This window comes from Squalius cephalus (genome assembly GCF_949319135.1).
Source record: "Squalius cephalus genome assembly, chromosome: 1".
NCBI classification, from domain to species: Eukaryota; Metazoa; Chordata; class Actinopteri; order Cypriniformes; family Leuciscidae; genus Squalius; species Squalius cephalus.
In genome coordinates, this window is record NC_137122.1 from 21482967 (window position 1) to 21555055 (window position 72089).

The following is a 72089-nucleotide window of genomic DNA, read 5'->3' on the forward strand; positions in this document are numbered from 1 at the left end:
GTAAAGTTGGCAGTAAATTCACAGATTCGATTGTTTTATAACCATCAGGACAGCAGTGATGGGTGAACTAAATTTGGCAACAATACAGTGAATTACAGTGAAGTTATTAAATATTTTTCATAAAAATCATAAAAAAATCACAAATGTACAATTGTACAACTTAAAATATATTTTCCCCAAAAAAAGTGTTGTTGTATAACCATCAGGACAGCAGTGATGTGTGAACTGAATTTAGCAACAATACAGTGAATTACAGTAAAGTTATTGAGTATGTTTCATAAAAATCATAAAAATTATACACTTACAATTGTATATACAATTTAAAATATATATTTTACCAAAATAAGTATTGTAGTATAACCTTCAGGACAGCAGTGATGTGTGAACTAAATTAGGCAACAATACAGTGAATACTGTATTGAAGTTATTGAATTTTTTCATAAAATAATTTTAAAAAATCATAAATTTACAATTGTATATACAACTTTAAAAAAAAACATTTTTTCCAAAATAAGTGTTGTAGTATAACATCAGGACATCAGTGATGTGTGAACTGAATTTGCCAAAAATACAGTGAATTACAGTGAAGTTTTTGAATATTTTTCATAAATAATAATCATAAAAAATATGCAAAACGATATTTATACAAAATAAGTCTTGTAGTATAACCATCAGGACAGCAGTGATGTGTGAACTGAATTTGATGACATTATAGTGTGTGACAGTGAAGTTATTGACTGTTTTCGTAGTAACGCTTTTCGGGTTTTGCACTTTTCAGACGGTCCCGCCTGCGCATAGAGATCAATGTATTTTGTCCACTGCGAGGGAAAGCTCATTTGGAGGAAAATTAGGTTGTAGCTGCTTGTCTACATTACTACAATTAAAAAGAGGTGTTATTTGTGCAGTAACAACGTTTAGCTCACAAGTTATTGACCCGGGAAGTTCGAATCTGTGAATTTACTGCCAACTTTACTCAACTGCACTAGTTCTCTTCCGCAGTCGGTGATGCAGGGAGTCTTGTGATTGGTTTTCAAGCCAGCCAATCAGAATTTAGCAGTCTCATCTCTGATTGACTGGAATTATGGCATATTGTAACGCTGGGTTGTGTTGAGCAAGCGAGCCGTCTGGGCTTAGAGAGCGCTCACGGCTGGTATGAAAGGAGCAAGAAAGTGAAACTTTGCACACGCGAAAGAGAACGTCCGCGCACATCCAAATACTTATTTTAAATGCAAAATTGATTTTCGTTCGCTCGCAATATTTTCTTATCTGCGAGACGAACATTTCTCCACAAAACTCATTTCACGCGCGTGCGAAATGCCCTTTTGCACGCTCAAAATGTGATCTTGCGCGCGCAGAATTCTGACCGAAATCTCACCCCATAGAGGCGAGGCTAATTTGCATATTCAAGAGTCCATGTGTTGTCTTTGTAATGAGTGAAACTGCCTCCTTGTCATTTCTGACTTATAACAAACAAACAAAAAACAATGTCTAAAAGCTGCCATTTGACAAGGTGTACAGCAAACAAGATAAAAAAACTGAAATAAGTTTACCCCCAAAACAAGTGTTTAAACAAATGCATTAAGTTGAACTTAATACATTTTAGTTAAACTTAATGCATTTGTTTAAATGTAGCTTAAATCAATTGTGTGGAACCATTTACCATAATTTCTTTTAGAAAATTCAACAAATCGTTTTTTTTTCAGTGTAATTGTCTTAAGTTTGAGTTCAAAAGGGTGTAGGACACAACAGGATAGTTGTCAACAGATCAAAATAATTGTTAATATTGTGTAGTTTAGTACAATTAATGTCAAACCTTTTTTTTTTTAGAAAAAACATGCATGTACTGTACCTGATTTATATCTGTCAATCATCTTTTATTCATTTTTTATTCAATATCTTTTATTCATCTCAACTTGTTACAACTGGAGAACAAGTAAATTTTAAGAAACTTGCTTGGTTTTATTCATTTCAGAGGGCTAACAGCAATATTATAATAATTATAATTACAAGCTATTAGCCGTTCTAAAGAGATGAAGTCTATAGTACTCATTTTGTCCATTAGGTGGAGCAAAAGTATAAGAAATCACTTGTAAAACATTTTTTTTTTATCGGCCTCCATTATTTTTAATGACAAACAAAAGCCTGAATTAATTTTTAATGTAGGGTACTTACAATACAGTTTAATAAAACAAGTTTACGTATAAAATTGTGTGACGATTATAATTAAATATATAACGTTCACTGTTAGCAATTGATGTAATTTTTACAATAAATTTTACAACAACATATTGTATTCATGTTTTTATTGTAAATGCAAATGCATGATGGGAAATTTATGGACAGTCCTGTAATTTTATTGTAACTACACTGTAGAAGCATTATTTTACAGCCACCGCATAGCATTGTGGGATCGTTGCTGTTTGAATTTTGAAATTGCGCGCGGCCAACGGCACCAGAGAATCAAACATTTTTGGAAGAAGAACACATCTCAGGTATGAAACGTTAACATGAAATCTATTTTATAAGTATATGGATATATTAATACCGTTGATATGAGTGAGTGCTGCTGATTGTTTCGTTTGGTATATTTCAGTGACATTAGCTTCAGTGACGTTCGCCCCGAGTCGACTAAAAACAACGTGAACTGACCGCGGTGAAGTGGCGTCTTCTTACTCAATCCATACGGAAAAGGAACTACATGCAGGTGTAAGGTACGAGATATTCACAATTTTTTGTTTGGTATATTTCTCAGTGACATTGGCTAAAGTTAGATCCCTATAACGTTAGCTCAACTCGCCCCGACTCGACTCGCTCACTCCCGGTATAACCTGAACTGACCCCGCTGAAGTGGCGGCGTCTTCAATCCATAAGGGAAAAGGTAACGTTAGGCTAAGTTACCACATCACATCAGGTACAAGACACTAGATATTCACAATGGAAAAACAAACATGGTGAGTAGAATCGAGTCGAGCTGAGCTTGTAAATTAACGTAACTGTTAACGTGAATGGAAAACCACCACAATGACGATAGCTCAAATAATGTTAGCACAGACTGTAAAAATAAGCATTAACGTTAGCCCCGTGAGCTTCCTTAGCTCAGATTATTATTGCATTGATTACACGTGCTACCGGGCAGGCTGTTATAACGTTAGCTAGCTAACTTAAGTATTAGGACTTCTGTTTTGCTGTTTTGTAATCGGGGGTCTTGAAGTCGTGGTGGTTTACACACTTAGCATAAACTTAACGTTAGCTTGTAGATTTTACGGTCGCTTAATACTTACAGAATTAAATGAAGATACCAGCATTGTCATTTAATTAAAGCCCATATTTCAAATAACGTTTGCTTGTGTTTACAAACGTTAAATTGTTATTTGAAATATGGGCTTCAATTAAATGACTGCTGGTATCTTAATTTAATTCTGTAAGTTAGCTATAGCTGTGATAAAAGCTGAATATAGCATCTGTTCAGATGTTATAACTTAAAGTTTACTTTGTGCTTTGCCAACCAAGATGGAAGAGCAGTCATGTAAGCCAGTGGTTCCCAAACCTGTCCTGGAGGACCACCAACACTGCACGTTTTCTTTTTCTCCCTAGTCAAACACACCTGATGCAACTCATCAGCTCATTATCACATGGGTTAATGAGCTGATGAGTTGAATCAGGTGTGTTTGACTAGGGAGAAAAAGAAAACGTGCAGTGTTGGTGGTCCTCCAGGACAGGTTTGGGAACCACTGATGTAAGCTGTCTTTATATAAAACAAACTGCGCGTGCGCAACAAAACCTCCACCCAGCATCGTCATAAAATATATTTTTTCGGAGCCTGGGTTCTGTTGAAAGGCTTTCACTGCTTTCTTTGTCTTCAGAGAAGGCAGCAAATTATCAGGAGTATTAAAATCAAGTTAACCATTTTGTTTTTCTCAAATTATATGTGGCTGCCTGGCAGACTGTATGGAATATTAAAATAATAATAGATTTGTAATTGGTATTTGTTGTGTAATTGGTAATACATTTGGTAATGTTTACATTTTGTATTCCCTAGCCCTCTGCCACAGCTGCTGATATCCAGAGAGAGACCCTACCCAGCACACCTTGCTTAATTGTACAAGGTATATTCTTCCCTTATTTTGTTAAAAGGGTAGTTCACTTTTAAATGAAAATTACCCCATGATTTAACTTGCCTTCAAACCATTCTTTCTGACAAATACAATCTGAGTTATACAAAAACAAAACCTGACACTTCCAGGTGTCAACTGGCAGTGGATCAGTTTGAAGCTCAAAAAAGTGCATCTATCCATCATAAAAGTGTTCCACGCGGCTCTGAGGGGTTAAAATAGGCCTCCTGAAGCGAAGAGTTTGTGTAAGAAAAATATCCATATTTAACACGTTACAAAGTAAAATTCTAGCTTACGGCCAAACAGCCATACGCAGTCTACTTGCATTCAAAGTGCAACTTGCGCAACTCATGACGTCAGAAGTAGCGTAGTGTGTCATGGCGTAGTGTAAATATCAGCAGTACGTTGTATTACTTGCATAAGTTGCGCTTTAGAGTAAAATCTGTATGTTATTGTTCTTTTGGCCGGAAGCTAGTTATTTTACTTCATGTACGAAAAATATTTATATTTAAAACTTTACAAACTCATTGCTTTGCTTCAGAAGGCCTTTATTATTATGATGGATAGATGCACTTTTCTGAGCTTCAAACTGATGTTGCAATCCACTGCCATTATAAAGCTCTGAAGCATCAGGGTGTTTATTAATATAACTCCGATTGTAAATATATTGTGAATTTTAACCGTTTCAGCCAGGTCAGGATTTCTTTTTCAAATGGGTAAAATGTGCATTAAAAAGTTGGATGGAGACCCAGCTATTACTGTTAAGTGTCTGTTCTACCTAGAGTTGGTATTCCCATACAGGACATTTATGTGTAAACAGAAGAGTCTGACGGACAGCAGTTTAACATTACGACTTTCATTAATTAATTAAATAAAACACTTTGAAGTGTGGTTAAGGTATTTAGCAGATGCTTTTGTCCAAAGCGTCATTCGATATACAGTGCATACATGCATGCAATGACGTTATATATTTACAAAAAAACAATGTAAAAGCCAATGTAATTCTAAATTTTAAAGGGTTAGTTCACCCAAAAATGAAAATGATGTCATTAATGACTCACCCTCATGTCGTTCCAAGCCCGTAAGACCTCCGTTCATCTTCGGAACACAGTTTAAGATATTTTAGATTTAGTCCAAGAGCTTTCTGTCCCTCCATTGAAAATGTATGTACGGTATACTGTCCATGTCCAGAAAGGTAATAAAGAGATCAAAGTAGTCCATGTGACATCAGTGGGTTAGTTAGAATGTTTTGAAGCATCGAAAATACATTTTGGTCCAAAAATAACAAAAACTACGACTTTATTCAGCATTGTATTCTCTTCAGAGTCTGTTGTCAATCCACGTTCACGACTCCGCAGTGACGCTGCTGACGTAAGACGCTGCTGACGTGTTATCTGGTGCGCCCGAGCTTCGTTTACAGTCTGAGGGAGACGCACGCTGTAAACAAAACAATCTTCGCAAACATGTCTAAGGATTTCGACACAGAGGAACAATATAAAATAGCTTGAATACAGCGTGCGTCTGTAAACGAAGACTGTAAACGAAGCTCGGGCGCACCAGATAACACGTCAGCAGCGTCTTACGTCAGCAGCGTCACTGCGGAGTCGTGAACGTGGATTGACAACAGACTCTGAAGAGAATACAATGCTGAATAAAGTCGTAGTTTTTGTTATTTTTGGACCAAAATGTATTTTCGATGCTTCAAAACATTCTAACTAACCCACTGATGTCACATGGACTACTTTGATCTCTTTATTACCTTTCTGGACATGGACAGTATACCGTACATACATTTTCAATGGAGGGACAGAAAGCTCTCGGACTAAATCTAAAATATCTTAAACTGTGTTCTGAAGATGAACGGAGGTCTTACGGGCTTGGAACGACATGAGGGTGAGTCATTAATGACATCATTTTTTTGGGGTGAACTAATAACAAGTTAAGTTGTTAATATTAAATAAATACATCAAAATCATTTTTGTTTATGAGCAAGTAGCAATACTTTTGTTTTTTACACAGTATTTGTCATTATTTAACAGATATGAAAACTTAAAACTTTTTTTCCTCTCTCTCGGTTTTCAGAACTTTTTGTGGAATCAACTCCCAGACGGGCTGCAAAGCAGAGAAGAGATACGGGCTCAACGCACCTGTTTAGTGTTTACACCCTCCTAAGAAAACAGTTTTTAATAAAAGATTAAAAAGATATCATTGTTGTGTTTTTAATTGCCTAATACGGATAATTACAGGCAGCATTGTATTGTAATATTTACAAATAACAGGATACAGTATATTGAATTACAATATTAAATTGTAATTCTGTCCTGTGAAATTACAGGAAATTCCTGGCAACTGAGTTGCAGTAAATATACAGTAAATTGAAATAAATTACAGCATTTTACTGTAATAATGCTACTATAATCACAGTACAACTGCTGTATAAATACAGTACTTTATTGTAAAAGTAAACAGTAAAAATCCTGTATATTACTTGCTGTAAATTTACTGCAATTAGTTGCCAGGAATTTCCTGTAAAATTACAATAAATTTTTAACAGTGTTGTTATAACCCAATATTGAAGACATTGGTCAAGTTTCCAGAGTTTAGACATAAAATGAAGGGACAAGTGTATTTGCCACAATATACATTATTTTATTTGTTTAAAGACACTTATTTAGTGCTGTATGAAGAATACAACAAACCTTTTATTTGAAAAACTGCAAGCAAAATAAGCACATTAAATAAAGCTTGGGCAAATGTGGTACTGTGACTTGACTTGATCCTTAGCAGGAACTGCCTTTTTTTGTGTACTGGGACTTGAGACTTGCTATAAGGACTTTGTTTTGACTTTAAGATGCGTGACTTGCTCCATCTCTGGTGATTTTGTTCCTCATAACCGGTATTATATCGTGGCAAGCCTATTGCAAATATTTGAAGGTTATTAGTGAACAAACTCCATCACACACCTGCAGGTGATAGGTGTGTAGGATAACAAGACCAAATAGGTCGTTTCAGCAGATAAGGAACTCCAGCACACTATCGTTACTTGCAATTAAAATTAAACGTTGTTAATAAATATTCATTTTAATTGCAAGTAACGATAGTGTGCGGGAAATATTTTAAGTTTAAAAATCAGTACATAAATAAAACAAAATAAACATCAATATGATTTATTGCTAATTTATGGCCATTTTACCCACATATTGTTAAATGACTTTAAACCTAAATATTGATTGAATAAAAAAAAAATGATGTATATAAAATTGTATATACTTACTCTTTCACCAATATGAGCCAAAAACCAAAACAAGAAACCGTCTGTAAAAAGAAAAGTATAATAATATAATTACAAAAAATGAGTTATTTAAATCAGTGGTTCTCAACTCCAGTCCTCGGGACCCGCTGCTCTGCACATTTTGTAGGTCTCCCTTATTTAACACACACCTGAATCAGATCATCAGCTCGTCAGGAGAGACTCCATGAACTGAACTGAGTGTGTCAGATAAGAGAGACATACCAAATGTGCAGAGCAGCGGGTCCCGAGGACTGGAGTTGAGAACCACTGATTTAAATCCTTAAGACAAATTATTAAAAAAGATGTAGCCTATCTGTTTGATCTAAATACAAATAGCCTACTAAGAAAGTGACTGACACTCAGTCAAAAAAAATATACTCACAAGAAAAAAAATCCAAAGATTCTTAGTGCCAAAAGAGTCGTTGAGAGTTGGGTTGCTGCTGTTGACACAAAAACAAAGTGGAGAAAAAAAGAAAAGACAAAAAACCCATTAGTAGTCAGACACTGCATTCTGTATGAATTTACATCATCAAATGACCAACAGCAATTTAAAAAGAAAACAAATGTCCAAAAACAAACTTGTTGCCCGAACAATAAAAACAAAGACGAATCAAAAGTTATATAAATGAAATGATTAATAAAATAAGCTTCTTGACAAGTCTTTTCTCTTAAATGTATTTGAAAACGAAATAAAGCAATGCCAACTTACCCTGATTATAGAGTACTCTGTCTATACACACGCCGCGGTTCAGCCGCGCGTGACAAACGCTGCTAGTGTGAAAGCAAAACGCTCCTGTCCTGCTCCCGCTCACCATATGCACTGCTCCTGCGCTGCTTACGCTCTGCTATCGCGTGCAGTGTGAAACCGGCGTAAGACTTTCCCTCTCTGCCGTGCGTGCGCGCGCTATCGGTTGGACGACAGTCTCTGGGTGTTTCTCAATATGCGTTCTTCAGCGATCTTGCGTCCTTGTGTTCTCGTTTTACGTCATCATAACCGTCGAAGTTCAGACCCAATTCTCAAGAACGCAAGTACAGAGGACGCATGAAAGAACCCGGATGTGTTCTTGATACCGAGGATGCATCGAATGCAGACTTGAGCTAGTACTCGCCTGGTGTCCCAGAAGTCATTGCGGCCGGTTCCGAGTTCGTTCTTCCAAGGAAGCTTGGCAAGACCGGTCTCCACGAGAACACAAGTCCGTTCTCTGCGTTCTTGGAATTGAGAAACAGCTGTCTCGCATGCGTGCTCGCTCTAGGTTCTGGGAGATTTTTAACTAATTTGCGCCATAACTACCCAGATAGCAGACCGATGTCGATTCAACGTTGATTTTTAGTTGTAAAGGTTAGTATCAGTCGTCGATCAAATTTCAACGTTGAATCAACGTTCACTATTTGGTCGGTATATCAGAACGTTATTACGTTGAAAATAAAACATCGATTCAACGTTGAAATGCGGTTGATTCGTCAACATATACTGCCCCGACGCATTTGGTCGAAATCATAACGTACTTGGTGAGTTATCGATCAACTGAATAAAGAGATCATGTTTTGAAAGAATGTAACCGTGTTACCAGTGTGATCATTTTAGTTTGTGTACTAAGAGATTTAATGTAGGCTATACCAAAACGAATAATAAAAAAATAAATAACCTGTAATTATGTAAACATACTGCTCTCGCTGATATTCGTGTTTGTGTGAGTCACATCTGCAATATGCTGGCAATATGAATGATATCCAGGATCTTTTAAAGTCAATCAGTAATATGTCACTTTACTGTGGCGCAAATGCAAAAAGGGTAGCCTACAACGTCTTCTTCATTAAAGGAGAAGAAGAAATGTAGGAGAAATTAAATTTATTTTGAAATGAGAATATTATGCTATTGAGTTAATTTTGAGTTTCCAGGATTTTTCTAGGATATAGCCTTAGAAAAGAAAAGTCAGAAAAGAGAAAAATGTTAAATTTGCAGTTTCTCCCTCAGCATATAGCACAGGGTTCACCAATCTCGGTCCTGGAGGGCCGCTGTCCTGCAGAGTTTAGCTCCAACCCCAATTAAACACACCTGAACCAGCTAATCAAGGTCTCACTAGGCATAGAAACTTTCAAACAGGTGTGTTGGAGCTGGCTGGAGCTAAACTCTGCAGGACAGCGGCCCTCCAGGACCGAGATTGGTGAACCCTGATATAGCATCTATTAAACCCCATTGTAGCAGTAAAGCTTTTCTTTTTTCTGACACTTGCATATTCCATATCAACAGTGGAAAATCTTTAGTCAGAGGAAACTCTAAACAATACATTTAGGCCTACTTAGTTTACATAGTGTCCATCTCTTCTACATTAAATTAGCTGAGTTAACATAATTAGTTAATGAAATTAAGATGTTAAACATAGTTCTATATACCATTGCTTGTTCCACCACACAAACAGGACTGATTTTAAGGTTGACAATCCATTAGACCCTTCCGGAACCCAGAAACATGGACCCCCAGTGTTTTTTTTTTTTTTTACCTCATCTCAGTAATTCATCTTATGAAATAAATGTGATCTGTTGTCAAGGTTTAAGTCTGCTGTATGCAGAATGATCAAACAGGAAAACAATTTTCTGTTATGAAATTTATTTCTTTTGTGTCTCTGTGTGTGCACAGTAGCCTACTATAACTTTAAATTCTGCGATTTCTGAGAGCAGTAGGCAAGGAATCTCAAGTGACAGCTTTCATTTTTTTTGGGGGGTTTCTGAGTTGGTTGTTTAGGCCTACATCACCAAATCTAACTTTATCTTACCTGAATCACTGTCTTGTTTGCTAAAACATAGCACCTTTTTTCTAAACATGTCAGCAACGTTCCCAGAACTGGTTATTTTTGATTAACTGAGTTGCAGGAATTCAGCATAAGGGATATGTAAACGAGTTGAGATTAATAAATTGATAAAGCATGCAAACCGTTCGTCACAGCAGCCGAAAACAAGCCAAATTTGAGGTGCACAAACTTTCTACAGGCCTCCAGAGAAATCAAGTGTTTGCACAATTTAAAGATTTAAATTGTGTTAAAAATATTTACCCAAACTGATCAGTTAGTTTCACAAGCCAGAGAAAAAATTACGCCAGCATTATCAGGCAGCAGAGGGCACAATGTTGTTAGTGTTTAGTTGTAAGAATTTTCCGGGAAGGCCCCAAAAACTGCATTCAGGTCTTGATTCTTGAAGCAAATTACTAGACAACTGACAAATTGAATCCAGTTAGATTAGGCAATAGCGTTGGAAACACTTACAAGCACATTATCAATACCACCTGACGATGATTTACTATCCACATGTGCAGAATCATGTTGTGATTAGTCAGTATTTAACCACTGATACTTTACAATTCACTTTTCCCCCCATCATCTAATAATTGTAAAATGAGTGGAATTGGTTGCAAGATTGTAGTACCACACATGGTGTCTGAAAGGCAATCTCTTTGAAAGGTCTCTCAAAAGCAAAAGACGAGACATATCCCAGCTGACATTTTAACGTCGAGTCACTGTTGAATCAACGTCAGGTGCCAGTGTTGGATAACCATTGAATTTTGTTTAGATTTTGCAAATCTAATCAACGTTGAAATAGCAACGTCTTTCCAACGTCACGTTTCTCAACATAAGTGAATTCGTCAACATTGAATCAATAGATTTTAGTTTAGATTTTGCAAATCCAATCAACGTTGAAATTTCAACATCACTATAAAGTCTTGCTTTTCAACAGTTTATTTTGTTAAACTGTTTTCACTAAAGTATTGATGTGTTCAACAGTAACAGCAAACACCTTAAAATGGATACATAAACACTAAGTTTGCGGACACAGAGTCAGCTAGGAAGAAGCCAATTGGTCAAAGCAAGACCAGGAGCCGGTTGCATAAACAAAGCCATTATGTTAAGACAGTGTCTTAAGTTCAAATATGACCCAATAGCAGTTAATCAAGGGCAGTCAGTCTTAGTTTTTGCTATCAAATTAGGCTAATCTACATTTTTATGTAAATGATTTAAAAAAGATATGAACAGTCTTAAAGAAAATAAATTGATGTCTAAGTTGTAAGACTGTCTTAGAGCTTTATGCAACCGGCCCAATAAAGATCAATAAAGAAGATCAATAAAGACATTTCACTGACGTAAGAAACATTCTTTATTACACGGCTGCAAGTGTGCCAACATTTCACACAACAATTTTACGTGTCGAACTTTAACCTTTAGAAAAACGGCCCAACCATTGGGCAACATTGAACACGGCTGGTTAAAATCTTCTCTTCTAGTTACTTCTTTCTACCACCTCTCCTATACTCCTCTGGTGCATATTTCAAGAATTTGGCCATGTATTCGTTTACTTTTGTTGTAGTTGTATCAAATGAGCTCAAGACAGTGTCTGATGAGGGGGAAAAAAACAGATCAGTATTAGCAAACGTTAACCTCTTAAAGGGGTGGTTCAGGATTTTTGACATCGGTCCTCATTCACACGTTAGCCTGGGTGTTATTTATCAGTGGAGACAGTTTTCAAAAAATTTCACCCAGTCCTTCCAGTTGCATAGTTCGCTGGTGGTCAACAGTATCCTCTAGCCTGCCATTAAAAACAGTTTTACCCACTCCACAGTACACCAAAATAAAATAAATTATAACGCCAGACTATCGATGTAAATGTCTGTTGAGAGAATAAATAATAACCGTTGATAAATAACACACAGGCTAATTTGTAAATGAGGTCCGATGTCCAAAATTCTGAACCACCCCTTTAAATTAAAATATTTTTCAAATATCAACTTCTGTGGCTTTGCCAATGTTTCAAGTATATAAATTAGTATTTATCAATGTGCAAGGTCATTGATATTCATGTGCTTGGGCGAGCAACAAAAGGCAGTTGGTAGTAACCAGTGCTGCCGGTTAGTCTAGAGCCCAGAATGGAGTATTATATATTAGAGCATGCTCTGTAGAGTCCTCCAACTAAAATGATTATTATTCTGCTTACTATATTCAATTTTTTAAAACATTGTTACAAAACTACTAGGTTAAAGCAAACTCACCACAGATTATCTTGTAGAGACGGGTCTTCATGAAGGCAACCTTCCCACTTTTTCCTCTGAGGCTCATTATGGTCATCATTTTATTTGTCATAGTTCTGCCATGGTAAAACAGATTTATATTAGAATATTATATTGCAATCGAGTTCATTATGAAAATGTAGCAGAGAGCGAGTAAGTGGGTGTGTGGGGGGAGTGCATGACAGTATATGCCAGGGAACATCACTGTAAACTAATGCAAAAAAGGAACAATGTTACTTGCGCAGCCATTGACTTCACATGGTCTGCAGCATCAATGCCTCCAAACCTCTTCAGATGTTTACTCTGAAAAGGAGCAACAAGAAATTAAAAATATAACCAGAAAAGTGGTCAGTAGAGTCCAGACCTCCACAAAGCAGGCACATGATGAGGACGAGGAGTTTGTAGTGGTCACCAAGGTGAACAAGCCAATTGTTAATGAAACTTTGCCAGCACTTTACAAGATTAATTATTTAACCCTTTTGTTGTCTTCGTTTTTTTATGGGCCTTTCACACAGGACGCGGTATGCGCGGCGCTGCGCTATAAAACCCATTCATATCAATGGCTTGCGCCGCGCAAGGATGTTTTGTTGCTGCGTCGATCAAAGCGCAAGCGCAGCGGTGCGCATCATTGGCGTGCTCACGCGCACGCCGCGGTCAAAGTTCAAAATAGTTCAACTTTTGCCGCTGCGCTCTGTGACGATTACCAGCGCGGCCAATAGAAACAGGGGATCCAAACAAGCACGGAAATCAAAATGGATGATCGTCTCATAGACAGACAGATTTACATTAAAAATAGTTGTTTTAACAGTCAGGCAACTTGTAGGTAGGCAATGTGTGTAAACAGGTTTTTAATATGTGTCCCCATATAGGTTTTTAAAACTCCGCCTACGTCATAGCGCAGCGCAAATCGCGTTGTATCTGAAGGGCAACGCTGAACCCAGCGGCAAGCCCCGCGCATACCGCGTCCTGTGTGAAAGGCCCATTAGAGCACTTGTCCTCCAGGGTACATTAGCTACAACTAGCATAACACACACCTCAGAAGTGAATGAAGCCGGAAAAGGCACTTCCTGCTGTAAAGACCCGGATGAAAACATACTGTGCACGCTCTATAGGCCCCATGCTCCTATAAGACGTGCACACCTCTTCGTCTTGTCTGTCTCTGTTGTTGTCTCTGATCAAAAGGTGAAGCTGTACTTATTAGATCAGTTTGAGTGTTTGTCTTGTACCCAATCAGCGAGAGGCATAAGAATATCTCTACAAATCTTTAGCATTGAAATTCAGGGCTTAAAGCAAGAAAAGATTTGAGGTCTGAAAAGTTGTCCAGGAGGAAATGTGCACAATGTATTGAATTAATTTAAAAGTGCTCTTTGCCTGAAATCAGGAATGGTGCCTGAGAACTTTAAGCCCTGTACATTCGCCCCATGCACATTAGAGTTGTGAAACCATGTGTCACTAGCCTGATACGCAGACCCCAATAGAGTTCCGAAGTTATGACGTCACTTTTGTAGGCCAAAACGCGGAAGTGAGTTAGCATTTTAGCACTTCCGGTTCCCTCGCCCTAAAAGTCTATGGGTTTTTTGAATGGGTTTTTGCTAAATCGCCTGAAATAAGGTCTGTGGTTAAAGCCTCTTAATATTTTCACGTTTTGATCTATGACATAAAACACACCAGTTATAACCTGCTTGGCATTTGGTAAAGAAAATGTTAACAAAATGAGTATATATGGTTTATTTAGGGAACATATATGGTTTAATTCTAATATATTATAATAAGCATTTGTTGATGCTATTGGACAATTCTCTTTAATTTCAACATATATAATACAACTATTATATTAAATTATATTATGTTATATTATATTATGTTATATTATATTTATTATAATACAACTATTATATTAAATTATATTATGCCTATTATATTAAATGTTTGGAATTTAACTGTGTTATGCTTGTTCAGAGATTATTTGTATAGTTATCTTAAATACATAGAACATTTATAACTCCTCTATCTCTCCCTAGTTTTACTTACCGAGACTCGATAAACCTTGTCCCTCATGCTGGCCCGTACAATACCGGCAAGTAAACCAGCATCTAAGCTGCACTGTTCTACATGTCCAGATTTATAGTGGTTCTCTCCTCGATCTATGGTTTTTCTAGCGTCTAAGAAAAAGGACATAAGATTGGAAAATGATACGGCCATAGCTAATGTTAGTGCTTCTGAGATGGTAAAAGCGCGTTTTTTTTTCTGGCGAATTAGCAAATGGTATGCAAACATACAATCAAACATAATACAGTGCAAGATAACCTTTAAAGTTTATTTTGGGGCACAATGATCAGGCATAATAATCTTAATCACAAAGAAAATAATATTAAGGTTTATATAAACTAACAAAATAACAAACGATTTTTAATCCAAAAAAAGATCTCAGAGAGGCACGCATAAACAAAAATAGTTTCTAACATTTTTGGAAAAAACGATAGGGCAATATTTCTCATGAAAAAGTGGATAAGTGTTCATACACAGCGCAGATCATGAGCGAAAATAAAGAAAACTTACCAGTTCTGCTCCCTCATTCTTGTCCTCCAGGTGATTCTCTAAAGCTTCGAGCTCTTCTTCAGTGTTTGCCGGCTTCACTTCATAACTTGTTCCAGCAGATGAGGTGGCAACGTGAATTGTATCCTTGATTTTGACAAGGAGCTGAAGAACTCTCTTCTGGAATTCTAGCCAAAAAAGAAGCGACCAATTATTATTTTTATGGACAGACACTCTTGGCCAGGGCTGAATGATCTGGTTTAAAAATAAAATAAAGAAGGGAAATTGCTACAGCAGGTATTACAAATGAAGTATAATTCTAAGTAGTGGGAATGATCAAGAGTTTTGCTGATATTTCTTCAATTTGCCTTGAGGACAGCCTACACCCTCTCGGTCCCTGTTTTAGAAAGTTCAGCAATCGTCTGACAACCCCTAGGGCAGACAACATGCATATTGTCCAGCACAAACGTTTGTATGCACTGCAAGCCTGCAGCGATCAAGGGTGAACAACCAGTCATCTTCTGTTCTTGCATCAATCTTCTCCTGTGACTGGTAGTTGAATACAACCCTGTTATGTAACACCAAGAGCAGCTCATCAACCAATGTGCGTGTTGCCTTATTTTTTACAGCCCATTTTGCCATATCACTTCTTAGATCACTTGATTCCTCCTCGGACAAAGTTCCAATTTCTGAATCACTTTCACCATCACTGTCTGAACATATAAAAACTAAATATTTTTAAGCCTAAATGTTTTATAAATAAAATCATTAAAAATTGAAAATAAGTCATAAACATTCAATCAAATGAGGTAGGCTGTGCTCATTTTTTTTAAATATTATCTTCCACATCAACCTGTATTTACATTTTACAAAAATGTAAATGATTTTAGTTTTAAGGGTAACAGTTACTTTCCGATTCAAATAGATGGTTGGGTTAGGTATGGGGACAACTCACCGTTGAAGGACGTGTTCTTCCAAATCTCTGGAAAAGAGAAGGAAGAAGAATGAAATCTCAACCTTATTTTAAAAGTTTGTGGATGGAAAGTGTGTCAATGTACCACCATGGCCTAATGGTTAGAGAGTCAGACTTGTAACCCGAATTAATAGCCAGGGCCCATCCGTAGTTGTTGAAACATGGGTTTCCTGTTTTCAAACATTACAGGGTGTGCGCGCATACCAGAGGCAGAAAGCCAGATTGGTGAGCTACTGCAACAAACTTAAGTATTGAAGCTTTCCTTATTGTTTGTATATAACTGCTGACTCAATAAAACGTGATTTTAGTCGGATCTCATTGTCTGTCTTTAATTTTGCAGTGTTACTGTGATGTGTGAATTAATACTGTACTGTAAATCAAAGATTTGATCATGGATTATGTGGGAAGCCTTAGTAGGCTACCTCCAACTGTGCTGATTATTCATTCGGTTCACATCACGTCACTGTAGCTTTGCGCCGCCATCACGGTCTCAGTAATGCCTGCAATATGTTGTGCAGTTGGCTGCAACAACAGCTGAAAGAGGAACCCTGAACTGGTATTTTATTCTATACCAAAAGAAAAGGATAGAAGAGAGAATCATTTATTTAAAAGACTTGAAGTCTCATGTTGGTTTGTGGTTAATTATATTTCCATTATACTCTCAGTGCCCAACATTATACAGACAGATTTCGACAGATAATGTTTTTTCTTCATTTTATTTGTTGGATCTGTTTAAATGGTAAAGCACTTTATCATGGAAAGTTAGTAAGATTTGGAGTTGTTTTGAATATAACTGTCTGTCTGTCTGTTAGTTAATACTTACCTAAATCTAATAAATATTTTTCTGAAGTTCATAAAGATATTGTCTTCGTCACATGCACTTTAGATGTTATTTTGTGTGAGTAACGTTAGCTCTGCAGACACATAATCTCAGCCTTGAAATGCATATTAAAGGACTAGTTCTTCCAAAAATGATAATTCTGCCGTCATTTATTCACCTTCATGTGCAAATCCATAAGTTTACTTTCCGTGGAAGACAAAGGGACTTTTTTGAATATATAGCGTAATGGAGACTCTTCTTGTCGATGTAATGATGGTCCCGCTCTCTTTTCAGGGAGAAGTAGTTCTCACTCAGCTCTCTATATTGTCTTTCGAGTCAGGGGAAAGCTCATCTAAAGGAGAGAGAGAGAGAGAGAGAGACAGACACACACACACACACACGCACACTTTACTAAGGAAAGGCAAACACATTGTGTAACAAACTAACAGTGTCAGTTTATGAATTCATCAAAATTAGGAGTTTGGCAAACCTGCAGCTGATTCCAGATCAGGCATGACACTAGGTCTCTCATCGGGAGCTACCTACAACAAACAGCAGAGGAAGGCATATCAACATTAAAATATCAGCAAACTAGAAGCATAAACAATCTAGGCTGCTTTCGAGAGAAAACAACATATACAGGCAGGACACAGAAACTGGCAGAAAAAAAAAACTGTCAAACAAATGAGGTCAAAATATTTATGGTAAAAAATAATGGTAATGGTAAAATAATAACAACAACAACAAAAAACATACAGACCTTGACACCTTTCTAGCACTGTCTCTGGTGATGCTGATATGAGGGAAAATGGAGGTGTGCACAAGTGTGCTTGATGTCCTTGCATGTTTCTGTTCATTCTAAAACCTGTAGAAATTTCCCGCACATATTGTTAATGTATAAATAAATAAAAGTATCCTTAAAAAAAAAAAAAATGCAGGATTCCTGTAGGTTATTTTTCTAAGGAAAACAGTTTAATTCACACCTAATTAACATATGTGGATGCATCTTGTACTTCTCTTACATGTTTGATTTACTTTCAATTCTTAAGATAGATTTCAAAACTGCATTTTCAAAATTATAAAGCTCCTTTAACAAAACAAATGTGCAAACGCGTTAGTCAGCTCTGGGGAAAACGCTCACAATCCCACAAATTATCATACTATGATAAAAGCATACATTTCCACATATTATTCCATATACTACTTACCTCTCTCAACCATTTGTACATCAAAACAGAATGCTGCCAGCCACCATAAAGGATGCCACGCGTTGATAGTAAACTCGTGTCTGTGACTCGCATGGTTCTTCGCTTGTATGCATGCTTATTGGTAACTCGCATATGATCGCCACCTATGGGTTGTTGAATATGTATTATTAGGGCCCGAGCACCGATGGTGTGAGGACCCTCTTGGAATTGCTCTGTTTATTATTATTATTATTATTCTTCTCCGCATTGAATTGCATTTTTGAGGGCCTAAACATGCGCGAAAACTCACGAAACTTTGCACACGCGTCAGAACTGGCGAAAATTTACATCTGATATAGGTTTCAGAATTGGACGGGGCAAAATGGCTCGATAGCGCCACCTATAAAAGTTCAACGGAGTGCGCCTCCCGCAACGTTCAACGTACGTGCACGAAATTCGGTACATACGTGTAATGACCTAATACCTACAAAAAAGTCTCTTGGAGCATAGCCCTAAACACAACAGGAAGTCAGCCATTTTGAACTTCCTCTCAGATTTTTGTGCAGTTTTTGCCATTTTCAGGCCTCGTACTTTAACGAACTCCTCCTACAGTTTTAATCTGATCATCTTCAAATTTGGTGAGTGTAATCTTAAGGCCTTTGCGACGTTAAATTGCGAAGATCTTGAGTTTTCGTCGAAGGGCGGGTCCTCGGCGGCCTTACAAATTTCGATGTTTCGCCATGAAACAGGAAGTTGCTGTAACTCAGGCATGGAATGTCCAATCTGCCCCAAACTTCACACGTTTGATAAGAGTTCTGTCCTGAACACATGGCCATGCTCATATTCAGTTATAGTCATAGCGCCACCTGCTGGCAACAGGAAGTGACATGTTTAACACTGTTATGGACTCCTAATAACATATAAAAAAGTGCCAGCAAGTGCTAAACATGCTAACAACATACTAGAAGCATGCTAAAACATGCTAGCAAACTCTTAGCTAAGTGCTAAAGCATGCTATTATTGCAATTAAATAGGAATTTGCTGTAACTCAGGCATGGAATGTCCAATCTGCCCCAAACTTCACACTTTTGATAAGCGTTCTGTCCTGAACACATCTACATGAGAATATTCAGTTATAGTAATAGCGCCACCTACTGGCAACAGGAAGTGTCATGTTTAACACGTTGATGCCATTCTAGCAACATGTTAAAAATGCCATTGAGGTCTAAACATGCTAGAAACATGTTAAAACATGCTAGCTAATGTTAAAACATGCTAGCAATACTTAGCTAAGTGGTAAAGCATGCTAATTCAATGAAACAGGATGTTGTTGTTACTCAAGAAGGCAATGTCCAATATGCGCCAAACTTCACACTTTTAATAAACGTTCTGTCCTGAACACATGACCATGCTCATATTCAGTTACAGTCATAGTGCCACCTGCTGGCAACAGGAAGTGACATGTTAAACACTGTTGTGGACATATAAAAACATATAAAAAAAGTGCCAGCAAGTGCTAAACATGCTAACAACATACTAGAAACATGCTAAAACATGCTAACAAACACTTAGCTAAGTGCTAAAGCATGCTATTGCTGCAATTAAATAGGAATTTGCTGTAACACAGGCATGGAATGTCCAATCTGCCCCAAACTTCACACGTTTGATAAGAGTCATGGCCTGAACACATCTACATGAGAATATTCAGTTATAGTAATAGCGCCACCTGCTGTCAACAGGAAGTGACATGTTTAACACTGTTGTGGTCTCCTAATAACATATATAAAAGAGCCAGCAAGTGCTAAACAGGTTAGCAACATACTAGAAACATGCTAGCAAACACTTAGCTAAGTGATAAAGCATGCTATTACTGCAATTAAATAGGAATTTGCTGTAACTCAGGCATGGAACGTCCAATCTGCCCCAAACTTCACATGTTTGATAAGAATCATGGCCTGAACGCATGCCTATGCTCAAATTCAGTTATAGTAATAGCGCCACCTACTGGCAACAGGAAGTGACATGTTTAACACGTTGATGCCGTTCTAGCAACATGTTAAAAATGCCATTGAGTTCTAAACATGCTAGAAACATATTAAAACATGCTAGCAATACTTAGCTAAGTGCTAAAGCATGCTAATTCAATGAAACAGGACTTTGTTGTTACTCAAGAAGGCAATGTACAATCTACCCCAAACGTCACACGTTTGATAAGAGTTATCTCTTGAACACATGTCCATGCTCATATTTAGTTATAGTCATAGCGCCACCTGCTGGCAACAGGAAGTGACGTTTAACACTGTTCTTGACTCCTAATAACATATACAAAAATGCCAGTAGGTGCTAAACATCCTACCAACATACTAGAGACATGCTAAAACATAATAGCAAACACTTAGCTAAGTGCTAAAGAATGATATTACTGCAATTAAATATGAATTTGCTGTAACTCAGGCATGGAATGTCCAATCTGCCCCAAACTTCACACTTTTGATAAGCGTTCTGTCCTGAACACATGACCATGCTTATATTCAGTTACAGTCATAGCGCCACCTGCTGGCAACAGGAAGTGACATGTTTAACACTGTTGTGGACTCCTAATAACATATAAAAAAGTGCCAGCAAGTGTTAAACATGCTAACAACATACTAGAAACATGCTAAAACATGCTAGCAAACTCTTAGCCAAGTGCTAAAGCATGCTATTATTGCAATTAAATAGGAATTTGCTGTAACTCAGGCATGGAATGTCCAATCTGCCCCAAACTTCACACTTTTGATAAGAGTCATGGCCTGAACACATCTACATGAGAATGTTCAGTTATAGTAATAGCGCCACCAACTGGCAACAGGAAGTGACATGTTTAACACGTTGATGCCGTTCTAGCAACATGTTAAAACATGCTAACAATGCTTAGCTAAGTTCTAAAGAATGCTAATTCAATGAAACATGACTTTGTTGTTACTCAAGAAGGCAATGTCCAATTTGCACCAAACTTCACATGTTTGATAAGAGTTCTGTCCTGAACACACATCCATGCTCATATTCAGTTATAGTCATAACGCCACCTACTGGCAACAGAAACTGACATGGTTAACACAGTAATGCAGTACTAACCACATAATTATTGTGTACTAAGCATGCTAGAAACAAACTGAACATGCTAGCAACACTTAGCTGAGTCATGAAGCATGCTATTATCACCATTATACAAAACATTTTGTAACTGACTTTGACATACTCTTACTATATATACCTCCTTAAATGTACATTTCCCAACCATGCTCTGCCTTCCTAAAGCCACCGAGTGTTGATGGCACGGGTGCGAGGGCCCTTTCATCGCTGCTTGCAGCTTTAATTATTATTATTATTCTTCTTCTTCTTCTCCGCATTTAATTGCATTTTTTGAGGGCCTAAACATGCTCGAAAACTCACGAAACTTTGCACACGCGTCAGAACTGGCGAAAATTTACATCTGATATAGGTTTCAGAATTGGACGGGGCAAAATGGCTCGATAGCGCCACCTATAAAAGTTCAACGGAGTGCGCCTCCCGCAACGTTCCACGTACGTGCACGAAATTCGGTACATACATGTAATGACCTAATACCTACAAAAAAGTCTCTTGGAGCATAGCCCTAAACACAACAGGAAGTCAGCCATTTTGAACTTCCTCTCAGATTTTTGTGCAGTTTTTGCCATTTTCAGGCCTCGTACTTTAACGAACTCCTCCTACAGTTTTAATCTGATCATCTTCAAATTTGGTGAGTGTAATCTTAAGGCCTTTGCGACGTTAAATTGCGAAGATCTTGAGTTTTCGTCAAAGGGCGGGTCCTCGGCGGCCTGACAAATTTCGATGTTTCGCCATGAAACAGGAAGTTGCTGTAACTCAGGCATGGAATGTCCAATCTGCCCCAAACTTCACACTTTTGATAAGCGTTCTGTCCTGAACACATGACCATGCTCATATTCAGTTACAGTCATAGCGCCACCTGCTGGCAACAGGAAGTGACATGTTTAACACTGATATGGACTCCTAATAACATATAAAAAAGTGCCAGCAAGTGCTAAACATGCTAACAACATAATAGAAGCATGCTAAAACATGCTAGCAAACTCTTAGCTAAGTGCTAAAGCATGCTATTATTGCAATTAAATAGGAATTTGCTGTAACTCAGGCATGGAATGTCCAATCTGCCCCAAACTTCACACTTTTGATAAGCGTTCTGTCCTGAACACATCTACATGAGAAAATTCAGTTATAGTAATAGCGCCACCTACTGGTAACAGGAAGTGACATGTTTAACACTCTTGTGGTCTCCTAATAACATATAAAAAAGAGCCAACAAGTGCTAAACAGGTTAGCAACATACTAGAAACATGCTAGCAAACACTTAGCTAAGTGCTAAAGCATGCTATTACTGCAATTAAATAGGAATTTGCTGTAACTCAGGCATGTAATGTCCAATCTGCCCCAAACTTCACACATTTGATAAGAATCATGGCCTGAACACATGTCTATGCTCAAATTCAGTTATAGTAATAGCACCACCTACTGGCAACAGGAAGTGACATGTTTAACACTTTGATGCCGTTCTAGCAACATGTTAAAAATGCCATTGAGTTCTATACATGCTAGAAACATGTTAAAACATGCTAGCAGTACTTAGCTAAGTGCTAAACCATGCTAATTCAATGAAACAGGACTTTGTTGTTACTCAAGAAGGCAATGTACAATCTACCCCAAACTTCACACGTTTGATAAGAGTTATCTCTTGAACACATGTCCATGCTCATATTTAGTTATAGTCATAGCGCCACCTGCTGGCAACAGGAAGTGACGTTTAACACTGTTCTTGACTCCTAATAACATATAAAAAAATGCAAGTAGGTGCTAAACATCCTACCAACATACTAGAGACTTGCTAAAACATACTAGCAAACACTTAGCTAAGTGCTAAAGAATGATATTACTGCAATTAAATATGAATTTGCTGTAACTCAGGCAAGGAATGTCCAATCTGCCCCAAACTTCACACTTTTGATAAGCGTTCTGTCCTGAACACATGATCATGCTTACAGTCATAGCGCCACCTGCTGGCAGCAGGAAGTGACATGTTTAACACTGTTATGGACTCCTAATAACATATAAAAAAGTGCCAGCAAGTGCTAAACATGCTAACAACATACTAGAAACATGCTAAAACATGCTAGCAAACTCTTAGCTAAGTGCTAAAGCATGCTATTATTGCAATTAAATAGGAATTTGCTGTAATTCAGGCATGGAATGTCCAATCTGCCCCAAACTTCACACATTTGATAAGAATCATGGCCTGAACACATGTCTATGCTCAAATTCAGTTATAGTAATAGCGCCACCTACTGGCAACAGGAAGTGACATGTTTAACACTTTTATGCCGTTCTAGCAACATGTTAAAAATGCCATTGAGTTCTAAACATGCTAGAAACATGTTAAAACATGCTAACAATGCTTAGCTAAGTGCTAAAGAATGTTAATTCAATGAAACATGACTTTGTTGTTACTCAAGAAGGCAATGTCCAATTTGCACCAAACTTCACACGTTTGATAAGAGTTCTGTCCTGAACACACATCCATGCTCATATTCAGTTATAGCCATAACGCCACCTACTGGCAACAGAAACTGACATGGTTAACACCGTAATGCAGTACTAACCACATAATTATTGTGTACTAAGCATGCTAGAAACAGACTAAACATGCTAGCAACACTTAGCTGAGTCATGAAGCATGCTATTATCACCATTATACAAAACATTTTGTAACTGACTTTGACATACTCTTACTATATATACCTCCTTAAATGTACATTTCCCAACCATGCTCTGTCTTCCTAAAGCCACCGAGTGTTGATGGCACGGGTGCGAGGGCCCTTTCATCGCTGCTTGCAGCTTTAATGTTATGTATGTTTCCCTTCCAGGTAACCCAACACTGACTGCACAACCGATTCATTTTAATTGTTAATTAATTTTGTAAATCTAGCTTAGTTAACATATTTATATTCTAAAGTTTATATATAATTATATTTATTAAATTATTGTGGTATATCACTTTCTTGACAAGGTAACGCAAGGTATCATTATAAAAATGTACATTAAAAAAAAAATTAAAAAAATAATATACATTTGTGAGCGTGCCAAGCCCGCGAAACCTGGCAGCGGGCATATATAAGAAGGGGTTGTGACCACCGCGCGCAGAACCCGGTTTTCATTCCAAGTGGACATCCATATTCAACTACATTTCTGAGGTAAAGTACTTTTTACTTAACCGATGTAGGTAAATTACTTTTAAAACATACAAACCCCATACAAAGGTAAATGACACTTAAAACTTTGAAGAAAGTAAATAATAAAATCTAATTATAGCACATAGGCTACTGTAGGCCCCTACTCAGGGTATACAGATAAGTAAGTAAGATAAATAACGGCCGCTTTCACCTAATAAACATTTTTAATTGTCACAAAATGTATTAACTGTGTTTTCCAGTAAATGTACCACTACTTTTCACATAAACAATGGTTTTCCGGTTGTTTTCCCGTCCGCTATAAATGCCGTTACGTCTGTGACGTCATTTGGGATAGAGAAAATCCGCTCATATTGAAATTTACTTTTTTGAGTTTTTTTTTTTTTTTGTCTGTGATGTTATCGTTACTGTAAAATAAATCAATTATACAATTATTAATAATACTATCTTCACGTTGTATGGAAAGCGCGTTATTGTGGCTTGGCTGCGAGCGCTGGTGGTGTACGCGCAGCGCTCACGCGCTTGCAGCCAAGCCTATGAGAGCGAGAGACGTGCATGGCTTATAAAGATGAGGTCAGATTTGCCATCCGTCTGTCTGTCATATTATTAATACCACTACATCTAATAATATTTATAAATATAAACATTGTTAAATAAATATTGTTTTATTAATAACAATAATTATTATTGTATTTTATTAATAATACATTAATAATAATATTTTATTTAAATTATTATTGTCACCGTGTTAATAATATTATTATTTTCTTTTTTTCAGTATATATTGCAGTCTGATTATTGTAAGTGATAAATCTAGCAGTCATCCAGATTAGTCAAAAATCATTGCATTAATTCGTACAGATATCTCTCTCTCATATTCAGACATGTTTCTTCTTTCTCTTCCCTTTCCTTGTGTCAACAGCAGCTACAACACCCCCAAAGGCTCTTTTAAGAGCCCTAGCACACAGCGACTTTGTATTTTGTAAGTATGTTTTGAATGCCTACCAGATATTTAAGTTATAAGTCAGATACTGGCCTGACTCATATAGATTTCATGATTCAATTTGATTCACAAGCTCATGCAGTTTCTGATCTCTTTTTCGATTCATGATACAAATGCATTCACCTAAACCAACCCAATGATTATCTTTTTTTATTTATTAGATTTTACATCGTTCCTCCTGCCCTCCTCCATTATCATACATCAGAGTCACCAGTAATGCCTTTACAAATTAAACGGATATCTTAGAAAACAATCTACTGTAGCATTATTTCCGATTTAAAATGTTCACAATGATCATTAATGAATAAACAATCCATGTCAATTCATACAGTATGCAGTGTCTGACTACTAATGTTTTTGTTTTTTTAAACTTTGTTTATGTGTCATCAGCAGCACCCCAACTCTCAACTACTGTCAACCCAACGACTCTTTTGGCATCTTTGGCTTTTTTTCTTGTGAGTATATTTTTTGACTGAGTATCAGATACTTTTAGTATTTGTATTTAGTTCAAACAGATACATCATGCAGCAATAATAATTTGTCTTAAGGATTTAAATAACTTGTTTTTTATAATTATAGTATATTATTATATTATACAATTTTATATACATATTCATTTTTTTTATTCAAAAATTAATTAATTTAATTAATTAGCAATAAATCATATTGATGTTTATTTGATTTTATTTACTGATTTTTAAACAAATATTTGCAATAGGCTTGCCACGATATAATACCGGTTATGAGGAACAAAATCGACAGAGATGGGAGCAAGTAACGCATGTTAAAGTCAAAACAAAAGTCCTTACTATCAAGTCTCAAGTCCCAGTGTACAAAAAATGCAGTTCCTGCTAAGGATCAAGTCAAGTCACAGTACCAATAAGTTTGCGGGCACTTCCGAGCTTATGTTTGTTTATATTATTTAATGTGCTTATTTTGCTTGCAATTTTGCAAATGAAAGGTTTGTTGTATTCTTCATACAGCACTAAATAAGTGTCTTTATACAATTAAAATAATGTATATTGTGGGAAATACACTTGTCCCTTCATTTTATGTCTAAACGTCTGGAAACTTGACCTATGTCTTCAATATTGGGATATAAAAAAGTTACATATTTAATTATAATCGTCACACAACTTTATCCGTAAACATGTTTTATTAAACTGTATTGTCAGTACCCTACATTAAAAATTAATTCAGGCTTTTGTTTGTCATTAAAAATAATGGAGACCGATTAAAAAAAAGTTTTACAAGTGATTTCTTATACTTTTGCTCCATCTAATGGACAAAATGAGTACTATAGACTTAATACGGCTAATAGTTTGTAATTATAATTATTATAATATTGCTGTTAGCCCAAACAGAACAAAACAAGTTGAGATAAATAAAGATATTAAATATAAAAATTTAATAAAAAATGATTGGCAGCATTTTTAATCTAATCTTTTGGATATATATCAGGTACAGTACATGCGTGTTTTTTCTCTAAAAAAAAGACAAACAAAGGAAAAAGGTTTGACATTAATTGCACTGAACTACACAATATTAACAATTATTTTTATCTATCTCTTATTTTTGTTTTTCAGGAGCATTTTCCAAAATCATCATTTTTATCAAACAATAACAATATACCTGTACATATAAATCTTTATATAACCAAATACATAATATATAATACTGACAATAACACACACATACCACAATGTCTTACTGGACTAAAAGGAGAAAGACTATGGCCAGTGTACAAGAGATAGAAAGAGATATTTTAGATGAATACAAAACACAAACTGAAAACACTGAGGAATCTGTTCATGGTCACAAATGTCAAGACTCTGAAAGTATAGATCTCACATCTTCTTGTAATATAGTTTCCTCTCTTTTGTCCCCACATGAGAACTCATGTGATCTGGAAAAAAACACAGATGCTGATTTCTTCTGTGATTCTGACAATCTCTCTGATCCTGGTAGTATCCAATCAAATGAATCTGATAGCAGTAGCAACAATTCACTTAATCAGTTGCAAACTAAACTGCAAACATGGGCAGCATCTTTTTTCATCCCTCTAGTAGCTCTAACAGCACTATTGGCAATCCTAAGATCAGAATTTCCTGATTTGCCCAAGGATGCAAGGACTCTTCTTGGTACACAGACAAAGGTACCCGTAGTAAAGATTTGCAATGGTGAATATTACCATTTTGGACTGGTAAATGGCTTGCAAAACATATTAGGTAGGATCTCCAATATTGCTGAAAATTTAAAAACTCTTGCTTTGCAGTTTAACATTGATGGCATCCCCCTGTTTAAAAGCTCCAGAACACAATTTTGGCCAATTCTTGCAACAGTTGACTGTGATGAAACACGATCTCCATTTGTAGTTGGTTTGTTCTGTGGCAGTAGTAAACCGAGCTCACTCAGGGAGTATTTGAAAGATTTTATTGCCGAATTAAAATTTGTTTTGCAAGAAGGCATTGTAAAGAATGGTACTCATTTTAAAGTTGTTGTCTCCTCCTTTATTTGCGATGCCCCTGCACGAGCATTCATCAAAAATGTCAAGTCTCACAATGGCTATTTTGGTTGTGACAAATGTTCCCAGACTGGAGTATGGTGTAATAAAATGACATATCCTGAAACAGATGCTCCACTGCGTACTGACATGGATTATGAAATGATGACAAATGAAGAACACCATTTGAACAGTAGTTTAAGCCCTTTACACGAACTAGTAAAAATGGTAACCCAATTCCCGTTAGACTACATGCACACCTGCTGTCTTGGAGTAATGAGGAGGTTAATTCAAATGTGGATGAAAGGGAAAAAGCTTAGAACAAGGTTGTCATCACAGCGTATAGCAGAGATTTCTGACAGACTTGTTGCTCTCCGTTCTTTTATGCCTCAAGAGTTTGCCAGGAAACCTCGTTCTTTGACAGATGTGGATAGATGGAAGGCCACAGAGTTCCGCCAGTTCATGATATACACTGGTCCCGTTGTGTTAAAAGGATGTGTTGAATCCGCAATTTATGACAACTTTCTTCTCTTTTCTATTGGCATGTTTCTGCTGCTTAGTCCCGGCCTCTCTGATTCAATGATTGAATTTGCTAAAAAGGCTCTGTTGTCATTTGTAACACATTACATCAGATTGTATGGCACAGACGAAGTAGTTTTCAATGTCCACCAGGTTATCCATCTTGCAGACGAGTATAAAGCATTCGGCCCTCTTGATAATATAGCGGCATTTCCATATGAAAATTACCTGGGTGAACTGAAACGATTGGTTAGAAAACCAGATTGTCCTTTACAGCAGGTTGTCAAAAGACTTTCAGAAATGCTTCCAAAAGAATCTCATCAATCTAATCTGTCATCAAGTTCAAAAGAGCTAAAAAAGGTGCATTTCTCAGATTTTGTTTTGTCACCCAAACAAGGAGACAACTGTATCAAAATCGACACAGACATAGCCATAATTAAGGATATAATCAAACAGAATGAAAGCGTTCATATAGTGTGTCAGAGGTTCCAAAAAACAGAATCATTTTACACTTATCCATGCGACTCCTCTGCACTTGGATGTTATAGAGTCTCTGTCTTGCAAGAAAAGACTGAAATAGTACCTTTGTCCAGTGTAAAACACAAGTACGTACTTCTTCCTGAAAATGATAATGGGTTTTTTGCAATACCCCTTCTCCATTGCAGATAGTGTTTGTTCAGCAGAGTGAGCACAGATGTAGTGTCAGGCTTTTGGAAATTATTTTAAATTTAAATAAACATAAAATATTGAAAAAGTTGAAATAAATCCTATAGGGTTATAGGATTCTATCATCATTTACTCACTCTCATGCTCCAAACCCATACGACTTTTGTTCATCTTCATAACACATATTAAGATATTTTTTTAACGAAATCTGAGAGATTTGGGTCACTCCATTGACAGTCCAGATAACCAAATCTTTCTAGATCCAAAAATGTCATAACATAGATTACACCTCTCAATTCAATTTGTGTTTGTAAAAGTAACTTCAAACACACTGGAACAATCCTCATTGGTGGGTTACGCACAAATACAAGCACTTGGGTGTATGCAATGCACTGTACATCTGTTTTAATCAATGTCTATTATGGCTAAATTAAATCTGTCCATCATATATAGCATTTAAGTCTTTTCAGAAGACTTAGATTAAACCTCTTGATTCATACTGATTCGTTTTTAATAGTACGATGACATTTTTTGATCTAGAAAGTTTTGGTTATCTGTACTGTCATTGGAGTGACCAAAATCTCTCAAATTTCATTAAAAAATATCTAAATATGTGTTTCTAAGATGAAAGTGAGTAAATCATGACAAGATTTTCGGGTAAACCCTTTGAAAGTTTGTTGAGGTGAGGTGACATTGTGAGAGAAGGGAATATCACTCATTTTCTTCCTGCTCATTAAAATAAAAAGATACTTTAATTTAACACACCCACTCTTTCTGTTATTTTCACTGCATACAAATAAGTACATTGCATTACATACAAATAAATTAATTCATGCCTGACTTACTCCACTGTGATTGGTATGGGTAAGGGAGCTGAACACGCAGCAACCCAGAACTAATCACAGCTGGGGTCAACATTTCTCAAATTTCTTATCTTTCCCAGACAATAATGGATAAAGTGAATCAGTATACATTAATAGAATTTCCTGACAAAAGCACAGATGTTGTCCCAGACAATTGGCTTTTTGGACAAAAGTGCTACTGGCCAAAATACACTCAAGAAAAATTAAAGGTGGCAGTAAAGAGACAAGAGCCTGTACAAGCTGGATGGAAACTATTTGAGCCTGTGCGATTGCTTAAAAAGTGTGGTAAGAATGTTTTTCTTTTTTTTTTATATTATTTATTTTATTATCTCAATGCACTGATAACTATACATGCTTTGCTCAATCGTATATATTATTTATATCTATATTACTAGAAACACTAGAAAAAGCACAGAAGATGCTTAAAAAGTATGTGGACTGTGATATCCACACGTCGGAAATAACTTCTGACGAAGAGGGCCATAATGAAAGAATAAAAAGAAAGAAAAGGTAATTTAAGGTTTAATGATAATAAATATCAAAGACTTTTATAGGTGTTGTCGGTAACGCTTTAGATTACAGCCCGGAAAGTACTGCGGAATTAAGACAAATTTACAGCGTATATACTTACTTTATAGGTCCACTATAATTACCGAAAGTTACATTGTAAAATCGCTTTAATTACGCAGTACTTTCCGGGCTGTAATCTAAAGCGTTACCGTGTTGTCTTATTGAGAAATAATTTTACTGTTTCCCTTTACAGGCCTAATCCACGCTTCCTAAACTTCACAGAGAATGATTCTGACCAGGATGATAATGCACCAAAAAAATCACGGCTCCCAGCTGCCCCCGTAATTGACATTCCAGGTATTATGGAAGTCTAATTAAACTGTTTTTGTAGTTAATTTTAAGAAAAAACTCTTCATGATCATATGTCCCTGAATTTCAAGGCGATTCAAATCTTTAAAAAAAAAAAAAAAAAAACTTTAAAAGTAAATTCCCATTGAATTTAATTTGAAATGCACTGAACCTGTCATAAAATTGGATGGACATATACAGTATATATGGGTTTGTGAAATGGAGCGGCCTTACGGGATGCTGGTCAGGGGCTGTAGCCGACACTGGATGCTGGTCAGGGGCTGTAGCCGACACTGGATGCTGGTCAGGGGCTGTAGCCGACACTGGATGCTGGTCAGGGGCTGTAGCGGTCACTGGATGCTGGTCAGGGGCTGTAGCCGACACTGGATGCTGGTCAGGGGCTGTAGCCGACACTGGATGCTGGTCAGGGGCTGTAGCCGACACTGGATGCTGGTCAGGGGCTGTAGCCGACACTGGATGCTGGTCAGGGGCTGTAGCCGACACTGGATGCTGGTCAGGGGCTGTAGCCGACACTGGATGCTGGTCAGGGGCTGTAGCCGACACTGGATGCTGGTCAGGGGCTGTAGCCGACACTGGATGCTGGTCAGGGGCTGTAGCGGTCACTGGATGCTGGTCAGGGGCTGTAGCCGACACTGGATGCTGGTCAGGGGCTGGAGCCCCTGTAAAAAACTCACAGTAAATGATGAGCAGCTCAGCATAGTCTATATATTGGGCCAGAGAAAACTGTATTCTTTTCTCAGGCATCCTTGAACGAACGGTTAATTTAACCCGTTTCGAAGTGTCCTTAACAGCAACATCATTGAAATCCACTAATTGAGAAAGTTCACAAAAGTCCGCCTTTATTGATTATCAAACATGACTGAATGAATTCAAAGCACACAATTGTATTACGCAAAACCCTGCTGTTAATTTAACTTGATCATAATTATTTCAGAAAGTCACATGATCTTTGAGACCAGTCCAGCTGTCTCAAGCCTCTATTCACTAGGTATGTGTTGCAATGTTATTCTTTAAAAAAAATGTTTTGCCTCTTTTACATTGTATCACAGCTGTTATAATTGCACTTCCAGATCCACAAATCCTGTAATATCCTTTTAGAAATTTATTTAGTCTATAAATAAACTGCACATTTTTCTCAGAAAATCCACACAGGGTACACCAGGGCGGACACCAGGGATCACACCAAAACACGAACACCGAAGCACACCTGGACACACACTACGGCGGACACCAGGGATCACACCAAAACACACACAACGTAGGACTCCTGGGGACACACTACGACAGACACCAGGGATCACACCAAAACACGAACAACGTAGGACTCCTGGGGACACACTACGACAGACACCAGGGATCACACCAAAACACGAACAACGGAGGACACCTGGGCACACACTACGACGGACACCAGGGATCACACCAAAACACGAACAACGGAGGACACCTGGGCACACACTACGGCGGACACCAAGACGCAAACCACGGAGCACACCGGGGCACACTGACTGAACTGGTCAATGGTAATGATCAAAGCTATTTTTTCTATTTTGAAAACAGTTATTTGAAACTTTTTATTAGACCATTAAGTTTCCTAGGGGGGAGATTTATGTTGATTTTATGTTCTTTCTTAATTTTGGAAGACATTATTCTTTTAGGTGGGACTTACAGGCTAAATGTAGGCTACTTATTCACTATAAATGTTGACATCCATCCTAACTTTTCCTGCAATGTCACTTTTTTTTTAAAGAGAGATACATGAACCACAACTCCAGTCCGACTGTCTCAGACATCTTTTCAGGTGATTCTTCAAACTGCTAACCTCTTTAAGACTAATTGTTTTACAGGTGAGTTTTAAGTGTATGAAAAAAACTGTTGTGTTGTTTTCTTCAGAAAATCCAAGTAGAGCACAACAAACACAGAATGAACATACCAACGGTAATAAATCAAAAACAAAAATTCCATTCCAATTTAAACAGTAAACCTGTTCTGCTGATGGTGATTATTAATGAACTAGTAGAGTTTCTCTCTCTTAATACAAATAAAGTATTAATATATTTATTTACTTTATTTGTAGAGTTGTCTCCTTTCAAGAGGAATGTGTTAAAAGCTCTCCTGGAAATTAAGGCAGAGCTGAAAGAGCAGAGGGCAATGATCCAAAAATTACAGGGAGTCCCTCTACCTCAACCAGAAATAGGATGCAGCTTAGGTTTACCTTTACAGTCTCTAGAAGATTTTGATGCTTTGGAGAGGTTGGACGAGACAGAAAAAAACAGATTGGTAAATCTTGTAATGCAATTACACTTAACCTACGCTGTTTGGGAAATATGGAATTTGATTTAATATCCAGGTCTTGATAAGTATGGAAAAAAGAAAACAAAGATTATTGTTTCCAGACGATTGCCCATATTCAGTTTTCATTAAAACAGAAACCATTAGAGATGACTGTACTATACCAAACATAATGCTGAAAATAATGCTGTAGAAACATTTACACTGATATGGTTACTGTAGACTTTGTCAGTTTGAACGAGTCAGGCCATTCTCTGTTGATCTCTCACCTATAGAACTTCACTGGATGTTTTAATTTTTTGGCACCAATCTGAGTAAATGCTAGAGACACTTGTCTGTAAAAATCCCAGGAAATCCACAGAAATAGAAATACTCAAACTAGCATTTGACACCGGAAGCAATCATTTATGTTTGCAAAAAAACAAAACACACACACACAAACACACACACGCACGCACGCACACACGCACACACACACACACACAAACACAGTCTAGAGTCTGTGGATGGAAATACTTTGATGAGAGATTCACAGAGAATGGCAAAAAAAATTGGGAAATGGGAATTAATGTGAACACTGATCTCTTTTTTATTAGTTTTTCCAGCTGTCACTTCTGGGTGGTCATAAACTGGAAGACACAGTAAGGAAAATGTTGAGCCACATTTTGACAAACAATCTGGCTTCATCATTTAACTGGGCAGGACGTGGACAAAAGAGGAGCTTCGAGACCTCAAATCTCTCGAAGATAATGTTCCGTAAGTAATAGACTAACTACTAAAAGAGCTTTTCACACTATCTTTGTTTAACAGTTTTGCCAAATCATTTAGGAAACTCCCCTGCAGTCAATAATTGTATCTCTTAAAACTCATCTTTGATCACCAAAAAGAAAAGGCAAAAGTCAAAGCCCTATGCTGCAATGCGAGTTTAATTTTGTTCCATAATGTTTCAGGTGCATTGAGAAGTACAGCACAAGGTAAAGAGGCTTCCAAGGCAGACTTTTCTGAGGCAGTCAAAAAATGGTTGCGTTACGCTCCAGACAGAGATGGTGGCAGTGGCAGAAGATCATCTGTTATTTAATTGTTAATTTTTTTGTGTCAATCTAAATTAATTACAGTTATTATTATATAGTATATAGTATTGTTATATAGTTTAGGTAATAATTTGTGTATCTAATATCTGTAATTACGGTGACGCATTGCTGCCACTTACATAATATTATTTTTTCCCCTCAATTATGTCGTAATAACGAGATCTTATGTCGTTTTAACGACATCTTTTCTCGTAATAACGAGATCTTATGTCGTTAAAACGACATCTTTTTCTCGTAATAACGAGATGTTATGTCATTAAAACGACATCTTTTTCTCGTAATAACGAGATGTTATGTCGTTAAAACGACATCTTTTTCTCGTAATAACGAGATGTTATGTCGTTAAAACGACATCTTTTTTTGCCCTTATAAGGACATGTGTCATGTACAAAATATGCATTTATCCACATAAAATTGATCACACGTTCAAAAAGCTTAAGCAAATAGTAGCAGCCCCCAATCATGCAAAATTAATCAATAAGGCCCTTTTTTGAAAATATATTTTAAATAGGCCTATAAGTTTTTTTATATATATATTATATAAGATTTATTTTTGTTAATAGGCTATATCTTCATTCATTACCTAGAGATATAATTAACCAAAAAGTAGTCAAAACACATCTAACAGAAAATTTTACAACATTGTGTTCTTATTTTGTTTAATTAACGAAATGTCAATCTTCGTCTTTATAACAGAAGATACAATACAATACAAAAATCTTCTAGATACAGCCTACAATCTTCACATGTATAACGGATTGTCACCTTAAACAGTCCTTTGTGTGGTGGAATAAGCAATGATATATATAAATATATGGTTAGTATTTTAATTTAAATTTAAATTTTACTTTATTATTTTATTAGTTTATTAATTATGCTAACTCAACTAATTAAATGTGAAGAGCTGGATACTAGTTACTAATGAAATAATGTCAGATATTAAATGTAGGCTATTGATTAGAGTTGCCATAGACTAAAGGATTTTTCTAGACTAGTAGTCATTCATTTAAGCAATTAGAACTAATCGCACGTTTATATTCAATGCTGGGTGCATGTACGCTATAGCCTATATTCCGCGCTCAAGCGCATGCATAAAACTTGCCGCAAAGCGCCGGCAAAAGTATGCTAATGATATGATAAATGTATCTGAAAAAAAAATAACGAAGCATTCTAAATCAGTGTAGGCTGCCTGCATACGTATCTCCATACATCTCCGCTGTAATGTATGAGCCTTTCATACGGACAGGATTACATAATCAGATGGTAGTCTATAGCCTACCGTATATGCTTTCGATTGGATTTTTTTTCGTTGGTGGACATTTTTTTGTATAAACTTTATAGTTATATTTCTCATGTTTGTGACTGTGAGGCTTGTCTATACACTGTTTTCCAGTTCATTTTTGAGGCGCGCTCCAATTCACAGAGATCATGAAAGCGTGCCCTGTTCGTTTTATTTTATTTTACAAAAGCACACCGTTTTCTTGTTGTTGTGAGTTTACCCAAATAAAAGTAGTTGCGACTTATGTATTATTATTTTCTGTATGACCAGAAATGGAGTATTTTAAGTTGTTTCCACTGTTGATGGGAAAATGCGAGTGATGCCACCGGCGCCTCCATCCATGTCATATTGCGCGCTCCACACTCCGCACAAACACTTGGATATGCGCTTCATAACAGCAAACATTTATCTAGGTTAACGTTAGAGCGAGCGGCCATGCCAGACGGATAATCCTCTTCATGTTTAACTAATCAAATTCTGTTGCATTTTATTGCGCCAGTTTGAAAAGGGCGGCTGAAACACTTAGCCTATACAGATAAATGCCCAACGCTGGTGTTTTTCTTTAAACAAATTCGTTTAGGCTTTAAAATAAATATTGTTTATGGGCTAATTAATGCCACAATAATTTGTTTATTTTATTGGCTACTTGTATTTTTCATTTTTGTTTTGCATTGAATACCATTGAATATTTGCATTGAATGCATTGAATATTTGCTGTGCACCGCAATGCCATCCTCCCATAGAAAGACACGTTAAGAGCCACCTATTTTCTTTATAATAAAGGGTTTCTGTGGAAGGACAACATATTCTTTATTACTGAAGCTTTTTCTTTATTATAAGGGTGTATTATTCCATTAAAAAAGTACTGTTTATAAGGTGACAATCCGTTATACATCTTGAAGATTTTTGTATTGTATTGTAGGCTATCTTCTGTTATAAAGACGAAGATTGACATTTCGTTAATTAAACAAAATAAGAACACAATGTTGTAAAAAATAAACAACTTAGGCTATGTTCTGTTAGATGTGTTTTGACTACTTTTTGTTTAATTATATCTCTATGTAATGAAGATGAAGATATAGCCTATTAACAAAAATAAATCTTATTAGGCCTATATAATATATCATATTAAAAAAAACATATAAAATATAAAAAAGCCTATATAAAATATATTTTCAAAAAAGGGCCTCATTGATTAATTTCATGATTGGGGGCTGCTACTATTTGCTTAAGCTTTTTGAACGTGTGATAAAGGCGCGATAGGCTGTCAATTTTATGTGGATAAAGGCATATTTTGTACATGACTACACATGTCCTTATAAGGGCAAAAAAGATGTCGTTTTAACGACATAACATCTCGTTATTACGAGAAAAATATGTCGTTTTAACGACATAAGATCTCGTTATTACGAGAAAAAGATGTCGTTTTAACGACATAAGATCTCGTTATTACGAGAAAAGATGTCGTTTTAACGACATAAGATCTCGTTATTACGAGAAAAAGATGTCGTTTTAACGACATAAGATCTCGTTATTACGACATAATTGGGGGAAAAAAATAATATGTATGTGGCAGCAATGCGTCACCGTATGTAATAACTAATCTGTATAGGCCAACATGTTTCTCAATTGTTAAAATACTGATAAATTGTGTATACTTTGAGTTGTTAAATTAATTATAAGTATATTATATGTTTATTGAAATTATATTAAAAATATTATATGTAATATTACAGTATAACACTCTTGGCTTTTTACTGAAATATTTAAGGTTTAAACATTTTTAAATTACCCCAGGCTGTTTCAGTGAGAAAAGTTCTATAGGGTAAATAATCAACTAAATGAGGTAGGCTACAAATATAATGTTACATTGCTTGTAGTTATAATTGTTTGAACTATTATGCTAACAGATATTGTGGTCAACAATATATTTTATTTATTCATTTTATTTCTCTAGGTCTATTTTTAGGTATTTGCCAGCAATGAGACTGACACCATACAGCAGAGTTATTCGTTCCACTTAAAGGTATTTATGCATGCATGTATATCTATACTTGTTTACTTATTAATGCTAAATGGTTCAGGGGCTCAACAACTTTAGGCATGCAAGTTTTTTTTAAACAAAAATCTCATTTTAACCCACTACCTATTATACATGCATAGCAGCAAATATAAATAACGACAAAAGCAATAGCCTACTTTGTGTGAAAAAACAACAACTTTTCAACCATTGTGGTTTACCTGACCGTTTTTTCTTTGTGAGGAAAAACTGTGTCTTTGTACTTTGCAGGATTTATAGGTTGATTATATCTCGAAAGCTCATCACTCACTTGACCAGTGGATTTGGATTTCAGCCGTGCAGGTCGTAGGAATAGACGAGATGGTGGAAGACAACTGAGAGTTCGTAGGAAGCGTCATAGGAAGCATAGGAACTCGAACTTGAGGTAGGCTATTCTAGACAAAACATACACATTTTTTTTAAACAAAAATCTCATTTTAACCCACTACATATTATACATGCATAGCAGCAAATATAAATAACGACAAAAGCAATAGCCTACTTTGTGTGAAAAAACAACAACTTTTCAACCGTTGTGGTTTACCTGACCGTTTTTTCTTTGTGAGGAAAAACTGTGTCTTTGTACTTTGCAGGATTTATAGGTTGATTATATCTCGAAAGCTCATCACTCACTTGACCAGTGGATTTGGATTTCAGCCGTGCAGGTCGTAGGAATAGACGAGATGGTGGAAGACAACTGAGAGTTCGTAGGAAGCGTCATAGGAAGCATAGGAACTCGAACTTGAGGTAGGCTATTCTAGACAAAACATACACGCTGATTGGTCGTTCTTAAATGAGCGCGGGCTGAATGAACCAATGACGCTTATCTATTTTTATTTTATTTGATATTCTCCAGCTGAATGCAGATCTCCAGATGCTGACCTGGAACTACAGATGTAGCCTACTACTGTACACCACACCAACCTCTCTGCTTTTGCAGATGGCTTATTACTATCATGTTAAGGTATTATAATAGCAAAACTGAGCACCTGTGACAGTTTTTTTTTTTTTTTTTTTTTTTGGAATTGCAAACTTTTTTCTCTTTTTGTCTCCAACAACACAAGTTACACCTTTTTGGACAAATTTTGCATATATAGATTGCTTGGAATACAAACAATATTGCATGTCCGATTGAAATGCGAAAAGATTTAGCAAGTGTGAACTGCAAAAAAAACAAAAACAAAAATACATTAAATACGAATTTTACAAATCCGTTTGTGGTTCCTACTCGAATCGCATTTCTCAAAATCTTCTGAGTCTGACTGCTCTGGCCTTAGCTCTCTACGTGCAAGATTACGGAAATCCCAAAAATGCACTTAACATTAACGCGCGAGAACACTACGTGCTACTTAAGAGTCGCTGTCCATTTGCGAAGTCCTGAAAATGATATAATCGTATCCGTGAACGTTTAACCTAATAATCGTCATCAGATGTGTATTAGCAATCAAGACAAGTGTATATAAAGCACTACATGATTTACTATTACTCCAGAGCACTCGTAGATCTACGATGATTTACGATGATTTTGCGAAACAGACATATTAGTAATATATTAAAGGATTAGTTCAGTTTCAAATAAAAAATTCCTGACAATTTACTCACCCCCATGTCATCCAAGATGTCCATGTCTTTCTTTCAAGGTTTTTGAGGAAAACATTACAGGATTTCTCACCATATAATGGAGCAAATGTTATACCACGTACTGGACATTGAAGTACGCCACCCACGTACTAAGTATTTATTCACGTGAAATTTCTCGGTACTAACAACACATATGAGATCATTAAACGACAAATTAAACCCAATGTACTAATCGATTGCTGTACACGGTATTTAATTATTATTTGTTATTTAACACATATATCTACAAACTCCACTGTCAACGGTTTTGCTATAATAATACATCATAGGCTATAATACTGTATGTAATTATAAATGTCAAGGACATTTTGTACATTGAATTGCATTTGGTTGAGGCTTAGAAAGAATGCCTGAATGTGGAATGTCTGTGTATTTTGAGTGTAAATGCTTTTTTCTATATTACTCTTAGGGTTTGTATACAGAAGATTTAAAAATGTATTTGTAAATGTATATTTTGTATAAATAATAAAGCAATGTTAACTGAATGTGACGTGTGTTTAATAAATGATTACCTATACAGACTAATTTATCAAATAAGTGATAGATTTTTAAAACAAGTAGAAAATGTGTTTATAATAACGCAATTTACACAATTGAAATCAACATCCTTTTAACGTTAGGTAAGCAAACCAATTAGATCGATTTTATGTTGATTCTATAACGTAATTTCAACAACTTGAAATCAACATCGTTTCAACGTTAGGAAAGCAAACCAATTGCGTTGATTTTCCGTTAGTTTTGAATGGCGTGTCTGACGTTGATTCAACGTTAATTCGATGAGCAAAGTGATGCCGGATCAACGTCGGAGATCAACGTTGTTTCGATGTCACGAGAAACGTCGTTTCCACGTTGATTCAATGTCAGTTTGCTATCTGGGTAGTGGTCCATCCAGTAGTTAAGAGCCTGAATTGTTTATAGTAATTCTGAAATTTAGTGCACATGAGTGAAAAAAAAAAAATACAGCACAGAAGAATGTCTATTTTTGCGTGAGATTTCTTTGTTGAGCGTGAGAGCGTGAGATTGAGGCTGAATGCGTGACTGTCACGCGAGATGCGTGAGAGTTGGCAACCCTGCCACTATAACTCTCAGATCACCCTGAGTATTAACCGAAGTAATCCTCTGCTCTGCAGAGAGACCAGATCGGGGAGTAGCAGAGGGGACTCCACTTTTTTCAAGCTTTAAGAGTCTCGATCTCAACATCGTGAATGGTCATGTTCCCGCAGTGGGAGCAATAATCATCAACAAACGCTGTTTTAGCATGCTTACAGCCCAGGCATGTGAGGCAGTGATTGTGGCTGTCAGACGGGGCCAGGAAACGGCCGCATTCAGAAACAGATGTGTGGAACGCCATCTTAAAAAAAACACACACACAACGTCACCCATGCAGGGGCGCTGCTAAGGATTTTGGGCCCCATGAAAAGAATCTTGACAGGGCCCCCAACACAGCTGAGACTTTTTTCATATTAATTTACATTAAATCATGGTTTATGGTATTTTGACCATTGTCACAGGCGGTCCACTAACAATTTAGGCCTACTTACAAACCCACCTTTTCTTGTGAAATATTGGGTAACATACTGTCAACCCTTTGCCTCTTTCCAGGGTTTCCCCAGGTTTGATCACCCCAAATTTAAGACTTTTTTAAGACCTTTTTAAGACCACTTTAATGAAAATTAAGACCTACATCGCATCCATTATGCAGTCGTAAAACACCAGATCAAATCCCAATAATGACTATTACTAACAAACGTTTTAATTAAAAATACATTTATTATAAAAAAAAAACTCATTCAACAACACACTGCAAAGTGATGTTTTTGGTAAATATCAAACATTCATAACAATAAACAGATAAACTAACTTTTCAAATCGTCTTAGTAAAGTTTCTCAGCATTCAAATTGCTTCAACCATTGCTTCAGAGGGGTAGACAGATAGGTAAGAGAGATATAGATAGTAGGGGTGTAACGGTTCACAAAATTCACGGTTCGGTTCAATACGATACACTTTTGTCACGGTTTGGTACGTTTTCGATACAGCAAAAAGAAATAAATGCGAGAGAATTTTTTTTATTTTTTTTTATTTATTAAAACTAACACACTTTGACCAATGATGGAGCTATAATAGACTCTTCTTAGGAGCATAAACAAAACAGCTCCTTGGAAAAAATGAAATGTAACCTAATATTGTAGTAGTTATAAACAAAGGTCTATTTTTAGTTCAGATTAACATTTGAGGGCAGCAATTGTATTCATAATGTCAAAATAAAACCAACGTAACGTTACTTGAAAGCATTATAGCCTACTATTCCTGCCAAACTTCCATGGTTGCAGTTAGTGTTACTACAGTAAATCCATGGTGAATGTTGCTGATCTGTGGACACTGGATAGTTCATTCATGGCACAATGTTTCTTCCTGGCTTCCACGCTCTGTTTGATCCGTTAAAAACGGAGAAATGTGAATGTTTCTCACTAGATCTTACAGCGTTGTTATTGCTTCTGTGGCGAATTCAAATGATTTATTTTCTGGATCTCTTATTACCGCTGTGTAACAGTGTCGCTTGATCAAGATCGCTCGCGCTGCACTGGTCCAAACTGATAAGCGGTCCTTTAACCACACAATAACGAGTAGCCCAGTTTCGTTCCGCTTACATTACGTTTGCACATTTGATGTTGGACATTGGACAATGTTGTGGTCGCGCCGGCGTCTCTTACATATGAGCGCGCTTGCCACGCGCAACGCGCATTTGAGGCATTTTCACTTCCTCTTCCGTCAAGTTGATATTTATTTGTGTTGCCTGGATACAATTTGTGCGGACTGAACCATTTTATGATAATCGAGAGGGGGAGAGGGGCCCACGGACGTTTGTGTTTCCTAAACAAATAAAAAAAATTGACACCAGGAAACAGCAAATAGAATAATTTAAAGTTAATAATTTTTACTATCAAATATATTTTTTTAGCACCACAATTTTATTGGGGGCTTCTCTGGGCCCCCTCTTAGTCATGGGCCCCGAGAATCGTCATCGTTTACCACCCCCCACCCCCCCCCCCCCCCCCCCTTTACAGCGCCCCAGGGTCCGTGTAACGCTTTGCAGTTCTTTGTTCAATTTGAAATTTAATAATCAGAAATGAGAAAACGGCCCCTTTATTCGTTTTTCGTTTTTTCAAAAAAACGAAAAAACGAGATTTCGGCTTGATTTTTCGTTTTTTGGTTCACACAGGCAAAAAAACGAATAAATGACTTCAAAATTCGTTTTCCACATCTGGGCGGCCTGACACGCCCCCTTCCGCCGATTGGTCAAGCAAATCTGAGCATGTGACGTCATCAGTTGTCGCTCAGGGGTGCGTTTCCCGAAAGCATCGTTGGCCAACTATGGTCGCAAGTTCATCGCAATGTCCATTGAACTCTATTGGTAACGACGGAACTTGCGACCATAGTTGGCCAACGATGCTTTCGGGAAACGCACCCCAGGTCTGTTCAACAAAATAATAGTCCTCTACTATGGCCTATGGCTACAGATTCTTAAACTGTACAGGGCAGGTCCGGGCTTTCTTCTGTGCAACTTTACACGTTTCACAGAAATCATTACATCAGAAATATTAATTATTAATCTGCCACCAGCCTGTTTTATTTAGCTGTGTGCAGGGACGCGGGAAGTGGGGGTGCTGGGGGTGCTGCAGCCCCCTCTGTTTTCACAGAATTGTAAATGCAACGCATATGTTTGTTCATTAAAATGTATAAATTTTTAGCATTTAGTCATGTATTTGTAATAAACACTTTAAGTGGGCTATTTAAAAATTGTTATTTATATGTTAAATTATGTTTTTAAAACATAAGCGCAGAGTGTTACCTAATATTGTGTGTGTGTCGAAAGAATTTGTCCGCAGCTGCTCAAAAAAAACAAAAAAAAAAACACTGTCAGTGTTTTGTAAGGATAGTAGCCTACTAGGCAGGTTTTTTGTGTTCATTTCTTTATTTATATTATCGGTTTAATATCAGACAATATTTTCACGGACCGGCCTTTAAGGTGTGGCGGATAAATAGCCTACAACAAAATAAAATGATAGCCTACGACCGGCATAAAAAACTGGGGTATTTTTTAAATAACAAACGTGAATCCAATGTGTAGGCCTATACTCGCAACTTTATTAGCAGCGTCCTCGTACATCGCGCCTAAAGACAACTGAGAAAGCCTGAACACAAAATAAAATGCCCCCCAAAAGAAAATAAATCTCCATGTTTTCGGTGCTGACGCGTTCATGTAACATAGGCACCTAAAAACTGTCACAAAGAACATGCAAAATGAATGATTATGAATATGTAAAATATAGCAGGAGACATTTTAATTGTTTACTAATAAAACAGTTATTTTTTATGTCAGTGTCGGCTAGACAGATGAAGTTGACGACTCGCGATCTTCGCAGCGCCAGAGAGAAATGCACTTTTCATACGAATTACATAAGCAGCGCAGTCTGTTTTCTTTCGTTTTGAAGTGTTCTGCTTAAAGTAGACATTTTAAGCTATCTGTCTCAGGTCTGTGAGGCAATAGGCTACCTTATAGGCCTACGCTGAGTTTCGGTTCATTTATGAGACGAGCTCCAGGTTCGCCAGCGCCTCCGTGTCCTGATTATCTTTTCTAATAGCCTTCTTATTTATTAAAACCAGACAATTTTTTGATGAAACATCGATTAAAATTAAGATACAATTAATATAAAACGAAATTAAATTTAAAGACAGGCTTTGTGCTTTCAGTTTGAGGTCTCTGTGAAAGTTTTAAAACATTCTTTTAGTGCCGCTTTAGAGCGCTCACGTTCGTAGCGGAGAACTGTCCCGTCTGTAACATTTTTTTTGTGTGTGTGTGAAATAAATTTCTAAATAAATGCGACTTAGTCCAGTGCGACTTAGGCTATATGTGTTTTTTCTTCCTTTTTATGCATCTATATTTCTTACAACTTATTTGCTTTTCCTGGGTGAGTCGGAATGAACTGCTATGTTAAATTTATTAATAACATGAACAAACCAACGGCCGGGATTTTCCCATATTGAATTTCAATTTGTCTTTTACCAAACGTCATCGTGGGTAAAACTAACAGTGGGTAAATTGTTAATTTTCATTCTTGTGAGAACTAACCCTTAAGTCAAAAAAGGCGCAAAGAAGCGTGAGTTCATAACGTTAGTTGGGCACGCAAATGGGAGACGACGGGCACGACAGCTAATATAATTTTTGTATTCCAATAATAGCTAACGTTAGTTAGCTATTTATTTATTTTTATCCATGATGATATAGCGTTTCCAGAACTTCCAAAAATGGGTAAAAAATATAGAAATAACAGCTGTAATAGGGTCTATACTAAAATTCATTAAATAGTAAAATAAATTCAAATGATTTTGAATTCAGGGTATTTTTCAAAATTTCAAGTTTCACTTAATTTTGTAGTACATTTGTCATTTATAATTAGTCATATTTCCAAATATTTTCTAATTGTGTTTTGTTTTGTTTAGATGCCTTACAACAGCAGGCGGCAGAGGAAAAAGGAGGCCTCAGAGCCTCAGAGTTTATTTTTTTCTGTTTCGGTACAAAGATGGCTCCGTTACGCCCCTGAACGGCTTGGGGGTATTTTGTGGTGGAAACCCCTGAGTTCATTAGAATTACGGTACGGTATTTTACCCAAGTAACGTTAGAGGTAAGTGTGCCTATTAGAGCAGCCCCTTCTCTGCCTACGTTTTAATTGTTTTAAAACCTACCCATTTTATTTAGTATATTGATTATTTTCTTTGGTTGGTGTTATTAATTTATATCTGAGTTCTGATTTCTGTTCTAGTTCTTTTTTTATGGTTACTCAGCTATGTTGCTCTTATTTTTGTTTTATTTTATAATGCATGTTATATCTTTTTTTTTATAGAATGCATGCTATATTGTTTAATGTTGTTCTTCTGTAAAGTACTTTGGTCTGTTCTAAATGTGATACATAAATAAAATTGAACTTGAAATATTTATCAGAGTAATGTTTCATTCTTTCTTACCGTAGTAACTTACTGCACTGTTTTTGTCTTTGTCACCACAAAATGCATTTTACAAATGAAATTTCATGTTCAGTTTTGGGGGCATAAATAAATACATTTGCTTGTAAACTGAAGGATGTAGTTTACTTTGAATGACATTTTGATTAAAAAACATATTTAATTGCAACCCAACTGTTACTCCATAACACCTGCATGGTTTCTGTCTGAAAGGAGTCATTTAAAAATGCACAGTACAAGCATGATAAACTAGCATAGAATCTTGCTGTACATTAAGTAAGATTGATTTTATGTTGATTCAATGTTAAATAAGTGATTTAATTATGGTTGAAATAATATTGATTTTATGACCATATTGATGGATTTTTCATCGTTGATATAACATTATTTCAGGGTGCAAACCTGATGAAAAATCAATGTTAAATTTCAACATTGATTCAATGATCTTTTGGTTAATGCATTAACATTGATTCAATGTAGATTCAATGTTGGTCTGCTATCTGGGCAGTTACTTTGTGGCATGGATAAAACAGCGATTTAGACGTTTTCGCCGATCTGTGAGAAACGGGAATCATTTTAATAACGTTATCATCTGTACAAAGAAAAACTTTTTGGTTTTTAGTACATCGTTGTTGTGTAAAGTACCTAAGTTTGTGTGTTCTTGACGTCTTTTCTTTGAACCCTGCAGGTAGTTACATTTAACGTATCTATTAATAGTTTTACCTATGGAACTTTATATGAAATGTATGATGAAAATGTGTGTAATATAGCAAACCCAAACAAACAACTCAAATTATTCTGTTAAATTGAATTCTTCCACCATATCTAGTTTTAAAATGAATCACTGGGACTTGCCATCCTAGGTCACATTACCATAAATATAAAATAAAATTACTATAAGATAAAATTACTTCAGTTAATTTACCATCGCATGTACCCTTTGCTAACGCATTTGTGGAAGGGGATTCTCCCCTCATTTACTCTCCCTTATGCCATCCGAAAGGTATATGATTTTCTTTCTTCAGATGAACACAAATTTTAGAATTTTTTTTTAGAAAAATTATCCATCTCTTGTGTTCGTGTGTCGAATAATGCAAGTGAATAGACAACAAAATGCTCAAGGTCAAAAAAGTCCAAACACACATCCTGACAATAATCCAAGAGCATTGTAAAGCTCATATGATAGTGCAGAAAACTTCCTGTGTGAACAACACAGCAGGCTGTTTGTAGGCTGCCTGTAGTTTCTGGAGCATGCACTTGCATTATATTGGCTTACAATAAATAGATCATTTTTCAAAAAATCTCTGTGGAAAGAAAGTCAGATATACATCTGGGATGGCACAAGGGAGAAAAAAAAAAGAGATAACTTTTTTTGTTTTATGTAAAAACTTTTTAAACAACCTATGGGCAATTTTTTTTACCTGACCTATGTAAATATTAACAGCAGGTGTAGTAATCAGGCATGTGATTGGCGAAGGACAAAAAAGCAGGAAAATATACTGAAATTCAATCAGGCAATCATACATTTCACAATTTTATATTTATATATGAATGTCAAGAATTCAGAAGTGTGTATATTTATATAGCCTAAACTACACTACACAGAAATAACATACAATTAAATTATGCTTATTTTAAATGTATTGTGCAGGCTAGGTATACAAAAATATAGGCTTTTAATAATCTTTCAGTGCGCAAAACCATGAAAATATGAAACGCTTCAAAACAGAGCGCACAAAGCGCGTATGCGCATCGCGGGCGCAGAATGATGTGCTCAAAGCAACATGGAGTCACAGGGTGTTTCTCAATATGCGTTCTTCAGCGATCTTGCGTCCTTGTGTTCTCGTTTTACGTCATCATAACCGTCGAAGTTCAGACCCAATTCTCAAGAACGCAAGTAGCCTACAGAGGACGCATGAAAGAACCCGGATGTGTTCTTGATACCGAGGATGCATCGAATGCAGACTTGAGCTAGTACTCGCCTGGTGTCCCAGAAGTCATTGCGGCCGGTTCCGAGTTCGTTCTTCCAAGGAAGCTTGGCAAGACCGGTCTCCACGAGAACACAAGTCCGTTCTCTGCGTTCTTGGAATTGAGAAACAGCCAGTGTGCAGCGCTGCACAAGTGCGCATTTATAAGTTCACGGCACAAAGCGAAGAAATGTCGAGCGCACAAATCCTAGTGTCTATCTGTCCAACAGTTTATTGATAATTTGTTTCTTCACAGTTTTAAATTCCAGTTATTGTGCGTGTGATACCGAGTCCTTGTGAATCGATGTGTGTGATCTAACAGGCACACGGTAGCGCGAGTCGTTTAAAAACAGCAACAAACTCCAACAACATAAAGTCATTTTATGCAAATACACAGCCTTTTCTCTACAGATCAAGCATTATAATGTGAATATCATATTGGAGAGAGTTTTACCGTGCATGTATGCTGCTGTAACCGGACGAGGCGCGCGCGCTGTTTGAATACTGAATGGAGAATGTTTGACAGCCGCAAAGGAGGGAAAACGAGTTTTCGTAAACTTTAATGATGTAAATATAGACTTCTGTCCCTCACATTAAGCTATGAAATAGGCTTCAGATGAATTTGTCACCCAAAAAAAAAAGCGGGAGGCGCCGAAAAGCGCGCTGTTTGCATCCCTGTACTTGGAAAGGAAGGAAAAATGCATCTCTTTGCCATCTGTAACCATGGTGACGTGCCGCCCGGTGTGGCCCTGTTGCACGGGGACGGCGATTGTGGTTTAAATGCGTTTTACATTACAGGCTTCAGTAAATCGAGGAAAAGGAGTTTCCGCTTTCCCCGCAACATCTGTATCCACGTAAAAATGCATTGAAACTTTAATTAAACTAGAGATATTTCAATTGGGTGATTATAATTTAATGTTTTGTGAGGTATTTTTCATTTTTGTGATTATTTTGCGGTTAAATTAGGAATTATGCATTATCGCAAAAAAATGCGACAATTTGTTGATTTTGCGTTGTATTCAGCGATCGCGGAATCGCGAAAAACTGGAGGGACTGATTTATTTAGCTGTATTTGTAGGCTGGCTGTTATATTTATTCAATTGGTTAAATGGCGTTTTCATTGCAGTGTATAATTAAAAATTAAACTTAAAATAACTTATATAACAACATATATTTACCACTGCTCTGCTAAACAGCAATTTAACAGAGCAAACAGATTATATATTAAACAGAGCAAACACTGCCTATGTATTCATATAAAATTCTGTATGTAGACCTATATGAAAAACTAATGGATTGGTATACTCTGGGTGACATTATTACATCCATGTGACATAATGACCTTTTTGCACTTTAACAAATTATTGACCTTTCCTTTAGAAACACTCTTATGCCTAATAATGTCTTGCTTTTCACCCTGTGTGGCACTGTTACACAACCTGTTGGTTTAGGGTTAATCCTCTGTCCAACACAACACTTTGCTAACATTGGCATAATTCTATACAAGTTGCAACATATACCCCGGGTTTCACAAGCAAGGCTTAAGCCTGTAGTCCCAGACTAAAATGCACATTTTAGCTGTTTTACCTGAAAGTAACTTGCACTGACTTATCTTAAAATATGTCAGTGCCATTGTTTTGTCTCAAGATGGTGTGTCTGTGAGAAACATTGAGGAATACCACAATACTTATACTGTAGCAGTGACATTGTCAGGCTTTTCTCTATTTACAATGAAGTAAGCTAATGCCTGCACAAAATATGAGCATTATAATATAACAATATAATATGTAATGATGATACAGTGGCTTCATAAATTCATTTAAAACATAAAAAAATAAATAGTAAAACCTCATGAATACAAACTTCCCAGGAGGACCTAAACGCACCATATGTTCCACCATGAACCCTGTTGGCCTGCTGTCTGACCAGCAAGGTCAGTTTAACAATAATTGTGCAGTTTGCTTGTATCCAGAATTACAGAGTTTAAATGTAAAAATACACTTAAATCTAAAACTAATAACATTTACTTTAAAATGACAAGGAAATATGTTAAATTGTTAGTATGGATATAAACCTTTAATATAATGAGCTACATATTTAATTACACAATTTGATTGTAATTTTACACAACTTTGTATGTAATTCAAGAAAAAACAGAAACATACTGTATAAATAATACAGTAATTGTCATGTGAAAAAATAAGGATCACTGTAATTTGTAATTAATGATATAATCCTTAAATTAACAGTCAATTAATTAATTTACAGATATTGTTTGTAATTTTACAGAGTTTTGAATATAATTTTAAAAAAACAGAAAAATACTGTATAAATAATACAGTAATTGTCCTGTGAAAAAAATAAGAATCACTGTAATTTGTAATTAATGATATAATCCTTAAATTAACAGTTAATTAATTAATTTACAGATATTCTTTGTAATTTTACAGAGTTTTGAATATAATTTAAAATAACAGAAAAATACTCTAAAAAAAATACTAAAATTTAGAGTTTTTCTCTGTAAAATTAGGATTTTTTTTTACAGTGTGTTTAATGATAACGTCTTTGTGTGCTTTTACCTTACTAACCTTTTAACCTTACCTTACTTACACAAAAAATTACACACATTAATTCAAATGAGATAATGAGATGATGAACCCGGTTTGTCCTAAAGTCCTGTATGTATAACCGGGCATAATTCGGGAGCCAAGCTGAGTTAAGGCTTGAGATTCTGGGCATGGAGAGGACCTAGAGGGACCCTACATTCCCCACAGTCCTGAGCCCCTGGGACCGTCCGGCTCCGAGATACCGCCACTTCCTGTCCAGCTTTGACCGGGCAAAACTCGGGACCCAAGCCGAGTTGGGCTCTGGACTCCAGGCATGGAGGGGTCACCCAGTGGGCCCCCTATGCCGGGAGTATTGAGCCATAACTCGGCTTTCTTCCCGAGATATGGTCACTTCCAGTGGAACTTTGATCGGGCATAACTCCAGAATCAAGCCGACCTAAGGCTGCATACTCCCAGTGTGACCTGAGAGTCTCCAGAAACCCCAGAGTATGGAGCCCCAACTCGGCTTCCTTCCCGAGATACACCCGGTTAAACTTCCACCTTTGACCAGGCATAACTTGGGAGCTAAGCCGGCTTAATGGTGCGTTCTTTCACATAAAAACTCGATTTCAATATATGAGAGATACTCATTTTGTATTGAATGCTCTTTATTCCATATCTATTCTAGATTGTATGAAACATTATTAAAGGTCCCGTTATATGCCCCTTTTCACAAGATGTAAAATAAGTCTCTGATGTCCCCAGAGTGTGTATGTGAAGTTTGAGCTCAAAATACCCAACAGATCATTTTTTACAGCATGTTTAAATTGACATTTTTTGGGGCTCAGAAAAACGAGCTGTTTCAGTGTGTGCCCTTTAAATGCAAATGAGCTGCTGCTGGACGACACAGGGGGCGGAGCTTCATGAGCTCGCGCTCAGACTGTCAGGAAAAATTCATCTCACGGAATGATGATAATATCAGAAACTCTCAGTAACGGCGTTCATTTCGAGTCGGACAATAATGCCTACAGAGTCAGAGTGCTGTATAGAGATGAAACAGGTATGGTTTAGTAGTTTAATTACGGTTATTATAACGTATTTGTCATCTGCTTGTAGGCTATGTATCCATTATTTATTAATAGCCTACAAGTCTGCTGTCTGAATGATGATCAAACATGTACTGATGAGTTTAATAAAGTTTATTGTACATCACACAAAAGATGAAGCGTCAGTTTTACTTCAGAAAATCACCATAAGAGCTGAGTAAACACAGTATAAGTTATAAGAAGTGCGCAAGTAGCCAGTAGAGTTGAGGGAGTATTCCTGTGGGCGGAGGTTAGTCAAGAAACGGTTCTAGTGACATCACTAAAGAAGGAAGTAGAGGGATGTAGTCCAATCGAGCCGTTTTTTGTAGTCAACTTCTGTTAAATAAAATATCTCGCTTGGCATTGAACTTTGAGCTTTATGATTTTACAGATATTATTTATGCTCTAACAGCAACATTACACACTAACTAAAGTTTGAAACATGGGATAATGCAGAACGGGACCTTTAATCTAATGTAAAGACAACAAACACAATTTAGTGTATAAAACCAAAAAACAAAATCACAGGACAGGTTTCACTTTTGGAGGCTGGCTCCATTTATTATCAAAACAAAAATAAATGACAGATTAGGTGGGTGCGGGCGAGGGTGAACCTCGCGCCGGGCTGTACAGCGCGGGCTCGTCAAGGAGCGACCACTCGAGGCTGAGGCATTATACGGCCTACGCTGTCCTCGTCAGCGTCCTCACCGTTAGGTCCACCAAACCTAGCTCCTGGAGCAAATTGTGAAACTCCTGAAACCCTCCGGAGGGTCTGGTGGACCCGAGAACAGCGACGATGTCCCCTACGCAGCTGTTTCTGCTCTCCAGAGCATATACGAGCGGTACTCTCTCGATTAATGCTAATGCTAATGCTAGATAAACAGCTAAAAAAGATGGCCGCCAACGGGTTTCGAAACTTTTGCCTCCGGATTTCGCCTTTGTTTTACGCGCGTCAATTTCGCTCTTGACGAGCGAATTAACACAAAGTGGTCAAGCGTATAACTAGACGCGGCAGGCGCGAATTTGACGCGCTATTCGCGTCCGGTGTGAACACACAGTAAGGCTCCAGACTCCCGGTGTGGGGGGCCCACTAGGAGGCCCCCCTAAGCCCAGAGTATGAAGCCCCAACTCGGCTAGGCTCCCGAGATACACCCGGTCAAACTTCCAGCTTGACTCCAGTTACAACTCCAGTCAAGCCGACTTAAGGCTCCAGACCACCGGCCACTAACACCTACCCATCCCACCCAGGGCTCTAATCAAACATTAGCAAAATTAAAAAAAAATGAATACCTCCCTGTCACTGAATAAATATATTGATGTTTTACTTCTTTAAAATCAATACTTTTTTTTTATTTTGTGAATCAATGATGATGTGGGCTTATTTGGAACACACGCGGGCTTAAATGGTGCCAAGGTACCAATTAAGCCCATGCCAGACTTCTGACTTTATTCCTAAATTATCTTAATTTTATATTCTAAAATGTACATCAACTAATTAATACAATTTCAAATGAGAGATTAATCTTGCATTTTAACAAATGATTTTTCTTATAATCTATGTCAATATCTATGAAAAAAATTAGACTTTGATTTTGGTGGGCTTAATGAGTACACAAATGTCCCAGTAACACTGACACGAAACATTGTGTGTGTGTCATAATCACGTGCAGCAAAATGTGTAGTGAATGCTCATTTATATTTACACTAATAACTTTTCAGATTATCGGAAACTTGGTGAAGAATGACTTTGGATAATATGAGAATATCTAAGCAAGCAAACTAATGAAATTCTTCCTGGACTGTTTTGCTGTAGGCTACTGTATTTTCCTCGCCTCTGGATGGCGCTTGTTCTCAGTGTTGTGGTTTATATGAGTTGCTGTACTGTGTTTTCTGTCCTCTACACACTAGACGGTACTGTTGTGACCATATTAAGACACACGGGATGAATTGTCCATATTAAGACAAAGACCATATTAAGACAATGGCGAGACGCGGAGTGACTTCTCGGTTGAACTCTGTGTACATTCTGTCGCAACTCCTGTTTGCTTTGAGACTTACTGTCCTAGATGAAGAGTCACGAATGTTTACACAGCAAACAAACAGTTAGGCACGCTTGTAAGTTAGGCGCTGCGCAAGGTTAGGCACTGTTTCTTTCTGCCACAATAATAGCCCAGGCCAGGATGTTTAGCCAACTTCATCCATAGCCATTATTTTATCGGGCACATTCTGCCCTGATTTTGTCTGCTGTCATGCTGCAGCCTTTGCTGCCGCATCTGCCCTGGCGTTTCCTGTTGAAACAATCTTTGTTACTTGCACACTTACAGACAGATCCCACCTGTGCGGTGGCTTTTAGCAAATCCCAAACCCATCCCCCCTTTGATGCACCATTCAACTTGTGCATCAATTTAACATAAGGGTTTTTGGATTTAGTTTGCCATTAAAGCAACACCAAGGAACTTTTCCTCTGCGGTCGCCTTACAGGTTGGAAGCGGAATTGTCCACATTACTGCTAAATAATTTAGCCTACCGCATCCTACTGTCACACGCGCACGCGCACGCTCGCTGTTTATCCAGCACCAGCTTTGGAATCTATTGTAACGCTTGCCGTAAAGCAAGTCAAATTTGTAATTTTCTTATGTCTCATTAGAACTACAGAAACGCGACCCGATCTGGCAATCTTACATACACTGTAACGGATTTCTGTAATTCGAACAGTATTTTACTGTAATATGTACAGTAAGATACTGTAAAATATGTATACAGTATGTTACTGTAAACAGCAAAGGATTATGGGAAAATATAGGGTCACTACTGTAATTCTTCACTACTGTAAATCAATTTACAGTAGTGAACTTGCCCGCGAAAAACTGACCAATGGCAAGAGGGATTTCTTTTCAAGTGTTTTTTTGAGGGGTGAAGTGGCAGTTAATGCACGGACAAATGATCATGTAACTCACCAAAAAGGTTAGTATATAATTTCTATTTTATGTAAAACAAACATTTTCAAATGTTTTTACTTATGTTAACAGCAAACTAACATGATGTATCGTTTTGTTTTCGTCTGAATGGTTTTAGTGCCTTTTTTTCCTGACTGTCCTCAGAATGGTTTTTTGGTGCCTTTATTACTGTCTTTTTTCCTGACTGTCGGCCGGGTCGCTGTCACGGTGATAATATTAACTGGTGAGTAAGTTAAGTTCACCTATATTAGCCGAAATATTCTTTAGTTAAAACTATAAAAAATAATGGTTGTGTGTTCCTCTGCCTCTTTAACGCAAATTAGCTCATCAGGCGGGCGGAGTCGTCGGTAACGTTAACCGAGCTAACAGCGAACTCAACGTGAAATACTGAGGTAAAGTGAGATAGACGAAACCCTTGTTAAAGTGCGGGTTTTAAACAATATTTTCACGTAGCCCTATATGATTTATTTTCAGGTTTGTGATCTGGATAATGCCATCTGCAACGATGGAGTGTGTTGGAGCCTTTTCATTGTGATAACATCAACTGGTATGTAACGTTATGGTCAACTTCACCTAAATTAGCCGAAGTAAACTTATTAAACAGAGAAGCATAACTTTGGTATGTTCTGTCTCCTCTTTCACAACTTTTTGGCAGATGTACAACGTAAATACTGAGTAAAACTAAGTTAAAGGGATAACGTAGAACACCTTAAACAGAAAATTATGTATGTCATCATTTACTCGCCCACAACGTGTTCTAAACCTGCATGAAGTTCTTTCGTCTGAACATAAAATAAGATATTTTGAATAATGTTGGTAAATAGTGGCTGGTCCGCATGGACTTCTATAATAGAAAAAATACTTTGGATGTCAATGGGGACCAGTAACTGTTTGGTTGCTCATGTTCTTTAAAATCTTCTTTTGTATACAGCACATTAAATAATTTAATGGAAGTTATGAACAAGTTGAGGGTGAGTAAATGGTGACAGAATTTACAATTTTGAGTAAACTAACCCTTTATCCAACACCATTGTTAATTTCATCTTTTGTTTTATTTTCAAGTTTGTGGTCTGAATTATGTCGTCTGAAATGTCGGAGGTGTATTTTGGAGTCTTTTTTGTGATTGCCTTCGTAATGGTGATAACATCTACAGGTGAGTAAGATGACATCAACTAACTTAGCTGAAGTATGCATTAGTTAAGCAGGCAAACATGTTCTTTTCTGTTCTTTATTTTTAATTTGCAGCGGCCATTCCCTCCGGACTGTACATCACTGCTGACGCTCTCCACTAATACACAAAACGGGTTGACGTTGGAGGAGGAAAGAGGAGAAGGAGGAGGAAAGGGTTAGCAATATACCATTATCAATATAGCAAAGTTTTGCTAACTAATATTTTTAATGTTGTTTAATTGATTAAAACCAATAAACACCATACAACATTATATCTTACCTCATCTTCACCCCACATGTTATTGTTGTTAGTAATAAGTTCTGTTATTGTATTTTAGTTTTTTTCTGTAAACTATAACACTAAAAGGCTGCTCTGACTTTGTCTGTTTCAGGAGAGTCTGTTCTCAAAGCAAAAACATGGATGCTGACAATGAAGGGCAGAATCATCATCCAGTTACAACTGCTAACAGACGACTCTTCAGCATTAGCTGTCTATTTTGTCGAATGCAGAATCAGGTAAACCAAAATATATATATATATATATATTTTTTTTTTTACATTGCATTACATTTACATGCATGCATTTGGAAGTCACTTTTATCCAAAGCAACTTACATTGTATTTAAGTTTAATTTAAATTATCCATTCCCTGCTAATCTAAGCTACAGGAATGTATTGAAAAAGAATGAAGCTTTAATGATTTTAATGTAATGTATTATGGGGTAATACCATCCCTGTAGGTTAGGGGTGGAAATTGGCAAAAATTTGATGATTCGATAGTATTGCGATATTTGGGCCACAATTCAATATTATTGCGCTTCCTAACATTGCGATACAGCAAGTATTGCGATTCGATTCTGTGATATATTGCGATTCATGTCCCCCATATTATTCAAAGACATTACAAAAAATAAGACTGCTCAACTCACTTCAAATGTCACATTAAATCTGTGAACATCTTCTACACATTTACTGGAGGCTAGTGCAAAAACTTTGTCCTTGAACATTCAGGACACAGGACCTTATTACAGAACGTAATTATATGAACGCGTCACCACCGCATTAGCACCAAAAACATGGAGATTTTATTTTAGAGAATAATTACACAACCTATTCGATATACTATAATTCTATAATTAAATAAACTAATCGAATATCCAAAAATTGTGACTCATCCCTGCATGTAATACCTTGTTTTTTTCCCAAAATCTTCACTTACGTCTCGATTTTCGAAGGGGATAATAAACGTTTCTTCCTTGGTTCGCTTTTATTTAGGCCTATTACATTCACATTCTTTACTGTGGTAAAGTAGAAAAACGTTGGAGGACAGATAGCCTACATTTTTACTTGCACGTCAGATTCATTTCAACACAGTTTGTGCTTGTTATTAGACATGTACGGCGCGTCAAGTTTATTTGATTTTTAGTTTCGCTCTCTTTGGCAGCGCAATTTCAAACAGCTTAAATGTCTTGCCCTTGTGGAAGATTAAATTCACTTTTCATACCTTTTACAACAAGTAGAAAACATGAAGATATCAGAAAATAGATCGATGGTCTCTTTCCTCCTCGTGTCATCCCTCTCAAAGCACAGAGCGGTATGGCTTCATGTGGAATCACACGTCTTTGTGTGGAAGTATTAAACGAAAGTTTTTTTTTTTTTATAGATTTAACTTTTCTATTATGTAAGTTTCTAATATTTACTGATATGTATTTGAATGCTTTACAGGCTTTGTATTGCTTCTTTGACGGAATTGCTCAAATAAAGACTTTTTTGCTCGAATAAACTAAATTTTTTTATTTCAATTTTCATAATAACCCCCCAACCACTGCAGGTAGTTGGTCCATTACCACCGCAGTGGTAAAAAAAACTGCCACCGTCACAGCCTTATAACCTATATTGGAATACTTTGCGCTACTGTATCAATATAATTGCGTGCGCAAAATATCGCGACACTGAACAGAATTGATTTTTCCCCCACCGCTACTGTAGGTGGATTCAGAATCAGATGTAGTGCTTTTATTAACGCCAAAGTACATGCAGCATCAAGTTTGAGGGTTAAGGAAAATTCTGCCAACACCGGTCTGAAAAAATTATATATTTTTCCCTGCTTGTGTTTGCAGGTTCATTCTGATAGTCAACCCTGATGGCACCAAACACCAAAGGCACAGATCAGATGGAAATCTGGAAAGGTCCAAAGAAAAGCATCAGCCTGAAACCCTCAGTGTTTCTCATCAGAGAGCTTGTCAACTTTGACTGGCAAAATTACTGAAATGTAACAACACAACACTGACTTTGACTGTATTTTATTGTTTTAAGGCCTGTTTTGCTTTTCAGTGTGTGTACGTTTTTGCCATGCTACAGATACAAATGGTCACCAGGAGATTAATTCTATGGACTTTGGAGATGTTGCCTTTTTTTTTCTTCAGCTAGTGGCTCCTTAAAGGTCAAGATTTGTAATTTGTACTTCTAAAACAAAATGTTCAACGATTAAAAAGAATATTATAAGGACAAATGTTTGTGAGTTATTGTGATTTTTTTTGGGGGTGGGGTAAACATAAAAAAAAAAAAAAATTTAAATGAAAAAAAAAAAAAAAAAAACTCAATACTAATACTGTAAATGAAAATACAGTAATAATACTGTAAATGCAATTACAGTAAATGGTACAGTATACTGTAAGTGAAAATACAGTAATAATACTGTAAAACATTTTACAGTAACTTACTGGCATCCAGCTGCCAGTAAGTTACTGTAAAATTTACAGCAACCTCTTTACAGTGTAGCATGGATATACCAGATAAAGGACCGCAAAGTGGTGGCATAAGTGCCTTTCACCCTGTCACGACTTGATGAACCACTGAAACGATTTTGGAAACATTATTTGAAGGTAAAAAATCCTACTTAGTGTTGCTTTAACACTAAACCAAACATTGTTCTCCAGACATCTATCCTCCAGACAACTTTCTTTTACTCTGGAATAAAAATATTACGTAAAGCCGCAATCTTATCTTCTTATTAAACTATTTTAAGGGCAACGGCCCTGAGTATCACAGCGTATCTTGCTTTTCAGGCCTATTGTTTGGTCTCTTAAGCAACTGTCGTCTACGAACATTCTCCAAGTCATCAATTGGTCAGGTCAGGTCGTGGTGTACACTCTAAAAAGAGATGTGTTAACAATGACACATGTTGTGTCAGTTTTAACACATGTAGTGAGTGTGCTCAGGGACAACACATGTTGTGTCAAATTTAACACAATAAATGTGTAAGTCATTTTAACACACAAATTGTGTCATTTTAAAAAATAAAGCGAAAGGGCCAGATGCAAAAATATTAATTGTTTAATCAATAGTCGAGTACAGAATGCATGTGCACACAAAGTACAAGACAATATTTCAAGCTCAATGACTGGACAGACTCACTGTACTGGACATTATTCAGTTATTCACACTTCAACCCCTAATTGATAATGCTGCTTTAGACAAAAGTTCATGAAGAGATAACAGTTCACCGAGTTTGCACTTTGAATTTAATTAAAATGTAACAACTGACAAAATATTGCATATAAATAACTTGTATTTACACTGGCCTGTTTGTTTGAGAACATAGCAAACACTGCATACCATTCACAGTGATGGTGAGTGTCGGCACTCAAAATGATGAGTTGAAAACAACACAACCTGTAAAAAGAGAGCTCGATGGTGTTTTATGCCCCCAATGGCTCCTTAGAGGCAGCTAACCCTACCCTCAACCTTAAACCTACCCATCCCCTCGCTGCCTGGAAGGCGACGTTGGGGGCATAAAACACCAAAGACCAAAAAGAGATGTTAAAAATGACACATGTTGTGTAGATTTTAACACATGTAGTGTGTGTGCTCAGGGACAACACATGTTGTGTAGATTTTGACACATGTAGTGTGTGTGCTCAGGGACAACACATGTTGTGTAGATTTTAACACATGTAGTGTGTGTGCTCAGGGACAACACATGTGTAGATTTTAACACATGTAGTGTGTGTGCTCAGGGACAACACATGTGTAGATTTTAACACATGTAGTGTGTGTGCTCAGGGACAACACATGTTGTCCCATATGGAAAAAGTTTGCTAAAAACACCTGTGATTCTTATATGTTCCAACAGAATATTGTAAGGGACATATATGCAGCAAAAACCACATAAATTGCATAATATTCATGTATTTTTAATCATATTATGTCATATATGTCCTACATACAACTGAATATAGATTTTCATGATGTAAAAACATAGGAAAATAATGCTAATTTAATATGAATGTCCAGCATGGATGTGTATAAAACACAGTGCAGTTTACCAATCAGTGTAAGGCTGTACTTCACTCATGCTTGTTCTTATCTTGTCCTAAGTCGAGCCCTATGCCTGTAGTCAGTCATGGTTACTGTATATACTGTATAATCAGCCTTAAACACAACATTTAAACTACACACACAAGCACACATTTTAATTACAAAATTATTTATTAGAGTGTGTTCTACAAGATACAGTTGCATATTTCACATCTAAATAATTTTCATTTTAAATCCTGCATCACCAGATTTCATTTTCATTTGTGACAATTTCTCTAAACTTTATCACAGTAGCCTACAGTATATAACAGTTCTATTCTTTACCTACAAGCATAAAACTTTCCTAAATGTCGAAGTGTTTCTTATGGGTAAAATAAAAAATAAATTCTAAAAAATCTAAAAAATAATTCAGTGGCTTAGTAAATATCACAGCAATAATTAACTTTATTCACTTAATAAAATCTCTGAATATCATTTATAGTTTGAGATGAACATACCGAAATAATTGACTAAAACTCCAACAATTAATTTTGTCTGAAATTTACAGTTATATTTAAGTTTGAAGTTTTTCACTAAAATAATTTAGTATTTGACTAACCAATTATTTATTTAAAATACACTGAGCTAATATATTTGTGAAATTTCCATCACCATATTTGAGAATGGATAATTAAACTGATCTGTTTCAAGAACCACAAATATTACTTAAATAAAATCAATATTATTAATATTTAACACGCATAAAAACAATGCGCCCCTCCCCCCTCCCCCCTCCACTCTGACGTGACGACAGCTCAACGGTTGAGTGAGCGCGGCGCGCGCTGTTTGAACTCTCTTCAGTCTCCACTCTCCAGAACAGTTCTCCTCTTCTCTCCTCAGCGGCGCAGAATTGGTGCATTTCCTCTGTGAAATTCAGGTGTGTGCATGTTTTATTTGATCTATATAATCATTAATGTGCTTCAAATCATTTTATTTAATGCGAAAGAACATACGAGTTAAACGAGTGTCGACTCGCGCCTGTCTTTTCGCATGATTAACGCCGTGCATAAAAAACACACGACTATATTCCTAAATATAACTAATTTGGATGATAAAATGTCCTCAGAACTGTGCACTGTTTGTTTATTGGCAGGTTATAGAGTCAGTCGCGTCGCAGCATCTTTCGGCTGTGAGTGACGCAGGACGGCGGTGTAAAGTTAGAAGTTCCCCCGCAGAGGCGAGTCCGTCTCCGGCTGGAGAACCAGCGCTGATCCGGTGGATACTGGATAACAGACCGGTTGATTACACTTGAATTACTTAAATGTTTAGGCCTAGCAGCTAAATGTTTAAGTTTTACTTCGAAAATGTTTCTTACATGAGTTTAAATGTAGGCAATATTGTATATGTGTTAAAAATAGTATAAAATATGCTGTATTGCTGTAGGCTACTCATCGACAATAAAGGCCAATGTCATGTAGTTATACCGGTGGTTGTATGGAATATTTTTACAAAGGTTTAGAGGAAATAAAAAAGTTAATATTACTGGCATATAAACACAGTTAATATTACTCATAAATATTTGTTTTTGAATGTTTCCCCCCCCAATTATTTCTACTCAATTTTATTTGTTAATGTACCAAATGCTTTACTCAGATCTATTTAATTAGTTTTACTTACATTTACTCAGTTAATACAGTGTATGTAATTTATTTCACTGCTTAAAAATCTAATTAATATTAATATTAATAATAAAGTGTAAAAATGTTTCACCAAACACAAATCATATTAAAAGCTTTTAGAGTGCATCACCACCAGAGTTCATATAGAAAAACATATTCCAGCCAATTTTCAACATTTTAATCACTGTTCTAGAAACATATTTGACTCAACTTTGTTCATTTGCAATAATATGTTATGATTTGTTCACAAACAACAGGCCCAGACAGTTCACAATTAATGTAAATACACAGTCTTACAATGTCATTGCTTTATTCTGCTCTTTCAAATCCTGTAGGAAAATTAACAGTCTTCATAAAGGTCAGTGATATTCTGACAGCTAGTAATCCTCGAACCGGCTTCTGCACTGTACAGTTTTAAGGGATACTCCACTTTAAAATGAAAATTCTGTCATCATATACTCACCCTCATGTTGTTTCAATCCTTTATGAATTTCTTTCTTCTGCTGAACAGAAAGGAAGATATTTAGAAGAATGTCAGTAACCAGACAGTTTTTGGGTCCCAATGACTTCCATAGTAGGAAAAAATATACTATGGAAGTCAATGAGACCAGAAACTGTCTGGTTACTGATATTCTTCTAAATATCTTCCTTTCTGTTCAGCAGAAGAAAGAAATTCATAAAGGATTGAAACAACATGAGGGTGAGTATATGATGACAGAATTTTCATTTTAAAGTGGAGTGTCCCTTTAAAAATTTGCCAACTGCATATAAGTGAATCAGATGTTGGTCATCAAAACATGAAATCTGTATGAAACATATAAACAAATGACACAAAACGTGTATAAATTCTATATGACTTTAATTTGACTAGCATATGATTCAATATAAGAACTTTAAATGATTTATATATGAATTTTATATGAGTTTTATATATTTCTACTAATACCATACACATTTGCATACTTTTGTCATGTAAAACTCATATAAGTCTTTTAACAGTATTCATATATAACGCAAAAATCCCCTACAAGTTGTATGTGTGCTATTTAGTATGAAATAGCCCATAATCGGTCTGATTTTGTATAGGACATGTATTGGCCTTATATGAAACACAGAAGGTAATTCTGGCCGATTTAAGTAAGGAAGATATATGGTTGCTGTATATGAACCATGCAAGTTTTTTCATATGGGGTGTCAAATTTAACACACAACCTGTGTCGATTCTTAACACATCTCTGTGTTTATAAGGACTCAACATTTTGTATTACCTTTAACACAACTAATGTGTTATTCCTCTTACACAGAAGTGTGTTGAAACCTTTTACACACTAATGTGTTATAGTTACACAACTTGTGTCAGATATGTGTCACATGTGACTGTAGTCGGTGTGTATTTGCCAGAGTTACTTCCTGTGTTTTTACAACTGAGTGTTCGGATGAAAACTGAAATGTATTGTTAACTTGTGTTTATGGAGTCCAGTGACGTTTAATAAAGAGTTTGTTTGAACATTTGGATGTTTTAGACATCATGAATCTACATAGACGAGCTCTTATTGAGAATTAACTGAGGTTTAGATGTTGATGTGTCACTGAATGTTTTATTTGAAGTCACCAGAATCGTGATTAATGGCTCCTTTATTTGAGCTCTTGACCCTTTACTAATCGTTTAGTTTTTCTCTTGCTGTAACTGTATTTTAATAAAATACATTTGTTATGGCAAGAGAAAATATGATCAAATGTTTCTTGATGACTTCATAATCAGCAAGTGCTGATCTGATCAAGTTTATGAGTAAATGGATGGTGTGCATTTAATTTATTTTATGTGCTGTTAGTTATAATTATCCTGTGACACGACATCATGCTGTCCAGCAGTGCAGAATAATAAAATAAATGTTTTCTGAAAATTTTAATCTGCAGCAGAAACTAGTCAAACACAGACCTCAAGAATCAGCGTATGAATCTCAACAATGGTAACAAACGAAAAGCTTCATGCCGCAATGCATGCTGGGAGTCATGGATGAGATTTGTACTATGGTGGCACCCAGCATGCATTGCTGCATGAAGCTTTTTGTTTGTCACCATTGTTGAGATTCATACGCTGATTCTTAAGGTCTGTTTGATACCATAGTTTGTAAGGTTCTGTACGAACTGTGATATTAATTTTAAGTTAATTGCAATACGCTAATCTTTTTAAAAATCATCTTTTATATATTACATACATTCATTTTTCAAATATTTATATCTTGCTGAGCTTAACAATATGACACGTTTATGATGATAACATTATCATCTGAGCATATTTTTCTCATGATTAGTTCTGCTGCTTCAAATGTGTTAAAATAAATACATATTTACAGCAATCAGAGAAAACTAATGTTAAAGAGTCAAGGGTCAAGAGCCCAGATAAAGCTGACACTAATAACGATTCTGGTGACTTTAAATGAAACATTCAATGAATCGTCAACACCAAAACCTGTTAATTCTCAATAAGAGCTTCTGTAGAGTCTGACAGAAATAAAGTTAATCTGGTTATTAATAACAAGTGAAAGCAGCATTTGAAAAAGACATTGAAAAAGAGGCATGGTGTGATTGGCTGCAATACAACTTTAAGTTTTCATGAATTAAGATTTAATTTATTTATTTGAATGTATTGCTTTATTTATTTTAGAGTATTTTATGGGATACCATATAAAATATACCTACATATATTTTTTTCATAAACACAAACTGCCCTCCACCCAGTGCTAATCTATCCAGAGTTACATTTTAACACACATTGTGTGCTAAAATCTACACAACATGTGTCAAAATGCTATCTACACAGTCACATGTGTTGTTTTTTGACACATCTTTTTTTGCAGTGTACAGACTTAGTTAACGTCAGTCAAACAACAATATCCCCCTTTTACAATACATAACTGTTAAGGGCTCTCTGGATAATCTGATATTTACTTAGTCTACGTGTCACTTTGTTGTCGCTGTCAAATCTATAACATTGTCTCAACACATGATGGACGGCAATCTACGACTTCACAATTCTAATTTACACATCAATACTTAAACCTGTCCGGAAAGTAATTTAAATCTACTGCACATCATAAATGACCATAGTAATAACTAACAGACAGAGCTCGATGATCAATCAACTTAAAGCTCGTCCCATGTTCTGTGTTGTCTTCTCATCAGATTGACTCACAATCCTCAGCTTACTTTCGAATTTATCATTTGCCTTAACCCATCTATAATGCTAAAACACTCACTCCAGATGTTAATGACACATTCAGACAAAATAGCTCTCCTAACCTAACACTTACCAAGACCTAAAGTCCATTCACCCTCAAATACACACACACATACCTGACTATAAATCACTCATATTTTCATATTCACATCTTTTCTCTAAAAAGATTAACGTTTATAATAAGATTTTAAACTTCACATTTTCCTGTCTAATTTTACAGTAAAACTTTTCTTAACCAGTTTCAAAGCATGTTTTGTTCATTATTCATTTGACTTTAGCTGGGTTGTTTTGGTTCATTATTCATTACATCAGCTTACAGATAGCAGAAAGACAGACACAATGCCATTTGTCCCAAACAGTCTCCCTCTCTGTAAACAATATCATATTTTTCAACAGCCTCCTAAGACTGTAATTTAGACAGAATGTAATTCATTATACTAACCTTTGACCTTTCCTTTGTTATCCAGACTTTCAGCCACCACCATGTCTTATAATGATCCTTTGTCATGTCTTATGACCTACGGGAGTCAGAACTGACACATTAGTTCAACATCAACACAATCTCTGCATTTTCCTTGCCCATCAGGCAACTAACATTACAAAAGTTTTTGTTACTGTCTCCACAACAGATAATTAGATTGGTTCAATGGTCTCTGCTGGCTCTTGAAAGCCCATTCGGATCAGCTCTAATTTTCTTTTCTTCAGGGTGTTGTCCCCTGGCATAGTTGTAGACGCTTGTCACAATGAAAAACAAGCCATACAATCAACGCGGTTTCTCGTGAGTGGTATAGAGGAACTTACATTTCTGGGGCAGACTGCCGTTTACAGCTTCATCCCCCCTCAATGATATCTGGATGCCGCTGGCCATACACAGGCATCTGTTCAACTCATGCCCATCTCACCTAAAACACCCCCCTTTTGGAGATGCCCAATGGCGGCGGTGACCCCCTGCCTTAGGTTGCCCTCAGCTTGGCCAAAGAGGATCTTACCCGTCGTTGAGTAGCCACCTCGTGCAACATCGGTTACCGCTCTTTCCCTACACCGAATCTTTGACTTTTTTTTTTTTCTTCAACAAAATCTGTTGTTCTCTGGAGCTTAGGAAAGGCACATTCAAGAGTCACACAGAGCCATTCGGACCTAATAGTGTTCACAGGGAGACAGGTTAATAACAACAATATTTAATCACTTCTTTAAAATCATTCAGTTTTACAAATTGCCCTCTAAATGTATCAGAACTGAACTGCCTGTAGCATGATTTATTTTAACATTTCTATGGTTTTCAACTGAAACACTGTGCTTTGCTATAAATAGTTTATCATCACTTATGCCACAGGCTCAGATTACAGCTTCTAGCTGACATTGAATGAGAGAGACAGACTGTTCAGAGGCATTCAGGACTTTGCATCTTCAAAAACAGAAAACTTTTAATTCTAGCCCAACTTAAGGCATCTTTGCCATAAATTACATACGTTTTCAATACAAACATAATTTTTTATTGTTGTCTTTTGCCCATAATCAGATTAAGTCTCTGTCGCACTGGCAGTTCAGCCAAGCACACACCAAATTCAGATAAGCAAACTGTTTCAGCCAAATCACAAGCTTATCTTTTGAGCCCAAAACATCAGCTCTTAGTTCTTTTCATAGTCAACAACAAGCTTTTCAAATGCCTTTCTCATATATTTTACATTTAGCAACTCTTAATCCTGTAACAATGCTTCTGCTTATTTTATCTTAAAGAAAGAATAATAATTATTCTAGTTCTTAATAACGTTTCAAATTTCATCTCAATTTTAGTTGTCAGGTTCTCAATTAACATAATTTAATACCTGACTTCAATGTTTTCTCTAGGAGTTTATCAATCTGCTTCTGGGATTCACACTAACTTTTGAGGCTGCACTCTCTGCTTGTGATACATTTTTTTAATTATCATTATAAATCACTCGTTAGATTTGTCTCTCTATATCATCTAAAACCTTATCAAAGCGTTTCATTCAAAACACAATCATCCTTTTAGTTACCGGTACTTTTAAAATATTTTGCAACTCATTTAGTCTTATCTGTAATTTTACATTAACCAGAACTTTTATAATTCTTTTCTTTAAAAATAATTTCTTAAGTCTTCAATCTTATGACCCTATTTTTATTTCCTGTTCTTTCTTAAAATAAATCTTTAATTTCATCATATTAACATTGATCTACTTTCTAACCCATATTAACAGAATTTTCTTCAAATTTGTATCGTTTTGGCTTTTTTTTTTTTTTGTAGAGCCAGTCAAGTTATTGTTTATCTTTCTAATCACAATCAAACTTACAGCATTTGCTCTCTTTTATCTCACTATTTGTATCAGGACTGTTCAGTTACTCTTCATACAGTATAAACATTTAACGTGTTATCAATTTAATCAACACTGGTTTGAAAGCTTATTCTTCTATCAAATGGTTAGTCTGCAGATTCAACTTAATATTATAATTATTCCTCAGTCCCACTTATCGCTACTGTTTCACAGAAACCACAAGATTATATTACTCATATCTCAGTCCCTAAATTACACAGACAGCTATCCTAGCCGCTTGCACCTTCAGCTCTTGTTACAAAAATATGGCAATCTATTCTTAAATACTCTTGTTTTCCATCGTCATTTCAATCATTATTTTATCTCTAAAATATAGAATTTTCCCCATTCTGCTTGATCAAACTTTTCATACCATTTCAACTTAATTTGCCTTAACAGGCGTTCATAAATAGTTCCATGAATTCTATCTTTCCCTACATGCCAGTTCCTTCTGCATCTGTTCTCTTTTATCTGCAATCCAACAATTCACTGTTTGTAAATTCTATCAAGAAAAATATTCTATCTTCCTACTATCTTTCCCTAAATGCTAATTCTTTCTGCATTTATTTTCATTTTCTTCTATCTTCTTCTTCAGTTCAACAAACTACTGTCTGTTCACAGTTTTACACACATGCTGAACATGACTACAACAACAACCCCTTTATTAAACAATTATCCGTACCCAATTTTTTGCATACATTTCTGGACGTAATTTTTCCCCATTTTACAGAAAAACCGGTGTATAAAATTTTTTCAAGCTTGCTTTGAGATGACCCCATATTGGCTGATTTCTATCTCTCCTGGATTTTCCTTCGACGCACGTCTAATAATCTGTCAAACGTCTTTAACAGATCCGATTTTGTCACCTCAAATCGGCAAGGGTAGCAAATATGCTCTGTAATTACGGCTTATTCAAAATCTTTCTGTGAGCGCTTTCCAGCGCTCGACTGATTCTGGTTCACCTAATTAATCTGGTGTGGCTCTTCCGTCCACTTTTACGAGCTAGTTTTCGGCATAAAATTGACTTGACTTCCTCAGGTTACAATCTCCCCCTCAAAAACCTTCTCTGCCCATACCAAAGAGATAGTTCCAGCCACTATGGTTCACTCACATTCATATCAAATTACACCACACCAAATAAAATAATTTTTACTGTCTCTTACCCGAGATGCTTTTACTGCCACCGGGTTCTTTCTGATCTCTCCTGGCCCTGAAAGCAGTTTGGCTCTTCTCTCTCAATTTTTGAGGTAAGACCAGAAGCCTGATGCTTCTGGGATGATCAGTCGTCAAATCCGCTGTCTTCAGGACCAGAAGAAACTGCCGTGAGATCCCACTTCTGACACCAATTGTTGTGGCAAAAACAATAATTAACAAACAGCATCAAGGCATAAGAAACATTCAGAGTCAAATTGTATTAAAGAGAAGAAGTTTTTATTCTCTTTAAGAGGCTTGGTCACAAAATCATCACAGCTACCCAGTGAGAGGAGCAAGACCTAAATCACACAATCCTTCTAAACCCCCTGGGCTTTACTGTCCTCACACCTGTGAGGTCGAACGATCTTTATTTATGGCTAGATAACCCCTCTGCCTTTTGTGAAGACAGTGGCCCTTCTAACCCCCCTGGGTTTTACTGTGTGTGTTTTTGTTCCTGCCAGGTGCACACATACATTCCAGGAGAGAAACACATGATTGAATTGAAAGAAAACCCACACAATGTCTAAGAAAGTAAATAAAAAAAAAAAAAAAAAAATAATAATAAAAAAATAATCCCTTCAAGATAAATAATAGCTGATAACTTGTGCCCTGTGATTAAGAAGATTGAGTAAATGTAAATAATATTTCTGGTGGATGAAGGGCCCCTCAAGAGATAAAGCACAAGGGCATCTGATAGTCTTATTGCGGCACTGTACGTCTTCTGTAGTCTTGTCTGTCTCTTCTGTGACGGCAGCTGTTGCTGTAGACTTGTCTGTCTCTTCTGTGACCGCAACTGTTGCTGTAGACTTGTCTGTCTCTTCTGTGACCGCAGTTGTTGCTGTAATCTTGTCTGTCTCTTCTGTGACCGCAGTTGTTGCTGTAATCTTGTCTGTCTCTTCTGTGACCGCAGTTGTTGCTGTAGTCTTGTCTGTCTCTTCTGTGAACGCAGTCGTGGCTGTAGTCTCGACTGCTTTTTCTCCAATTTTACTCGCAGTCAAGGTTTCTAGAAACGCATTTCCAATGGCATTCAAGGCACCTCCGATCGCACTTCCAACTGCATTCAAGGCACCGCCGATCGCACTTCCAACCACAGTCAAGATAGCTCCGATCCCACTTAAAAACGCATTAAAGATACCTCCGATACTACCATCAAAACTGTTGCAATCATTGCAATCTTTGCCATCATCATCTTTGTCATCTTTTCTTGTAGTTGTAGATGTAGTCTTGCCTGTTTCTTTTGTGACCGTAGTTGTTGCTGTAGTCGTATCTGTCTCTTCCGTAGTAGCTTCTGTAGTCGTGTCTGTCTCTTCTGTGACCGTAGTCGCTTCTGTAGGCGTGTCTGTCTCTTCTGTGACCGTAGTCGCTTCTGTAGTCGTGTCTGTCTCTTCTTTGACCGTAGTCGCTTCTGTAGTCGTGTCTGTCTCTTCCGTAGTCGCTTCTGTAGTCGTGCCTATCTCTTCTGTGACCGTAGTCGCTTCTGTAGTCGTGCCTGTCTCTTCTGTGACCGTAGTCGCTTCTGTAGTCGTGCCTGTCTCTTCCGTAGTCGCTCCTGTAGTCGTGTCTGTCTCTTCTGTAGTCGATTCTGTAGTCGTGTCTGTCTCTTCTGTGGCCGTAGTCGCTTCTGTTGTCGTGCCTGTCTCTTCTGTCACCGTAGTCGCTTCTGTTGTCGTGTCTGTCTCTTCTGTGACCGTAGTCACTTCTGTAGTCGTGTATGTCTCTTCCGTAGTCGCTTCTGTAGTCGTGTCTGTCTCTTCTGTGACCGTAGTCGCTTCTGTAGTCGTGCCTCTCTCTTCCGTAGTCGCTTCTGTAGTCGTGCCTGTCTCTTCTGTGACCGTAGTCGCTTCTCTAGTCATGCCTGTCTCTTCCGTAGTCGCTTCTGTAGTCGTGTCTGTCTCTTCCGTAGTCGCTTCTGTAGTCGTGTCTGTCTCTTCTGTGACCGTAGTCGCTTCTGTTGTCGTGCCTGTCTCTTCTGTGACCGTAGTTGCTTCTGTAGTCATGTCTGTCTCTTCTGTGACCGTAGTCGCTTCTGTAGTCGTGTCTGTCTCTTCCGTAGTCGCTTCTGTAGTCGTGCTTGTCTCTTCCGTAGTCGTGCTTGTCTCTTCCGTAGTCGCTTCTGTAGTCGTGCCTGTCTCTTCTGTGACCGGAGTCGCTTCTGTAGTCGTGTCTGTCTCTTCCGTAGTCGCTTCTGTAGTCATGTCTGTCTCTTCCGTAGTCGCTTCTGTAGTCGTGTCTGTCTCTTCTGTGACCGTAGTCGCTTCTGTAGTCGTGCCTGTCTCTTCTGTGACCGTAGTCGCTTCTGTAGTCGTGTCTGTCTCTTCCGTAGTCGCTTCTGTAGTCATGTCTGTCTCTTCCGTAGTCGCTTCTGTAGTCGTGCTTGTCTCTTCCGTAGTCGTGCTTGTCTCTTCCGTAGTCGCTTCTGTAGTCGTGTCTGTCTCTTCTGTGACCGTAGTCGCTTCTGTAGTCGTGTCTGTCTCTTCCGTAGTCGCTTCTGTAGTCATGTCTGTCTCTTCCGTAGTCGCTTCTGTAGTCGTGTCTGTCTCTTCTGTGACCGTAGTCGCTTCTGTAGTCGTGCCTGTCTCTTCTGTGACCGTAGTCGCTTCTGTAGTCGTGCCTGTCTCTTCCGTAGTCGCTCCTGTAGTCGTGTCTGTCTCTTCTGTAGTCGATTCTGTAGTCGTGTCTGTCTCTTCTGTGACCGTAGTTGCTTCTGTAGTCGTGTCTGTCTCTTCTGTGGCCGTAGTCGCTTCTGTTGTCGTGCCTGTCTCTTCTGTCACCGTAGTCGCTTCTGTTGTCGTGTCTGTCTCTTCTGTGACCGTAGTCACTTCTGTAGTCGTGTATGTCTCTTCCGTAGTCGCTTCTGTAGTCGTGATTGTCTCTTCCGTAGTCGCTTCTGTAGTCGTGCCTGTCTCTTCTGTGACCGGAGTCGCTTCTGTAGTCGTGTCTGTCTCTTCTGTGACCGTAGTCGCTTCTGTAGTCGTGTCTGTCTCTTCCGTAGTCGCTTCTGTAGTCATGTCTGTCTCTTCCGTAGTTGCTTCTGTAGTCATGTCTGTCTCTTCTGTAGTCGCTTCTGTAGTCGTGTCTGTCTCTTTTGTGGCCGTAGTCGCTTCTGTAGTTGTGTCTGTCTCTTCTGTGGCCGTAGTCGCTTCTGTAGTCGTACCTGTCTCTTCCGTAGTCGCTTCTGTAGTCGTGTCTGTCTCTTCCGTAGTCGCTTCTGTAGTCGTGTCTGTCTCTTCTGTGACCGTAGTTGCTTCTGTAGTCGTGTCTGTCTCTTCCGTAGTCGCTTCTGTAGTCGTGCCTATCTCTTCTATGACCGTAGTCGCTTCTGTAGTCGTGCCTGTCTCTTCTGTGACCGTAGTCGCTTCTGTAGTCGTGCCTGTCTCTTCCGAAGTCGTTTCTGTAGTCGTGTCTGTCTCTTCCGTAGTCGCTTCTGTAGTCGTGTCTGTCTCTTCTGTGACCGTAGTCGCTTCTGTAGTCGTGTCTGTCTCTTCTGTGACCGCAGTCGCTTCTGTAGTCGTGTATGTCTCTTCCGTAGTCACTTCTGTAGTCGTGTCTGTCTCTTCTGTGACCGTAGTCGCTTCTGTAGTCGTGTCTGTCTCTTCTTTGACCGTAGTCGCTTCTGTAGTCGTGTATGTCTCTTCCGTAGTCACTTCTGTAGTCGTGTCTGTCTCTTCTTTGACCGTAGTCGCTTCTGTAGTCGTGTCTGTCTCTTCCGTAGTCGCTTCTGTAGTCGTGCCTATCTCTTCTGTGACCGTAGTCGCTTCTGTAGTCGTGCCTGTCTCTTCTGTGACCGTAGTCGCTTCTGTAGTTGTACCTGTTTCTTCCGAAGTCGCTTCTGTAGTCGTGCCTGTCTCTTCCGTAGTCGCTTCTGTAGTCGTGTCTGTCTCTTCTGTAGTCGATTCTGTAGTCGTGTCTGTCTCTTCTGTGGCCGTAGTCGCTTCTGTAGTCGTGCCTGTCTCTTCTGTCACCATAGTCGCTTCTGTTGTCGTGTCTGTCTCTTCTGTGACCGTAGTCGCTTCTGTAGTCGTGTCTGTCTCTTCTGTGACCGTAGTCGCTTCAGTAGTCGTGTATGTCTCTTCCGTAGTCGTTTCTGTAGTCGTGTCTGTCTCTTCTGTGACCGTAGTCGCTTCTGAAGTGGTGTCTGTCACTTCCGTAGTCGCTTCTGTAGTCGTATCTGTCTCTTCTGTAGTCGCTTCTGTAGTCGTGTCTGTCTCTTCTGTGACCGTAGTTGCTTCTGTTGTCGTGTCTGTCTCTTCTGTGACCGTAGTCGCTTTTGTAGTCGTGTCTGTCTTTTCTGTGACCGTAGTCGCTTCTGTAGTCATGTCTGTCTCTTCCGTAGTCGCTTCTGTAGTCGTGCCTGTCTCTTCTGTGACCGTAGTCGCTTCTGTAGTCGTGCCTGTCTCTTCTGTAACCGGAGTCGCTTCTGTTATCGTGTCTGTCTCTTCTGTGACCGTAGTTGCTTCTGTAGTCATGCCTGTCTCATCCGTAGTCACTTCTGTAGTCGTGCCTGTCTCTTCTGTGACCGGAGTCTCTTCTGTAGTCGTGTCTGTC

The 72089-nt window shown here is 37.1% G+C and overlaps 1 protein-coding gene across 1 annotated transcript; it reads left to right on the forward strand.

The window, feature by feature from the left end:
* The first annotated feature begins 31154 nt into the window (after positions 1-31154).
* Positions 31155-39776, forward strand: LOC307164834 (uncharacterized protein). Its single transcript, XM_079881996.1, has 6 exons — positions 31155-31677; positions 31829-32212; positions 32440-32490; positions 32583-33737; positions 33932-33955; positions 37309-39776. Exons 1-4 carry the CDS (start codon positions 31632-31634, stop codon positions 32669-32671), a joined length of 570 nt encoding a protein of 189 aa, XP_079738122.1. The 5' UTR covers positions 31155-31631; the 3' UTR covers positions 32672-33737; positions 33932-33955; positions 37309-39776.
* The last annotated feature ends 32313 nt before the right edge of the window (positions 39777-72089 follow it).

Bases quoted from the DNA above. Each gene is read 5' to 3' on its own strand.
- LOC307164834 (XM_079881996.1), top strand. From the start codon at position 31,632: ATGATCTTTGAGACCAGTCCAGCTGTCTCAAGCCTCTATTCACTAG. The intron at 32,213-32,439 runs GTAATGATCAAA...TTTTTTTTAAAG, and splicing joins ACTGACTGAACTGGTCAATG to AGAGATACATGAACCACAAC. The intron at 32,491-32,582 runs GTGATTCTTCAA...TGTTTTCTTCAG, and splicing joins TGTCTCAGACATCTTTTCAG to AAAATCCAAGTAGAGCACAA.